The sequence below is a fragment of the Hydra viridissima genome, unplaced genomic scaffold (genome assembly GCF_058129835.1).
Source record: "Hydra viridissima isolate aposymbiotic clone 2 unplaced genomic scaffold, HvirCarnegie_v1 scaffold_9, whole genome shotgun sequence".
In the NCBI taxonomy this organism is placed as follows: Eukaryota; Metazoa; Cnidaria; class Hydrozoa; order Anthoathecata; family Hydridae; genus Hydra; species Hydra viridissima.
Window position 1 is genome coordinate 8086912 of NW_028324308.1, and position 59379 is coordinate 8146290.

Sequence of the window (59379 nt, forward strand, 5' to 3'; positions counted from 1 at the left end):
GTAAATCATCAGAATCTAATATTTTTCTTTTTCTTTTAGTTATGTTATTAGTATGAATTGTCAATTCACTTGACTATACTTGCACACAAGAATTAACATATTCGTTTTCTTTCAGTCACATCTTTAGATAAATGATTATTTAGCTCCTTGTTCAATGGATGATGAATATTTTCAACTTGCTTTTCCTCCAAATTCGTTGTTTCTAATCTAGAATCATAAGGTGAACAAATATTCCATGTTGTTTTACGATGTTCTATAAAAGTATTTAGCCAATTGAGCTGAAGAAACTGAGGTGGAACTGAATTTCTTCCAGAACCTGATGGGATATTTCATTTTGATTTCAGCCACCTTTCATAACTACTTCGAATGCTTTTATACTTTTCTTCCGCTTGATTAGCAGAGAAGTTTGACAGACAACCAATTTCTTCCCACGCATTTTTCTTTTTCCATTTGTCTTTAAATTCCTTATGAAACTTGTTATACAAAGCTGGAAACTTTTGAACTTCGTTCATAAAATCTGCATTAAAGATTTTTTCGAACACAAAAAATGGAGCCGTCGCCATGCTTTGTAAATTATAGTGTTGTGAATAACGTCTTCAAGATGCAATTTGCGTGTGTGTAGGTGTTAATGTATGTAGGTGCTAATGTGTGTAGGTATTAATGTATTAGTTGTTAATGTATGTATGGTCTTAATGTATTCAATGTGTTAAAATAAGGCGGTTGTACTACTGTGTAAAAGGGGAGTGGAGTTTGTAAATTGTATGATTCGCAGTCAGATGGGAAAAATAATGTCAAGTTCATAAAGAAAATAATGACTCGTTAGTGTCTCAGGGGAGGTTAAAATAATTCCTCACAATGGCGATATTTTGTAAACTTTATTGTTGTACGACAGTTATTGTGTGGTTTCCATTAAAAAAAATAAGCTGCGCGTTTTGCACAAAAAACAAAATACTGTTGCAGAAATAGATTTTTTTCAAAACTCACACTGCAGTTGTACAACATAAATTTTGTTGTACAACCAACGTTAAGTTGTGCAACTTACACTAGAAAATGTTTCCATTATAAAGCAAAGTTGTAGTGCCACTGTTGTACGACATTCCTACAATTGTTGGAAACCAACCTTTAGCTGCGATGTAATATTGTGGTACATCCGTCAAGCAAAAAACACAAGATTTATCACCATGCTTAAATGTTTCTGCTTACTCAAAAATGTTCCACGTTAAGCTCTAAAGTCTTATTTTCACACTCCCATACGGTTTTCGAAAGTTTAATGGAGTTAGCCTCATTTTCATAAACAAAAGAACTTTTATGCTTGTACCATCTATCTTTAAAGGTTTTCTCATTATCCGATGTAATAATGTCCCTTTTCTTGTTGATGAGTTTTAACATTCTAAATATATATATATACAGTATTGGACAAAACATTTGCAACCAACATCGAACAATGCTAAAAAGTGTTCCTAATTTTACATGTCTTAAAAACGAAACGAACTATACTACCACAGCAAACAGTTCAGGAGTCTGGAGTCATAGCATGCCATGACATGAGCAATCAGCTGACAGCTGACAGCACACAGGCAGAATTTCGTCTACAAGCGCCATTTTGTAGCGGACAAAACAAGTGCAACTATTTTGGTTTGTTTTATTTTCTTAAGTCTGGTCCGTGTCAACGTCACGGAAGCTTTTTAATAATTAAAGGAAGTATCCAGAAGTTTCCAGAAATTTCCAGAAGCATGCAGAAGCTTCCAGAAGTTTCCAGAAGTTTCCAGAAGAAGCATCTGGAAGCATCCAGTAGCATCCAGAAATATCCAGAAACATTCAGAAGCATCCAGACGCATCCAGAAGCTTCCAGAAGCATCGAAAAGAAGCATCTAGAATCTTCCAGAACAGGTTCACACAGGTTCATTTTACTATATAAGAGACATGTAAATCGACATGTAATTCAGTCAGTATATGGAAGTCAATCAGCCAGTATTATCAAGACAGTTTATCGAAGTGAGTTTTATCAAAGTGTTTTATCGAAGAACATCAATACAAGAAGTGAAATACAACAAGTGTTTCATTACATCAATATAGTCCACATCCAACCAAGACGTTGTGTTCCACAGAGCACTATTGTATCATCACAAGGTAAATGTAACACGGTAAGCCTTGAGAAGCGTGATTATTTATTTTTACTATTTTTATGACTTCAAGTGCAAAAATGGCTCCCGACAGTCTTGGATTGGAACTAAGAAAGAAAATTATTAGCGATTACGTAAGTGGAATGTCACAAAAAAGTATTTGCGATAAATATCGCGTGAAAAAATGGACCGTATCAAGACTATGTTCCAAATATCGATCTACGGGGAAGTTGGCAGCAGATAACAAAGGTGGAAGACCGCGTTCCACCACTTCTAGAGAGGATTCTATGATCGTCAGATCCGTCAAAAAGGATCCCTGGATATCATCAGTCGAGATACAAAAGCAATTAGAGCTACCTGTATCGGACCGAACAATCAGACAACGTGCTGTTGAAGCCGGATTGTTTTCTCGACGCCCTGCAAAGAAACCGCTGATTTCACTAAAAAACCAGAAGAAAAGACTCCTGTTTGCTACATCTCATATTGATTGGAATGTGCAGAAATGGCAAACTGTCCTGTTCAGTGATGAATCGAAGTTCAACATCATTGGGAGCGATGGCATTTGCCGTGTATGTCGACCGACCGGAAATTGCCTCGATTTACATTACTGCCATAAGACCGTGAAGCATGGTGGAGGCAATGTAATGGTCTGGGGGTGTTTTTCTGCTAACGGTCTCGGTCCAATACATCGAAACGATGGAATAATGGACCGTTTCATGTATAAAAATATCCTGAAAGATGTTATGTTACCTCATGGTGAATGGAATATGCCAATAAAATGGGTTTTTCAGCAAGACAACGATCCGAAACACACTGCAAAAGTAGTCAAGCAGTGGTTTCAAGACAACCACTTATCGGTGATGGATAGGCCGCCTCAATCTCCGGATCTCAACCCTATCGAGAACCTGTGGGAGATCGTCAACCGCAGAATTAATCGTGAAGGTGTTCGTAATAAGGATCAACTGTTTGAACAAACCCAAAAGGCCTGGGCAGCGATTCCACAAAGTTTCATTGATCACCTGATCGAATCTATGCCTCGAAGATGCAAGGCTGTGATCGACAACAAAGGATTCGCCACGAAATATTGATAGCGAAATACAGCTTGGTCAACATTTTGTCGAGTTGCACTTGTTTTGTCCAGAAGGAAATCAACTTTTTTTAATACTTTTGATTAATTTATTAATTTTCGTGTACAAATAATGAACTTTGTGATGAATAAAACTTGAAGAACTTTGTCTCTAAACAGTTACATAGTTATTTCTCTAAATTGAAAAAATGCAGCACTTTTATATAAACAAACTAAATTAGCATTATTTGGTTGCAAATGTTTTGTTCAATACTGTATATATATATATATATATATATATATATATATATATATATATATATATATATATATATATATATATATATATATTCTTTGGCAATTATACATGTCATGAAGAGGCTACTAATTCATACAACTCGGCTCCGTCAAAACTTTCCATGGTGACCTCAAAATCAGGATTGACTGATTCTTTAATCCACATATTATTCCTGTGAATAGTAAATTATTCCGAGTATGGTAAATAATTTTGATTGATTCGTTAGGAATTTGATGAAGCATGTTTTAAAGAATCTTGAAGCAGTTGTTTCAAAAGGGTAAACCTCGTTAATGTCATATTAAATGAAAATATAAATAGACTTTAAATAATTTTATATAATTTTACAAAATCACTTTAATTTTATTAAAAACAGAACTTGATAGACCAATCAAAAGTGGCTAATTTATCAACTTCATTTGAACGAACTTCCATTCAAACATGCATTTGAGTTTATTACTTAAAAAACTTCCTTGCATCATTTAAAGGAGAAACTGGTATAAAAAAACAACAGAAGATTTTACTTCTTTTTGAAAAAATTAACGAGCTTTTCGTTAATTTCCAGGTGGTTACATCTTTAGTAATTTAGGCTCAGATCAAAAATATCTGTATATCTATTCAATCAGGAGAGGTTTCAAATAAAAACTCTTACAATAATTATGCAATCCTATCTACCAGGATGTCTCCTAATCAAATCACTTTATTTAGCAATCGATAGCGCTCAAACTTACTGGTATCTTGCTCAATTAATTATAAATGCAGTTATTGATATAAAATGTAAGGAGGTAATGGAGCATGTTTTGAAACAAAAGTTATGCTTTGCAAACCCAGAGAATATTTCACCAGCAATGATGAAAGAAAACAAGTTAAAACTGTAGCCATTTAAAGGATTTTTCCAAACGCAATAGACATTTTAAACTTCCTACGACCTTAAATCTTCGAGCCAATGATTTCTGTTAATTGGTATATTGTGTCATTAAGAAAGTTAACACTTTTACTAAATTACTATTTAAATGAAGATATTTTGAAAGCTAATAACAGTCTATTGGGTATTTTAAAAAATTCTTGTCACAGCCAGAATTTGGAAAGAATTGTTGGAAAAGTCTTAAAGCTATCAGAAAAAATGTCAACAAAAAGAAAAGAAAAACAAAACCATGATTGAAAAGCACAATAGAAATGAGATATTTATACAAAGATAAAAACAAATATAGCATAAGTTTTACTCGATGCTTATCTGCCCAAAAAAGTCAATATCTGTAAAGGAAGCAGTTTTAAGGTAACATCCCCTTATTTAAGATTTTAATAGAATATCTTTGTAGTATAGTTAAATCTTTACAGTATTGTACCAAACACAATTAAAATGAAAGTAGTTTATACCCACTTTCTTTTACTCTAAAATGCTATAAAGTTCAATTTCGTGTGCGACCCCTAATGAGGCTTACACAGGCTTCAAAATTTATAAAGTATATATATATATATATATATATATATATATCAGAGCTGGGCAACAGCTTTTCTTTTTGAGTTCCATATCCGATAGTCCGATTGTTTGAGTTCCTAATCCGCTTTTGATTGTCCGATAGTTTTCCTAATTTTCCCGTCCGATAAAAGCTTTTTTTTGTTTAAAAATTTGATTGTGTAAAATCTTTATTCTCCTTTTTTAGTCCGAAAGTTATCGGAATATCGGATATCGAATTCACGATTAAAATCAAGAAAGAAAATTAATTAAATAAGAAAATGGTTTCAAAAAAAATAGGTGCACTAAGATTAATTGTTTTCTGTCAAAATATCTTTAGAAAAAGAACTATATTTAATCGATAAAAACTTTTTATTTAAGATTTCATGATAAAGAAAATGAAAAAAGAAAATGAATCCCCTGAGAAAGCTTCCAAAAGCAAATATTTTATTTTTTGATGTTGTTACTGGATAGTGTTGTTGGAGGACTTACAGTTCGTTTCAGTGTGACGAAACAGATTTCTGACACCTTCGGCTTTGCTTGGAGCTATCAAAATACGTTAAAAGAGAGATTTTAGCGTAAAGCAGCTAAACTAACCGAGAAGTATTCTAAAGAAATCAGCTGTAAAGACCTTGTGCAGGAAATTAATCACACAACAATTTTTTACAACGCCTATTTAAGTAGAAAACAGTTGTGTATTTCTCAACCTTAGCATCAGCTGAAAATGTTCCTTATAGCAACAGCCATAACAGCATCAGCAGAGAGGAGCTTCACCAAGTTTAAGTTCTTCAAATATAATTGTCCACTTTAGGTCAGGATCGACAAAACAACCTGGCTAGGCTAGATATTGACTCAGAAATTGTAAAACATACCGACATTAACACTGTAATTTGTAGTTTTGTTAAGAAAAAGGTATGCATTACAATTCTGTTTTAATAAAATTAGTCTATTAACTAAATTTTCTGTCATTTATTATATTTTTTGTAGTATTGCTGTTATAAACATCAATCAGGACTTTGCCAATCGTAATTGGGATAGAAGCAACACTCAATCCAAAGTCACTATGCTCTTCGTTGATAACCTCGTCTGCGGCCCCAGCGTGGGCCATGCTCCCACTTCGCGCATTATGCAGCCTCACTTCTTCCAAGGTACCCTTGTACCTTGCACCCTGACGAATTTTCTGAACCGCATAAAGAGATCGTGCGTTACCCTGTTCTTCGAAAAGAGCCAAGTTCACCCCCCCCCCCCCCCCTTGCGGGTAATAGAGAAGTCTTTTTCTCTGCGAGTTCCCTAAACTCCATGTCTGACCAGGGGAACGTCGTTTTCTCCGGCAGCGACTCATTCCATTCGACAGGGTGTTTCCTCTCCCGATGCACTTACAGTCCTGAGAGAGAGTCCGATCCGAAAGAACAGTTCGCGCAAACAAACTGTTTCTCCGTCTCATCCTTCTCACCCTTACAGTACCACATGTGCGAACCACACTTCGCGAATTGTCGTATGCGAAAGGGCATGCATTGCACTTGTAGGAGATTTTAACACCGGGAAAGATCTGAAGTTTCACCTCGCCAAAATGCGCCAGCATTTTGGAGAGGTGAAGTTTCAGATCATTCCCGGTGTTAAATGTCGCTTTACATAAGTGACATAACCAAGTGCCACCAGTACCTGGGTGCATGATTACGCATACCTCCGATCCACCAACTACTCATGTTGTGTTTTTGACTGTTACCTCCCCCTTTCCGATAGGGGCCACCTCATTCCCACTTTTAGCTGCAGCAACAATCAAAAGGTCCATCAGCACTGTTGGATTGTTAGCCCAACAGCACCTTAAGATGGATTTTGGGTAAGATCTTTATACCCCTTACCCCTGGAGACCCACTATACATTAGCCTTAGTTGCCTAAGTAACTAGTTGCGCCACGGAGAGGTTGTATAGTATGAATTTACTACAGTAGATACTAGAGACGAACACTTTCCTTTCACAGAACCGTAGCTACCAAAATTGGTGTCACTGACCCCAAAATTGACGAAAAGTTGCCCTTCCGTCAATTCCCTCAAGTTTCAGCTTTGCAACCAGTGAAAATTTAGATGATGAATGATATAGCCTAAATAATTTTTGGTAATGATGTGTGAATAAGATTTTAAAAAAAAACAAGCTAAGTATATTTATGTACTTCGCTCGTTTTTTTATTCATCATTTATAATATTAAAAAAAACCGTCTTGAAGTCTTTTTAACAATATTTTTAAAAACACTTGCACTCACAATGCCTAAATGCTTCACAGACACCTTTGTCGCTTGCAATGACGGAAGGGCAAGTCAAGCTAAACTTTTTCATGCTTAGGAGCACCCTAATTGGATTATAAAAAAATTTATAAAATAAAACGTGTTTAAATAAGACCTAAAAATACATTATTTTCTGGACATTTTTTTGTGTTCGACATTTTTTTGATTAATTTTCTTTTCTGTTCTTTTGAATACCTCTTATATTCATCGATTTGATTTTTGTGATTATTATGATCTTGTTCCGCGAGATTATGTTTTCTTCGTCTAATTTGAATAGCATCAAAAGTGTCTTCGTGATGAAATTTTTTTTCCTCGATAAATTGCTCAATACTATTAGAGCTTTTAAAATCCGACTCGTATTTTTTTTCATAACTATTGCAATGTTCATTCTCTCTGAGAACCGTTGTATTTATCTGGTAAGTCTGACGCTTAATTTTGATATTTTTAACATCTGAATATCTTTCTCTGACTTTTTTTCTTCTTGTCTTTCTGTATTGCGGTCTGACGTGTATATAAGCTTCATCTAAGGAAACTTCCGAAGAATACTCTAAAAAGCTTTCTTCTGTTAATCCGTGATCCTCAAACTCTGACAAATAATTGAGGCTCTTGTTTAAAAATGTGCTTAAGTTTTTAATAATATGGTCCACAGATATTGATCGAAAATTGGTACATGCTTTGTTTGATTGGTTCCCCCTCTGAAGATTTACGTGCTCTTTAAAAGATAAACAATTTAAACTCAAAGATTGTTTTTCACCTTTATTAGGTTTATTGTAATCCTGAAATTGACCATCAGATGCCATCAAGGTGAACTTTAACGATGAGCCCTAGAGCATAAGAGCAAATAGTATATAAAAATGCGTCTATTAAAAGAAGAGGTAATTTCTCCATTTATATTTTGCTATAAATATAACAACTATAAATATAACGCCAACTGGTAAGAAAATAACGCCAATTTGTACTAAAATGCATTCGTTTAGTTTGTAATGAAAAAGCGCATAAAACTTGCCATTGTGAGATAACAACTAAAATATAATTATTCATCAGACTAAAACCAAACAAAGAAAGTTTAATTTTATAATTTTAGTAGGATTTTATTTGCAAATGATACATGAGCTAAAGCTCAAACTTTTTTGCAATATAACAAACTTCTCATAGAAGAAAATATTGCACGCTTATCTATTTACTTTAGAAATTCTTAAATGTTTTGAAAAGTTGTTGTTTCATAACAGGAGACTCCTCACGTTATTTTACCAGAAAAATGGTAAATGTTAAAAATAAAAGTAGATCTTTTGTAAAAGCGCAGTAATTAAAATAAACGGATAATTCCATATCCTTCTAAGTATTTTATAGTAAGATGAACTGATGATTACCGATGAACCATGGTGGCCTCTTCCAATACAACTATATCTCAACCACTTCCAATTCCACATTGCTGGTGCTCTCTTGATAGAATTGATTTCGCACTCGCATTACGTCCTTTTTAAAGGCTGAATTTTAATGTTTGATGACGAACGATATTAATTTACGGAAATAAGTTATCAATCGGAATGTTTTAAAACAACATGAAATCTACTTAATGTTTTTCAAAAAAGAAGTGTTAATTCTCATTCATTTTTGCCTGTGAATGTTCTTAACGATTAATTTTTTTTTTTCTGATTGCACTATTATCACAGAAAAACTACTTTAAAAAACCAGTTTTAAAACGCCACTTTCATGTTCTTTTATTCGGAATACGAAATTCTTATTTAAGAATGTATTTCATTATCAAAACCTAATCATGACGTAAAATGATGACGTAAAATAATGATGATGATCATTTCAAAGTTTTTTATTTTTCCGTGTTAATTTTTATTCTGGGAGATAAATGGTGCTCGTACCATGTCATTACCAGGGTCTTTTTATTGTTGTTAAATTCTCTAATAAAAGTAACAACACTCAATGCTTTTCTGCACAGGAAAACTTTTATTAGTTAAAAAATTTTTAGTAATAAAAAATTATTTCTTCGTTGGATCGATTTGAGGATCTTTTTTCATTAAGTATTTTGCATTTTTATCGTCATCAGTTGTTTGTGCGTAATTTGACATTACATATTAATCGTAATTAAAATATTTAATCATGATTCCAGCAGGGCTTCTTTTAAAACAATTTATCATGATTCCAATAGAGCCCCTTTCGAAAACTTTTGCTTAAATCCGTTGCTTTTTCTTTCAGAAATTTAAAAAAATACATACGATGCTACTTCAATTTAACTTTTTTTTCAATTTCTTATCATGAACTTTTCAAATTACTCAACGAACCACGATGGATTAGTTATGACTCTTTTTTTTATCGCTTGCTATTTTATATACCTAATTGAACGTGTTTTTTTTCAAAAATATTTACCTCACCATTTAGATTTATTTAAACGTTTTGCACTGAATCTATTTTGTGCAAATATAAAATTAGAACGTTTCTACTTTTTTAGCAAACAGTTTTAGAAAGTTACAAGAAAATTTTTTTACATTTGTAATGCGGTAAGCAGTTTTTACACTTTGTAAAAAGAGCGTTTACAATTTATCTGCTAGTTAGGTTTCTAATCATTTTATTGGCGGTTAAAGGGTTTGGATTTTTTATTAAAAAGATTAATATTTACCGTAGATTGTTAAAAATGCTGCATAAAATTTTATCATTGACTAATTTAATTTGGGTTATGCAATACTTTCACCGAAATACTTTACAATACTTTCACCGACTTAAAACGACTTCGTTTTATTCCAGTACTCAGTTATTTTTTCAATATTTTATTAAATATTTATGTCAAATATTTTGTTAAATGTCAACAATTGAAAATCACTTGGGCAAAAAAAGCAGTCTTTAACTTTTAACAGTTCAATTAAACTTGTGCTTAAGTTTTTAGAAAAAAAAGATCTACTCCACGAGAAAATGGGTCTCGATACCAAGAACATGCCCTTTTCTCCCTGGTCGTCTTAAATTGGGTTTTAAATAAGATTTAAACCTTTACCGAATGATTTTTTTTTTACTAACCAAAAAAATACAATGTATGAAAATGCAAGTGAAACGTATTTTTTAATTTTTTAAAAAAATATATTTTTCATATAGAAAAACAAAAAATTTTTGTCAGAAGAAAAAAATTATTTTGTTGAGTTGTTGTATTTTATGATGATAAAATATTTTGGATCATATATGATCCACTATGCGGACGGGGTCAATTTGGTCATTTTATGATTACTACTGGAAAATTATTATTTTTATTTTCAGCATTTTTATGAAAAAATTAAAGTATTGTATCATTTTTTTGACTAAAAATATTTAGCGAACAGAAAATATCTTTGTGGTCTTCGGCGTTTCTCTTTAGTAAATATTATTACTGTATTATTCTATTTAGTAAATATTATACCTTCGTTTGTATATTTCTTTAGATTTAATACATTTTTGCAACATTAGATGGCATTTGTCTTTAATGCTCAGTTTGAATTATCTAAATATTTGTTTAAGGTAAAAATGTAAACTTATTCTAAATTAGTATCCTGTTGATTATCTTTCAAAATAACTTTTTACTTTCCTTTAGTTCGATTGTCCTTCACATTTTTTTTTAAATGATTTTTAAAACAACGTTCCGTACGATTTTTTACGCGCCTACTTTGTTATTGTTTACGTGAAATCATTGAAGATAAGAAACTTTGAAAGTTGACTTAAACGAGTACATTCGAAAACTAGGAAACCATGTCTAGCCATGGATAGATGCCCACATATTCCAGAGGACAGTGCTCTACTACATCACCAACCTACAAAACACTAGTCAAAAGAGTTTTGGCCGCAAAACTTACCAGATTTGTTAGTTTTTGACTTGGTCTAGGTGTTCTTTAAGTTCTGTCAGCGTCCTCAGTGCACTATCAACTCTCTGAAGGTTGTTATCAAGGAGTGGATAAAGATACCTATGGACATCCATTCCCCCTGATTTAGATTTATGAGTCAACATGATACTGTCATAAATGCTAATGGAAGTATATTGAATAAAAGTATGGCAAATGTACAGTGGTATCATAGAAACAGTACACCCCATTATTTACATAATATTTTCTTTTAATTATATTTTATAGCTTCTTTCTACGCATTTAATTTTGATGTTAATTCTTATTATAACTTACAATTTGGAACTTGCATATTTTTAGCACATAAATACGATAATGTGACAATAAAATTTTTTGTCAAATTTTGTTCTGTGGACGTGCTCAATGAAATAGCACATGCTAGTTTGTACATCTAGCACATCACGTACTTGTGTCAGTCCCAATCATTCGTCGTCATTTACAAGAAGCCGGCCTTCGAGGCTGTATAGCAAAGAACAAACCCCTAGTTTCAAAACAAAATCGGCTAAAGCGATTAAGGTTTGCAAAAATATTCCTAAATAAAAATGCTTCCAGTTGGAAAAACATTTTTATGAATGTTGCTCAAGTACCTGTAGAAAAGATTCTTTTACCTCCACTACATAGAAAATTAGGCTTGATCAAACAATTTAAAACACTAGACTGCAGAGGTGAAATATTTACAGAGACAAAATCAAGTTTAAGCTAAGGTGTTCTTTTGCCACAAGTAAGATGGATGTTTGCACCAATCCAGTGTATGTTTCGGAACTTTTGAAACTTAACTGCAGTTATATGTAAGTTTATCTACTGATAATGTAAATGAAAACATGTAAATGAGAATTTAAATTGATTGTACTATTTTATTAAGACAGAAGCATCTGAGTATCTGAGTAAAGTTGACAAAAATTGACCATCAAAATTTCAAACGAAAAAGAACGTTTTCAAAATCTTCTTAGCTAGCGTGATCATTTTAGTTCATCAAGCATGTGTAAACAAATTGTTTTTGAACCAATGGTTCCTTAACTTTTTTTTCATAATTATTTTTGTTATTAATTATTTTATTATTATTATCATCCCAAAAAGAGCAAATTTTCTGTGAGCTTACTTTAGCAAACTCCATGAGAAGAACAATTTCTTTGCTATTTGCCTCTGCACTAAGGTCAAGCTAAAACATAAAATAGGCACTCCATTGAGATCACACCTGCTACAACAGCACTCAAATATACATGCTGGTCTCACCAAAAAGGAGGTAAAAATAAGACGGAACAAAGCATAAAAATATTTTATTTCCTTTTTTCACTTTCGCGTTGTATTTAAAAATTAATAAAAATTAATTGTATAAAAAATTAATCATTAACATTATCTTTTTAAAATTTAAAAAAAGAATATTCTTGTAACGAAACTAAAAGAATTACTGCGCATTAGTAAATTCCAAAAAAATAAATTTATCAAAATTTCTTTAGCTCAATTTGATGAAATGTTCAGTAAAAAAAAAAAAAATCCAGCTGTGTTATAGTTCTTATCGAAGTAAAAAATGATGTAGACAATCCAACTGTAATATGATCCAGGAATTAAAAAGTTTTTAGTGAAGTCAAATTTTTTCTTAGGTGAAAACAATTGATTTCATGACAATTCTTATTTTACGAGTAATCCACAGTTGGAACAGCACACTCGAAGTAAATTTTGTTCTATACGATTGAAGTACACAAAGATATCCTGCGTGAAATATTGCAACATATCTAACCATCTTAGGACCAAATTCTTTCTATCACTTTGCGCTACGTTTAAAAAAACTCAAATTGAAACCATTTGTATTGAAATATAAACTGTTAGAATATTAGTGTTCTATTTTCAGGGGGCTTAGTTTTGCTGATGCTGCTTACAATACGGAGCCAAAGCAAAAGACGAGCATTAAGCTTTGTGGAGAGAACAGACTTGATGTGATATAAAAAGGATATATAAACCATATTCCAACCTCCTTAATTTAACAACAAAAATCCAATTAGTCCAAAGTTGGTCAACAGAAGTTAATATCTGTTGAGAAAAAATTTGTATTATTTGCTATTTAGTTTTATAATTTTATGGTGTAATATTTTAAATAAATGTATATCTAAAAAGTTTCGTTTCGTTATTTCTCCATGTCTTAACGCCGAGTCTTGGTTTTTAATATATTTTTTAATCGTTTGATACTGTTTTAACACACTAATATATAAACACATAAGTATTGAGGACAAAATACGCTTTCATTTCAACTATTCAATTCAACATTTAGAAATATACCACTACACTTTTTGCATAAAAATAAATTTTTTTTACGTATGTTTTATAAATTTACCAAAAATTTTCCATGAATCACGTGATTTTATTGAGGACAAGGATTAGATGTTTCGAGGTTAACGCTACTCGGGTGATTTAAGGCATGTCTGGCTTTTAAGAGTGTTTGGTTGCACCACTAAACATTTCTTTTGAGCATAATATTTTTTTGGCAAACAATTCACTAAAATCAACGTTACCAGGCAAAAGTTGTGAAGAATTGAAATATTAGGGTAACGCGGGGCAAAATGAGACAGTGGGGCAATATGAGACAGTTCGCGTTTATCATGATGCCAGCCCTACAAATTATTATTTGCAAGATTTTTAAATATTCAGTTGTGTTCAAAAACTATTTTGTATCAAGAAAAATATATTGAGTCACTTTGAAATAAAAAACTTGAGTAGAAGGGGAATCATTTTATCCCTTGGCTTCGCGAAAATTACGAATTTTTAAGTGTTGTTATTTAATTTTTTTCCTAGCCTTTTTTGATCTCACTGAGTGGAAAAGCTTTTTTTGTTTAAAGTTTTTTTTATTAGAATCTTTAGGCCTTTTTCTATCATTCCCATTCTTTGGTATTTTATTTCTTCAATAAAATAGTCAGGAAATTAGGCAATTCAATGCCAACATTATACGGGGCAAAACGAGACATTCTGTTTGTATTTGTTTTGCCGATATCTAATATTATGTTTATTTAATGTTTTACTTTAAAACAACAAACATAGCAAATATTAATATTAACGTGCTGTAGATTTAAATTTATTATACTGTATTTACTTACTTTTTATTTTATTAATTGAAATGTTTAGTTGTTATCCAATATAGAATTATGTTTTATATTTTTTTATATACTTATATTTAAACATAATAAATATTTAATCAAATTGAAGCAAATAATTGCCTGATGTTTATATTTACTTTATTTTTTAATAACAACATCACATTACAGAAAATCACTATTTGAATTCTCTGAAAAATCAAAAAAGTTAAAAGAACGCAAAATAGAAAATAAAAGTGCATATGGAAAGGGTAAAAAAAAAGTTAAAAGTTTAAGTGTTGAAGACTGGGAATGTTATGTTTGTAATGGTTTATGGAGTAAGGCTGCAAAAGGAGAGAAGTGGAGTCAATGTTCAAAATGCACAACTTTGGCTCATTCGGACTGTTGTTCGTTTCAAAATACTGGTCAAGCAATATGTGATTTATGTGACTAGTGACAGTTTGAGTATAGCTGTAATATATTAAAATGTATTTCTTGCTAATCCTCTTAAAGATCTGTTTTGTTTATCTTTATTTATTTAAATTACTAAAAATAAAAATCTGTCTCACTTTGCCCCGCTATGCGAGGCAAAATGAGACAGGATAGGTGCTGTTAATAAATGATCTCTGGTGACCAAACCACTGCAGTTTTGCAACTCATATTTTGTAAGCTTCAAGTAAGATGGTAAAAGATTTGAAAAATATCAATTTATTTTTTCAAAAGTTATTTTTTCAAAAGTATTACATAAATTAGTGCTTAAGTGTCTCATTTTTCCCCTCGTTACCCTAATTTTTTACGGCATTATGGGTTATGACGGATTTTGTCTTTTCTGAAAAAGGAGAATATCTTTAAAAATAAGCAAAATGATCTCTAAGCACAACTTTTTCAGTAATGTTCAGTCTAGTACAATTCGATAAAATCCACTTGCACAACTTTTGATTTGTGGTACGATTAGAAAATCCGACGTTTTTTATAAACTGCCTGGCACGACTAAAAGGAGCGATCATCGTTAACGGCACTTCGAGCAATTAAATCGATAAGCGTCTTTAAGATTTTTTTTTTTTTTCGGGTGAAACCATCCCAGCTTACACAAAACGTTCAAGTACGTTCAAAGAACGTTGGAAACGTTCTTAGAACGTGCCCAACCGTTTCTGGCGTTCTACGAACGTTTCTTAAACGTTTTGTGTTAGCTGGGATGTGATTAAATTCACATTTTATTTGACATGAAATTTTAACCCCTTTCTGCATACTGTATCATATATGATACAGTTTATAAATTGTGCATTTCTGGATGAATGCGCTGAGATTTTTAACAGGAAATGGGATTATTTTAAGCCTACTATATTTAGGTGAGTGTGGCCACCGCACTTAGGTTGTTTTTGCAACTTTTACTTTAACTTTTATTCTTTGTGTTATCAAAATGGCATCCGGCAGCAAATCAACTAATTCTTGTTAGCACATCGTTTTGTCGAGCAAGATTCCTTTTAATCATAAACTCAAAAAAATTTCCAAAGTTTCTTATACATATTGGTAGTCCTCTTGGGTATTTGTTTACTTATTTTTATGAACTGTCATATTTCCATGACTCTTTTTTTAACTGTATCAGAAATGATACATTATGCATCTAAGGAAAAAAATTTGTAATTTTATATTTTTGTGACAACAGCGCTGCTGACAAAGACGATAAACTTTTCAAGATCCGCCCTCTTATAAACAAAATAAATGAACAGCTGAACAGTATTCCAATAGAAGAAAGTTTGGGGGTTGATGAGCAGATTGTTCCGTTCAAAGGGAGATATTCAATCAAACAATACAACCCTAAAAAACCGCACAAATGGGGATTTAAAGTTTTTGTCCTGAGTGGTGTCTCTGGCTTCAGCTATAATTTTAAGTTTACTGTGGAGGAGGTGACAACATTTGCCTTGAGAATGAACCAGACCTTTGGGTAAGTAGTAACATTGTCATGCGTCTTGCCCGAATCTTGTCAGATGACGTTAATCATAAATTGTATGTTGACAATTGGTTCAACAGCATTGGTTTGAATGTTTATATGTTCAAGAGGGGAATTCAAATGGTTGGAGCTGCACGTAGGAACCGTGTTGGAAATTGCCCAGTCTTGTCATATAAGGAAATGAAGCAAAAGGGTTGCGGGACATTTACCGAACATGTTACCAAGGTTGACGGTTGACAAAGTTGATGTATCAATAGTTTCCTGGTTTGATAACAAAGTTGTAACCTTGCTGTCCAATTTTATTGGAAGTAAACCTTCAATCGAAGTTAAAAGATTTTCAAAAAAAGATACGTGCCATATCAACATTTCCTGTCCGGGAATTGTCACTATCTCCAACAAGCACATGGGCGGAGTTGACTTGCTTGATTCTCTACTTGGCTATTACAGGAACAAGATTCGGTCGAAAAAGTGGCATCATTGGATCTTTTTCCACTTGCTTGATATGTCCGTAATCAATGCCTGGATTCTGTGGCAGAAGCGTAATCCGTTAACTCCACTTGACAGATTCAAATTGGCGGTAGCAGATTTGTTGTTAATGTTGTTAATGTGTCACTTAAACGAAAAGCCGGTTGTCCATCACTTGCTGACATCACGCCTCGTGTCGGTCCAAAAATTGACATTCCCCATGAAGCGATTCGGTTTGATCAAGTTGGACTTTGATCAAGTTTGATCAAGTTGGCCCATATTGAATGAAAAGCGGGCTCGTTGCAAATATGACAAGTGTTTCGCCTTGACATATTCATTTTGTGAAAAGTGTGAAACTGTGCTGTGTATAAATAAGGACCGCAAGTGTTTTTAAAGATTTCCATCATTACACTTTTTATTTTTAATGATATCTTTATTGAGTGTATATAACTATCAAGCTCATATTCCAAGATAAACACTCTGTTTAACAACAAACATTAGTCTATAGTTTCTTCATAAAGTTCCACTACTGCATGATGTATCATATATGATACAAATAAATATTTTCCAATTATTTACCTTAAAATGTTTTTTTTTTTTTTTAATTTATTTTTCGATGTTAGGCCATAGAATGCTTTTAGAATCATTAGTTTAGTTCAATATAAAAAAGTTATGCAAAAAGGGGTTAAATTTTTAAATATTTTGTAGCTGTTTCAAGCAAAACAAAAATCATTTTCTAGTTTGAAAGTTTTACATGAAAATATGTTAAACCAGTTGTCTTGTTGCTATGTTTATCTTTTTGTTTTTGGTTTTTACTTGAAAATGAATTTAATGTTTTATTTAATCTTTTCTAATTTTTATGATTCATTTTCTGTGTAATATACTTGGTATATGTTGCAGGTACATACATACACACACATACATAAATACATACAATCATGCATTCATACATACATCTAAGTTTTAAATTTTTCAATTAATACTACAAGTTTTGTGAAACTTTAATTTTTCAGCAAATTTAATAAAAAACAAGACAAGTTGAAAGTACAAGGAAAAGTTGCAAAATTCAAATGTTTTTCATCAATTATGTCTTTAGTCAACCTTGAAGTTTTAATTGGTGGTGGGTCTAAATAAAACCTATACATATGAGAGAAACTTTTCAAATTTCTTCCTTGAATTCCATTAAAATTTTTCATTATATGGTAACTACATTATATTGTATAAAATACAAGGTGCTGGACAATTTTTTAATCCTTGTTTCTCATAGAACAATGAAAAATAAATATCAAGCACTCTTCAAAATGCAATATATGGGAATGAGATCATAGTATTAAGTAGATTATTTCATTGCAAAAGTAAGAAATGAAAATGTAAAATACTAATTAATCTTTTTTTTTTTTTTTTTACCAATAATTGATCACTTGTAATTGTGTTAAATCTCACAATAGGGTTTTGCTAAATTTCATTCTTTCATCCAGCTTCTCCATTATTAATTTTTAGAAAATACTTTGGAAAACTTTTGGAAGTTGACAAAGGCTGAAATATGCAAGGTTATGTAAAGCACATGGTGGATCAGACTGATGGCAGGGCCAGTAAACCTAATTTTAATACCCTTTTGTACTATAGGCGAGTGACAAATACCCTTTAAAAAGACTTTTAAGGGGTATTTTATTACGTTTCTCCTATTTCTACTGTGCAAATTTTGAATTTCACAACAACAACAAAAAAGTAAACAAAGTTGAAGAGGTTTTGAACATTTAAATTCGAACCTAAGAACATAGCTAAACTGTTTAAGTATTTTTTATATAAAAATTGAAATTTTAGGAGGCCTAAAAGAAATCCATCATTCTCAAAAAAAGAAAAAGTATGAAGATTTTTAGTGCCAGGTTCTTCACATTCGTATCGAAGAAAGATACTTTTACAGAAAATCTAGATAATTGTCCAATTTTTTTCATAAAGACCTTAGTTGACCCAATAAAGCCATTTCTGTGCAGCATTCTCAAAAAGCATGTAATATTTTGAAACCTCAAGTTCAATAAGAACATACACTTTAAATAGGTAAATATAATAATTTACATTTAATAAAAATAAAGTAATACTTTTTATTAAATATAAATATTTATATTTACATGTATATTTTTAAGTATTATAGGCTGTTTCCGTAAAAACAATGTCGGCCTTTGAAAACGGTATACTTAACGTCTAATTCTTAATGCGATCAATCCCGCGAGGTGAAAACACGTCACACGCATTTAAACAAAAATAACATGAAAAAAAAAAAAAAAAAAAAAGAAATTTTCTCAGACTGGCCTTAAATCACCCGAGTATATTAAAGCGGAAAAGAAGCTTAAGACTGTCTTTGGGAACCTCACCAAAAAAATCGAATATAAAATTTCAAGATAAAAAATTTAATATTTAAACGGAGACTTTTATACCATAACAGAAAAACTATCGCGTGAAATCTCTTTTACCGCCTGATTTTCTATCCAGTTGAATGTTTTGAATAATAATGTCATGCGATAAAGCTTTGCACATATCGTAAATAGTAAGACAAGAAATCGACACAGCTGCTAATGCTTCCATTTCAACTCCAGTCTGCCCTTCGGTAGAAACGCTAGATTGAACTCTAACAATTGATTCTTCTTCAAACAACTCAATATTAACATCAATCTTTGATAAGTTGATGCTGTGACATAAAGGAATTAAATGGTGGGTTTTTTTTGCTGCCAAAATACCTGCCACCTTTGCAACATTCAATACATCACCTTTTTTCAAAACGTTACCTTTAATTTGATTCATGATTTCTTTGGTAACTTTCACCTGACCAGATGCTGATGCTGAGCGATGTGTTGATTCTTTTTCACTAACGTCTACCATTTTAATTTCACCTTCTTTAGTAACGTGAGTTAACTTACTGTGACTACTGGAAATAGATGAAAATCTCCTCGAAATTTCTCGAGTAGGCATAAAAAAATTTTGAATTGGTTTGCTAGTCAATCGAAATACGTCAAGATAATACATCGAGTGGAAACGAGCTGCTTAAGAAAATCAAACTTTAAAATAAGAGAATGAAACTTTATAAAATAAAAATAGGACAAGCGAAAGGTTCTCGCATAGAATCAAAAAATTATACTGAATTAGAGCATTACTTATCTCAACCACCAACGAGAATCATTGGTCTGTTTTTCGTTTTAGCAAGTGTAAGCATTCCTAAAAATAATTTCGTGACATCATTTTGGAGAGAACCCTTGCTTGAAAATAATTTATAAAACAAAGTTTGCCTGTATCAGAACATGAACGACTTCCATTAAATATTTACCAGCATGCTGCTTTTTTTTGCCATCAACAGCAGTTGATATAACGTTTAGTAAGTCTGCATCAGATGCACCAGATCTGATTAGATCACGCAAGGAAACTTCGTTTGGTCCAAATAAACAAACCTAGAAAAAATATAGAGTAAAATAAATTTTAAAAAGTTAATAGGCTAAAAAAAATACAACTATAAGTTTTCTCCTACTTTTAGATTTCCATCAGCAGTAAGACGAAGTCTATTGCATGTTGCGCAAAAGTTTTTGCTCATTGATGTGATAAAACCTATCTGACCTTTAAAACCAGGCACCTTGTAAGGCTGAAATATGTAGTTAAGACTTTATTTTCATAAAAAATAAATATAGATTTAAGAAAATAATTTTCAAAAAATAAAACATAATATCAATGGTCAAACTAAATCGCACTTTAGAGGTGTCATTTGAGTCATCAGGAAGCTTTTGAATGTCAGGAAACTTTTCACAAATTAACTTTAACATTTCATGATATGGTACAAATTTACCATAAGTCCATTTGTTACCTAGAAGGTTTTATAAAAAAAATATAACAATAACATTTTTTTTTTTAATTGAACCTACCAATAAATCTGATGATAGACATACCATCAAAAGGCATATACTCAATGAAGCGCACATCAATTGGCTTGAAAAGAAAAGAAACTACGTCATAGAGACTCTTTTTCAATTGATGCTAAAAGAGAACTGGAGAAAAAAAACTAACTAGAATTACAACTAAGTATCAAAAGTTTTTTTTTTTAATAAAGCACAAAGTTAATGGCAAAGATAACAGATTTTTATGATGTTAAACCTTATTCTGAGTAAAATTTACAAAATCAATTAATTCGTCATCATTGAGACCTTTCATCACCACACAGTTTACCTGGAAAAATAAAAACAACTTGAACAAGATTTATATTGACTAAAAAATAAAGACAAATTAACAATAAAAATTGTTTACCTTGACAGAAATAAACTTCAACTCAATTGCTTTATCGATTGCTTTAAAAACCTTTTGTAAGCCTAGGAAAAATTTAAGTATGGTAGATAAAAATAAAACTTTATCTTATTGAGTATCTTTTGGGTTTATTCTTTGCATTATACATCAAGAAAGAAAAAAAGTAATAAATTCATTCTATTGCCAGGTTACTTTTGAAACAATTTTTCTATTTTATATCTCTTAAAATGTACTTTAAGTGATGTTTTATTGGGACAGATAAGAGAATATTTCTTAAACAAAACAAATTAGTGAATATAACAGTTTTTGTTTCTTATTCCAGAAACAAAAAGAACTAAGATATGCCCTAAAAGATTTCTCTGATTTAAGTGCTTAATGGTCATTTTTATTTCTATATATTACAAATAATTATTTTTGCCCTAACAAACACTATAGTAGAATGAAGTAAAAGCAAACACAAGGTAGGACTTTTTAATGAGAACTTACCTTTCCTGCGGGAGATAAATTCAAACTTTTTCTCTATCATAGTATCTAAGCTTATATTGACATTTGTTAAACCTGCTTGTTTTAACAAAGGAAGTTTTTGCTCAGCCACCAATCCATTTGTTGTGATAGCAAGAGTGTCAAGTCCTTTCAAGGAGCTGAGTACCTCTAATATTTTAAGAATGACATTATTTAAAAAAAAACAAATTTTTTTTAATATAAACATTTATCAAGAATAAATTTAAAATTTTATTATTTAGCAATTTTTTACACCAAATCACCACAGATGAAATAAAAATATTTTGGGTTGTTTATTTCAAATTTTTTCAAAGTATCAAACTTTCAGTATTTTCAGCATGTTCTTTGGAACTACTGGCATTTTTTCAATAATTTTAAATTCAAAATTAATTTCTGTAAATTTTAAAACAAAACAACAAAACTATTATAAAACAATACAAGTTCTTTTACCATAGAAAACTATTATAAAACAACACAAGTTCTTTTACCATAGAAAACTATTATAAAACTCTTTTCAAGAATTTTACAGGAATTCAACTCTTGTGAAGCTTCTGCAACTTTCAAAAATATTTGGGTTTTGATCTAGAATGTAATGTCATTGAAATGGTATTTTTTCCTTTTTATATTTTAGTTTGACAGCAAATGCATATAGCAAAGCAAATATTTTCCTCATGGATTTTGTATAAACCATAGAATATTATGTATAAGTGCAAAGGGAAAACCTGTTATGTAATCTTTTAAATTTCAGATTTTCTATATTGACCAACTTTGTCCCTTCTTTGTGTAATATAAACACATAAGTAATTTGAGAAATATACTTCTATTTGGAAAACACATGAAAAAACATAGTAGAATTTAAGTATCAAACCTAGTTAACAAACAGAAAAAAACAGTAATTGAGTTAGTTACAAAACCTTAAGTAACCTTAAGTAACCTAAAGTAACTAATCCTAAGTCTCTTGTTAGATTTTCCACTTTCTGTTTTAACAGTTTCTTTGAGGTTAAAAATTTATGTTTTTAAAATATTAATATCAGGCTTTAAAGAAATCTATTTTACCACAAATTTCCACAATATCTTTTCTGACCAGTGGTTCACCACCAGTAAGTCTAATTTTGTTGACACCCTCATTAACAAATAATCTTGCTAATCGTATCATTTCCTCCTTTGATAAAAGTTTGTCTTCATGTGTTAACAAAACACCTTCTTCTGGCATACAGTAACCACCTTCCAAAAAATCAAAATAAAAAGACTTTTTACCTCATTTTACAACATTAAAATTACTATTAAATAAAACTTAAAAATTTTTTTTTTTACTCAAATCTTTTAAAGAACTCTCAATTAAAGAACTCTCGATTAAACAAACTAATTACAAAATAATTACATAAACTAACACATGACAACTAAAAATCCAGACAAAATTTGAAAATGAATCTCTTGAATGGAGTTATCAACTTTATTAATTTAAAAAGCATAATAACAACAAACTTATGTTTTATAAAATAAAATAAAAATTATTGGTTTATCAGTCCATTTGGCAAACACGGTCAATTCTTGTGAAAGAACTAGCCCCAAGCCTATGTACACGATTTCAGTCAATTTTTTTCATACTATACTCAATTCAATTTCTTAGTTGGCGGAGATTTTCAGCTTGCCAATTATCTGCATACTCCAGTTTTAATTTCAGTTCAAAAATCCTTGATTGGAGACAATTTGGGTACAATAGAAGAAATTTTGTCTCTTGGCACATAGTCAATCTTTTTACTTTTTAGGTAACTTTGCACTTTGTTTGAATAATGCGAAAGCTAGATAAGGTCAGAACACAATATTGTCATTTTTGTGAACCTTGTTAATGAACTTCTTTAATTTAACCAGATGCTTCGAAATGTACACATCCTTGAAAGACCATCCTTCTTATCAATCCATTTTTCTACGCGCTTTATATGTTTCTTAGGCATTTTACTTGCAGTCCACCCACTTCCAACCCTTCAATCTGGTCCTATATTGTTCTCCTTTTACTGCAGTATATTATTTATGGTTGATTTTTGGGGCATTTTCCATGCAAAAGTGATTCAACAAATGTTTATCCTCTTTTGGATTATTCAAGCTTTTAGACATGTTTAATTAAGTTCTGAAAAAATAAGGACTATGATATATTGTAGAGGATCGAATTTGCAACATAATAGGTAGGATTATGAAATTATAAAACATTGTTAGATATATTTAAGCTACAAAGTTTATCCGGATTTTTAGTCACATTATTTCATAAATTAATAAAAACATCAAGTTTTTGAATGAAAAAAATGTATAAACTTATGGAACATATACTTTGGAAAAAAATTAATGGATAAGGCTTCTAAGACAAAACTTCTATTCACTTATTAAGACTTCGTATTTTCAGCTTCTTTTTTTTTTTTTTTTTGCCTGTATATACTTTAGACTTTTATTAACTCAACCTTTCATAAAAGGCTCAAAATGATTAATAGTTAAATTTAAAATTATCAAGCAATTTTATACTTTTGTTATTCATACAAAGCATAACATTTTATAAGAGTAAAGAATCTTTATTGACAATAAAAAATGCTAGTAAAAATAGCTTTCAAGTGTAAGTAATAATAGCTTTCGAGTGTAAGTAATAATAGCTTTCGAGTGTAAGTAATAATAGCTTTTGAGTGTGAGTAAAAAGCTTTTGAGTGTGAGATATTATCAGAAACTAACCACAGTACACTTAACAGCGCAAATAAAAGCTCTAAGTCAAGTAAAGAATAATTATGAGAGCAATAAAAAAAAGAAATAGAGATAATTTAAAACACTTACATCTTAAACTACATCTTTCAGTAAGTGAAATTCTTAGATAAGTGTGTTTTCTGCCAAAAGAATCAGTGAGGAATGCTGAAAAAGGCTTCTGCTCTTTATTTAAAACCTTTTACCAAAAACAAATCTCATTTCAGAAACTTGAAAAAGAAATTTTAATTCAATAAAAAGAAAATAACACAAATAATAATGTATGCATAGAAAATACCTGATTAGAAAATAAGCGTGCAAAGCATTCTTTTTTTCTTAACACAAAATTGAGTACTGTCTTTGTCTTGTACATAACTTGATAAGATTCCTCAACAATCAAAGCTGCATTAGTAAAAATAGTCTTGGAATCACTCTTGGTAACTATATGTCATTTAACTATGCAATTATACATAGACAAAATTAAAGAATTTGTATTTGTAAAGCAAAATTTTGTACTAAGAGCATCATTATAATGCTTTAAAGTTAAAAGCAGAAATTATGAGCTAGACAAGTAATTGAAAAACATGATTGACTTTTAATATAACTAAACAAAAAGTTTTCTTTATGCTTTCTTTTCACAATTCAAATAAATACCTTATATAATTATTTCAAATATCTTTGGGTTAACTTATTATCCAACTCCAAAAAAAAAAAAAAAAAAAAAAAAAAAAATATTAATAAGTTTTCATAATGACTAAAAAATCAAATTTTTCTCAATTATATATTTATATAGCAGTTTGAGAACTTGACAAAGATATCCGATTTTACTTGCTATAAACAAGATTAAAATGACAAAAATGTTTGGCAAAAGCCTTTAAAAACAAATAAATATACACATGAAAAATTATAAAGCAAAAGAGCAAAGTGCAATGCAATGCAAGTTCCAATTCCAAAAACAAAGCATACTAACAAAACAAAAACTGAGAATAAATTTTTTTAAAAATTAAAAATTAGAATTTTCGTAAAGATCTTTGTTTTGTAGACTACCATCTTTTGAGATTAAACAAATCAAGTTATGAAATAGGAAAACTTAAAATGTTTCTAACTTTTATAAAATGCAAAAATATAATCCTTAGATGCCACCTAATGTCTATTATTTTACAAAAGGGTTTAAAAAATTTTAGTGTTCTGTTTTTACTCGCTTTGGTGCAATAGTATAATCATCATGATCGCTTGTATTATTTGGACGTTCTAATACAACAGGCTCACATTTAACTATATTATCAGTTTGTAACATTAAGCTTTCGTGTGATGTTTGAAGAGCTCCAGGATCTAACAATGCTACAACAGTAGGGTCTAAAGTTAGGTTTCCACTAGCACGGGCTTTTTCCAACTGCCGAACTAAATAAAGTAAAGATCACATAAAATTTTAATCAAAATAACATTTCTGATTTTTTTTTTCTGTAATAGAAAAAAAAAAAAAAAGTACTGTTATAAATAATATACCTTGCTGGTCCAAAATCATATTGTGCCTTTTTAATTCATCAATATCAGCCTAAAATTAAAAAACAACAACAACCAAGTTCACAAATAAAAGAACAATTATTACACACAACACAAGTAAAGATTTCTAAAAATTTCTATAACTTACTTTTATCTAAAAGCTTTTTTTTTTTTTTAGCTTAATGCAATGTAATAGAAATGTCTTCCATTTTTTTAATCTTACTAAACACAATCCTGTATACTTATTTAAACAGTTAAAGCATAAATAAACACAAAATAAACAATGTATCTTTTTTACCTGATGAGCATGGTTTTTCCTTCTCATGTATTGAATATGTTCAGTTGCTTTATGTAGTATTTGGGCTCGAGAGGACTTCAATACATTAAAACAAAAACAGAGTAACAATTCATGATAATAATTTGACAAACAAAAAAATCAACTTTTATTTAAAAAATCATACATTAAATGTAGTATTTAAAATGATTTTTCAACTTTTTCAAGATACGATATTTTCAATATTAAAAATAAGGTTTTTTAATTAAATGATTAAGACTTAGGTGAGTTATTTTAAAAGAAAATTTTTTTTTTGAAAATAAAAACAGACACATTTTGCTTTTGTGGTAATGACAAGTATTAATAAAGTACAAAAGCCTTCTGAAATAAATTGAACTTAATCAATTTTACTAAAAACAAAACTATTTTTTTGTATATAGCATGAAATGTTTTTGGTGTAACATTTCTATGCACATATAAATAGGGTGGTGCACAAACAACGCTACTAATATATGTATAGAAATTTGTAACACTTTTTTAGAATTTTAAAACTTTGAGATTCAAAAACACTTACTTTGGATCCTATTAATGCAATATATACAATGACTTTTTTTTATTTTAGCTTAAACCCCCTCAGCTAAATTAAAGTTCGTACTGTATGGATATTATTGCTTTACAATATAACTCATAATATTATTTCTAATTTTATTATTATCATTATTATTAAAAATTTGTTTTGATCACAAATCTTGTGTTGGGGTTAAAGTAAATATTTAATTGCTAGTTTTAGCATGAGCAAAAAGATTTCAAAGAGAATATCTGAAAACAAAATTCTTTACACTAGTTGTTTAGCTTCCACTTTAATATAAATTTGTTTGTTATAACTTAAAAATAGTAACTTAATGGTCATAATGAAATACTACTGTTGCACAATAATATCATATAAATGCTGGTATTGTAATTTTTTGTATGGAGTTTTATAACTTAGTTTTATAACATATTTAAATATAGTATAAATCAATTTATTTCAAAAGTTTGTACTTCATTCCTTTCTACTCACTGTTAACAGAAAGAAAAATGCTGATGCCTAATATAATCCTTTTGGTGGTTGAACAACCAAATGCCAATTTGGTTGTTCTATACCCTTGCAGTCCCAACATTAATTAAATATACTGTATAGAATTTGTTGTTGTTGCTGCTTAAACTAATGTATTAATCCAATAAAAGTAAATTTACCTTTTCTCCTTCTAATGAAGGAACTGAATCTCTAAGCCCAGTAAAACTGTCTTTTATATGATCTCTTCTTTTACGTTCTAGAGCATTGTGATGTGCTCTTTTATCAGCCTGTAAATAAAATAAACTCTATTACTACCAGAGACAATTTATTTGACATTTTTTTTTAATATAAAAATATTTTACAAATAATAGAGCTCCTAAAACCAAACAGTTAATCAAAGTTTAAAAGAGAAGTATTTTTACTGTTGAGTTAAAAACATGCAGATTGTCATCTCCATAATCCTAAAATAAATGAAAATAAAACACAATAAAAATATAAAAACTCACTAAACCTAGAGGTCTTTTGCTATTTAAAGACAGTTACAAAACTTAAACTTGATTTAAACTAAATTTATAAGCTCACTAATGTTAAATTAAGGCAATTTATTTGTAAGTATACACTTATTAAAAGCAGATAATTAATGTTATAAAACAGGCATGTAAAAACTTGTGTTTCTTTGTAGGCTATGATTTTTTTAAGTTCTTATTATTGTTAGATAATGTTGATGTAAACTTATGGATACTAAAACTACTATTGAAAAGAAGTAGTAAGAGGTAATTAGTTCAGCAAGAGACTGATCATTAATGTTACATAACGTATTCACACACACATATATTAACAACAGCTTACCTACTGTCATAAAGAAATATAAATGAAAGTTGTAGATCATATAGGAACAATACACAGTAAGTAAAAAGAAATTCTTGTTAGCTTAAAGAATAAAAATATAGGTTTATTTAATTCTTTGAAATTAAATCTAAATCGTTAGGTTGAGTGGGTTAAACAAATGGTTGTAATTAATTCTTTGAAAATTTAATCTAAATTGTTAGGTTGAGTGGGTTAAACAAATGGCAGAAATTCATTCATTTTAAATTTAACATATATCCATAGTGGTAGAACATACAACTGAAAACTTTGAACATGAACTTTGATTGTCAAATTCGATAGTTAATAATTCGTACTTCCTCTCCACTTTCAACATCAACTTCCTTGTCTTCGTCACTCATATCTGAATTTCATAACAGCCGCATAACTTCGACATAAACACTCTCTTTAAGTTTTCCTGGACGCATTTATTGCTGTTATTGGCGATATTGAGAATCTATACGGACACGTGCGCAGAAGAGAAAAAAAAATTGAGATGAAATTTAGGGGTTTTACAAATGTTCTAGAATCCATTAAGAGAAAATAAAAAAGAAAATTTTATTTAAAAAAATAATTTTTAAATACTTAATTACTTATTTTTAATATGAATTGTAAAATAAATATTTTTTTATTGACAAAATTTTTTTTCTATTTAGTTTTTTAGTTGAAAACATTTCCCATTTTGTTAAAGGTTTTTTGTTTACAACTGATATTTTAGTGCAGTAGATGAATTTGAGATCAATGAAAATCATCAGTCGGCCAAAAAACCTGTGAATTTACGCGGAGAAAAAAATTTATTGAAAAGCTTGTATTAGGAATATTGCAGAATGATGGTGAAAATTGCTTATGGTAGAAGAAACAAATTGAACGTCGCGTCGGAAAGGAAAGGCTTTAACGTAAAAAAAAATATGCGAAAACTCAAACGAGAGAAATGAAATAAAAGAAGTGTTTCGTTCGAGATCTTGATGTAAAATTGGTGGTGTATTGGAGGTATATACGGTAATAGAGTTTTATAATTGTCAATCTTTTTCTTCGATATTTTTAACGATGTTATATGTTACTGCTCTAACTCAGCAAGTGATGTCTTCCTTTCTTTGCAATATTAACTTGCTTGTGTTCATCTTTATCAATGTAGTGTTTGATAAAGATAGGAAACTGCGTTAGCGAAATATAATCTTTTACCATCGTTTCTATGTGTGGTCCTTTTAATATTTTCAAGAATAACTAACTCGCTTGTAAGCTGTTAATTCAGGATATTTAACAGAATCTGTAACATCTAAAGATTTGATTGGGATATTACTCAAAATAAATATACAATAACATAACAAGCCACAATGATAAACTATTTTTCTTGTATTATGATATTAAGTTCAATATGATAACAAGCCAAAAAATAAAATAAATGTTTACCTGTTGATTTGAAGCTATATTTTCAATGCCATCAGGGACATTCTGTCTTTATCATCATCAAAATCACTACTTGTAGCACCGTTATCACTGAACATTTTTTTGAAATCAGCAGAAAACCGTTTTCACCTGTTGACGTTTCGGTGCCATTTTTTGTGGCAGTCATTATATATCGTAATTAACACATTTTGCAGTAGGATGATTTTAAAATTGTAGCTCCAATTTTAAGAATTATGCTTAAATATCTTTTTGGCTATTGCGTATACTTACATATATTTGCGTATATTTATGACTATAAAACTCATTTTTGAAAAAAGTGTGGCATGTCATCGTTTAATAAAAAGTTCTTCAATTAGAGAATGCGCATTAAGTGTGGACAAAAAAATTTTTAACAACAATGATACCCAGTGTTCAAGATTTAGAAATTGTTCCTTCTTGAGCCACAATTACTGCCTCCAAAGCCTAAATTTCTTGCAGGTGTACTGGATGTAGTCATCTGAGAGGATACTCCAAGACTTCTTAATGGAAGGGCAGAATTCATTTAAGTTTTGGAGTTATTTACAAAATCCTGCTTGAACTTAAGCTTAAAAGAATTTGAGAGAATATGAATAAATCTAATAGGCTTAAGTTATTTTTTCAGTCATCAAGTGAACTCATAATTGACACACCAGCATCAGCAACTACTATGAATTGCCGATTCTGACGCATTGATACTTTTTCATACTTAAGGAATTCAAGATGGCGTTGTTTTTTTTTATATGCATTGACATTTTTCAAGATATAATATCGATTCCAGCTCATTGATACTTAATGAATTCAAGATGGCGTCGTGTTTTTTTTTAATTTTCTGCAATCATGAATTGTGCATTGTGATTTATAGAAATACCGCATCAGTATTTTTATAATATAGTGATTTGCTATAGTTAATGTTTTCAGTATGACATCGTGTTCTGAGTTTATATTTAATCATCATGTCCGAAGAGTTGATCATAGTCCATAAATGTAAAGCATGGTTTTAGTTTGTAGTGTCCAAGGGCTAGGGTGTGAATACCGTCTTGCAAGGTGTGTCTTTTATCATCGTTAGCGCTGAGAGCAACTTTGTTGATTTCTTCGGTGTATATGTCATGATCATGTGATCGTATAACGTTCATGGATGTAAGCTTTTCTATCTTATTCATTAAGCAGTCTTTATAATCTTGATGAGTGATGTGTTTTTGAACGACTTTCTTTTTAACCCCTTTGCATCTTTTCTCTTCTTTTTCATAGGTTTTGTAAGAGTAGAGCTTAGGACGAAGCCCAACAAACTCTTTAATTATTTTTCCACCGGCCTCGTCTTTGAACATGCCGATAATCTTATTATTTAACCCTACTTTAAACCCAACGTTTTCAATAGCAGGATGGTCTTTAGAAAAGTTGCTCGTGTCAAATTTGGTTTCAAGATCATCGACAATGTCTTGATAAAAATCTTTCGTTTCGATTTCATAGATGAGCGAGTCAGTATCGGTCATGGTAATTTCGCGCGATCGCCATATTTAGGTTTGATATAGTCGTAATGATGTTCAAACATGAGTGTTTTGCTTATGTCTAGAACGCTCAGTCCTAAGTAAACAGGCTTGTTGTAAAAGAGTTTTGTTCTTTTCATGTGAACCGCTGCAAGGTTTTCATCAAAAATGGTATTTCTATCATAGTTAGGTTTTCTCGAGAATTTTAAGACTTCTTTTCTTGTGGTGATGAGTTTAATATCAACATGCTTTCGAATATTCTCCATGGTTTTTCCAAAGACAGAGTTATTCATGAGCTTAAAAAATTCTTTTTCAAACTCGTTTTTAGCTTTTGCTCTTAATGCAGTGTTGAGATCGATGTATTGTTTCATGAAAGGTTCTTCTTCAAAGGTGATACCTCGATGAATTTTGGTAATGATCAATCCAAGTCGTTCATAGAGTTTTAGGTTTTCATGATAAATGATATATTTTTCCTTGTTGTTTAAATTAGGAACAAGCTTTTCCACTTTATTAATTTTTAATCTTTCAGGAGCTAAAGGATAGTCGTTGTGTAAATCGTGTAGACTTTCAGGATAGGTTAAATCGACTTCGAGAATGCAAGGCATGGATTTCCAATTTAAAAGTTCCTCTTCAGCCATCCATCTGAATCCTCTAAAAGGAAGAGGCTTACACATAGCCCATCCATATAAATTATTAGCGTCTAAGTACTGAATGAATTTCGATGGTTGTGAAGGATCATAGTCTCACATGTATTTGTTGTTAGCAGTTCCATGACGTTTGCTGATCATGCAAATTCCACCACGTATCCCTTTTTCTATCATATTAAGCATATCAATATCAGACAGAAGCTCTAACTGAATTCCAGTTAGTTTCAACATGGCATCCCAACCCAAACCAGGTGAGGTGTAATACCAAGCAGGGTCAAGCTTGTAATAGGTACGACACACGTCTCTGAAATTTTCAAAGATATCAGCAAGTATCAGCACGTCAGACATGTTGTATAGTTTTTGGTAATCTTTAAACGTTTTACATCCAAATACACCCCAAACGTTTTGAGCATGCGCATAGTCTTCAGAGCTTATTCCCTCATCATTCAGTTTGGAATAGAATGCTTCAATAGGAGGCAATTGCGTTTCAGAGAACTTTTCAATCGAGTCCACCCAGTCATAAGGGTAAATACCTTTTTTTCTTAATAAATCAAACTGCTCTCCAGAGTAATATTGAGCAACGTTTTTGCATTGGTCGTTGTTTAGATTTTTAGCTAGATCTTCTAACTTGAAACTCATGAACCTGTAGCTGTCAATAAACCTCAATTCTTTCCATATTTCCTTTAGTTTACCTTTCTTATTAATAAATTCTCTTACTTTGATTTGTTTAGAGAAGCTGATATATTTTTCTTCATTGTTGGGTATGCATTTTAATTTTCCACCTAATTTCTTGATGAACAAATGGCTGTCATAGCCGGACAAATTATGGAAAATAATGGGAATAAATTTTGGAAGTTTATAATTCAAGTTGCATTTCTTATGTGCAGCTCCTCGATACTTTCCAGTTAAATGACAGTGATCCCATACTTTGTCATCGTTAAGATCTTTTTCACAAATATGACATAGAGTTGCAGCCTCAAAATTCTTTTCATCCTCATCCGTTTTCACTTTCTTTTTTACTATATCAATCTTGTCAAAAATCTTTATAAGATCTGATTCAAGCATGGTTATAAACTTTTGAGCTACGTCATCGTCATCGCTTTCAGCTGTGTACATGACTGGTTCTCCTTTGTAAAGGCTATCGTCGAAGCATTTGATGTAATAGCAGAAGGAGCTTGGAACATGCTTTTGGTATTGTTTGGTGTACGACTCTTTAGAATTCGGTGCGCAAGTGTTAAGAGGTTGGATAAAACTTTCAAAGTCTGCATAGACAACGTATGGAACTTTCATACCCCTTTGATAGTTTTTAAACTGAACGGTTGTTCCTTCTTTAGGAAGTTCGATTCTTACTGCATCGTTGTCATAACAATAAGGTTGATGCTGTTGAAGCTTTTCTTCCTGGTCATAACCTTGCAAGCAATTTCTGCAATAATACATTTTGTGCTGATGTTTTGTTGTTTGCGTAGACAATAACCGACTCAAACTTTTAATCACGCAATAATGGTCAGCGTCTTCGTTTGAAATAAGCAACAAATCAACACAGTGCTTTCGATCAACAAATTCAGATATTCGTAAAGGATAAAGTTTTTCATTTTCATACCCAAAGACGTTAATGCTAATAGTCGGATTTTTCGCTTCAAACTTTTTAATTTGAGTAGTCTTGACAGGAAACTCCATTCCATCCCAATTCAGCTCTTCTGATTTTAAAACCAAGTCTTCATCGATTCTTTCGTTGTCTCTATTTTTCAGATTCAACGCTCGAGTGACTGACCACTTGAAGCACTGATTGTCGTCGTTTTTCATGTTGATGATCGCCTTTTTGTTTTTCAGATCTTTAGACAGCTCCATGTAGGAAGAACCACTGAGAGGCTCGTAATCAGTAAAGTTAATGTCCATCCTTAAAATCTTTGACAGGGTACTATTGGATCCTAAAGCATTGTATTTAACACTACTTTCCAAGACTTTCTCTTCCATCTCACCCATGAGCTCTCTTACATTTGTAGCTGCTAGAATAATCTCTGATCTTGATGAAAAGCTTGCTTCACGAGTCACTTCTTCACCAGTCATCATGCTTACAGATTTCATTTTGCACGTTAAAATAATTCTTACCTTTGTATTCCTTTCTCCTTCCATGGTTTGAATGGCAGACTCTCTTACCAAATTAAAAAAGGTTGCAATGTCTTGGTATCGAGAAGAAGGTCTATAAGAAAATTGCCTCACAGAACTCTCCGCTGAATGCTCAGTCATTTTAAACTTTACTATAATTGGCTTTGGCAACGGCTGTTTGTACACTGTTTTTGATACAAGCGATTTGATAGACTGTATCTTTTCATCGATTTGTTTTGCTGATTCGCTTACATTCTTCTTGACTACTTCAGGAACGTAAGGCTCTATCCATTCTTTAACATCATTAAACTTAGTTTTAACATAGGACGCCACACTTTTTGTATCTGACGTTAGACTTGAAAAAAATGAAGGTCTAGGTGGAATGACTGGTTTTGGCGCTATAGCAGGTGTTAAATCTGAAACAGGCTCGTCAAGGATAGGTCTTTGCAAATGAGCTGGTTTTGGAGCAATAGGAGGCTTTCGCACAACAGGTTTTGGTGCTATAGGAGGCTTTATCACTGCAGAAGAAACAAGCCTTACTTTTGTAGGCTTTATTGAAACTTTTACAGCTGGTCGAACAAACCTCACCACGGTAGGTCTACGAAAAGCAGCAGGAGCAGAGACAACTCTAGGAGGCTGCAAAGCCATTATAAGTTCTCCCTTTCTCATTTTAGAGTACCCTCTTATTTTTTGCCCTTTAGCAATTTCTTTTAATTCTTTCACCGTTTTGTTTTCCATTTTACTAACACAAGATTTTTTTATTTATATCATTTTTCAATTTTTAAATTCAATATAAGAATTTAAAAACTTCCCACGCTAGAAATTTGAAGGATCTAGAAAATCTCATATTTGTATCCATCTACTACTTTTCCATTTCGTCTCGTAAAGTACTGCCAGCCATGTCCTGTCTTTTTCTTCGATTCATAAACAGACTTGTATTTCACCTCCTCGCCAGTATCAATATGAGTTATTTTCAAACCTAAAGGATTATTTCTAATTAAACCAAGTCTCGCATATTTAGGATCAAGAGGCTTCTTTTCTTTTTTCTCATTTTTTCTTGGTCTTCCCACAGGTCTCACCTCTTTCGAGTTTTCCAAAATTGCATCTTTATCAATCAAGTTGTTCTCAACCGCAATCATCATGAGCGACATTTTATTGTCTGACGTTTTGGAAACATTATTTTCTTTTAACAAATTTTTCAAAAACTTTCTTGTGTAAGGCATATTTTTATTATAACAAGATTTTATTTTATTTAAATCAAATTTAATTTTTCATTTCTAACATCTGAAGAAGTTACATGGATTCGAAGAATCTTAAAGTTTTCATACACAATGTCATTGGAAGCGAGTGAATGATTTAAAATTGCGCTTTTTAGATTTCCAGAAATCTTTTTCTTCTCCTCGAAATCGCAATCCAAACCAAGCACATACTTGTCAATCATTCTTAGCTTTTCTTCTTTTGACAAGCCTTTCCAAGTACTGATATGCTCTTTGATTTTCTTTTCCATTTGTGAATATTCAGTCTCAGCACTCCATACAAGTCGGTAAAGCTTGTCTCTCTCTTCCTCACTGTACTCTTTGGGAATATTAAAATCTCCGTTTTCAGTAACGTAAACAGATTCGAAAAACACACCTGTTTTTCCAAAAGCAAGAAGCTCAAGATGTCTTTTTTTATTTGCGTCAGTCTCTTTGATACTGCATTCTAGAAAAAACGGAAAAAACTGTTTCATTTTATTCTTCTTTTAACAGATTTTAAATCCATTTTAATCCTTTCTCGGTCTACCCACTGGTCGCTCTTCCTTCACGTCTTTAATCCATTCGTTTTTATCAATCAAGTTGTTCTCAACCGCAAGCATCAATAATGACATTTTATTGTTTGACGTTTTGGAAATTCCGTTTTCTTTCAGCAATTTTTTCAAATCCTTTTTCGTATACTTCATTTTTATTTTTAAAAAATATTATTTTGAAAACATTTCAATAAACAACATTCATTCTGCTTCCATCTGATTTAAGCCTAAGCAATTTATCGGAAATGAGGACGGCAAAGGCTTGAGTGTTTGCAGGAACGTTTGCATTGAATGTCGCTTTTATTTGCACATCTATCACTGAAGTTTTTAACCTCTCAGCCTGCTTGCTTACGTCAAAAACAAAAAGAGGACAAATGTATCTATAATTTAGAGCAGATATATTGGGTTGAGCTATAATTTCGTTTGTTCCATAAAGTCTATTGTCAAACTTAGAGGCATCTCTATAAGCTCTTGAGAATCTATTGTTATTAAAGTCTAAATTGTAATCGACAGCAGGATACCTTTCACTGTTTAAAGTGACATACATGTTTTTCAAGTCGCAGTGATTAAAGACTGAAGGATTCTCTAGTTGATTTCCAGATTTATTGGTTTGAAATCCAACAATGATATACCTTGGTCTTTCACTAGCAGATCTTGCGCTTAGCCTCCAACTAAAGTTGTTGGATACAGGAACAGCGATGGTGTCACATTGTCTAGATCTGAACGAAAATGGAACATCTACTTTTGATTCAATGATTTTGTAAAGATTGTTGCTAGCTGCTACAGAGGGTGTGACATGAGGCATAAACAAAGACAATTTAGTCAAATCCACTTTTCCTGCAGCTGCTGCTTCTGCTCTAAAAATAGCATCACTATCGCTTTTTCTCACAAGAGCAATTGTATGCTTAAATCCATAGAGCACTTTATCGTAATCATCGCAAAATCCAAAAATGTGCTTTAAAGGGATGCAAAACGAAAACGATCCTTTTTCTTCACTTTGCTTGATGATGTAATCTCGTCTGCTGATAAATCCAGTGTTGGCTTCATTTGCTACAGCTGATATGTCTCTTTGCCACAGCTGATTCATTCCTTCAGAAAATTGGAACTCTACTGGATATTTGAGGTATCCAATCATGGTGGTAGCTTGTCCAGGTTCGTAAATGGTTTCTACCTCTTGATTCGACAACTGATAAGAAATCTGACTGAACATATACATGATACCGTTGTTTGCAAGAGCAACGAGGTCTGCATCAGCGTAGGAAGTTCCATCTGCTTTTAAAAGTCTTCCTTCAACCAAAAGGTAAGCCTCAGATGGAAGCGTGAAAAAATCTTGTTGCTCAATATTGATTCTTATTTCTCCATCCACGTTTAGATTCTTATTCACTGGTTCGTATTCATGAAACTCGAATCTCTCAATTTCTTCATCAACAATAATCTCTTCTGTAAAATTTAAAACATCTGAATTTGCCATTTTTATACGTCAAAGAAAAAAATTTTTACATCCTCATGCAATCAAAAGTCCATTTCCCTTTTTTAGATTCTTTGAAAGTTTTACCAGGTCTTGTATTCTTATCGCATTCTTCTTCGATAATCCTGATCCAAACATAGAATATTCATCTATAACCGGTGCTGCTGCTGCTCTGTTAACAATGCTTGAAATAATTTCTTTGCTTTTAAGGTTGAGATCATTCTTTGCAGCTTCATGTGGTTTTGGAGTTCTAGTCTTGGCATACAATTTCTCAATAGTCTTTTTACCTTTATCAATAGCCACATCTTTAGCAGTGGAAATGGCTGCAGAAGCTAACTCTTTCCCTGCAGATTTAGTAGCCATGATTTCTTCTCTTCCCAGTTCAGTTTTTGCAATTTTATTAGCCAAAGTAGATGCTGCTCTTGAAGCGCTTGAAGATGCTGCTCTTCTCAACAAATTCTTAAGCGTGTCAATTATACCACTTCCGCCTACAATATGCTTCTTAACATATCTATTTCTATAAACGATCATTTTTTAATTCCAAAGATTTTTTTTATTTCATATTGATATACATCGTTATAGCCTTGTACTCGTCTTTATTAATCCTATTCTGTCTCAACAGCTCATCGCATATGCTCACAGCCTCGTTTCTTGAAGCTGTGTTTCCAGCATGTCCTGCAGCGATACTCAATTCAAGCTTTTCCACCAACGCATTAGGATCGCTCGGAAGGATAATCACACCATGACCTTTCTTTTCTTTAAGTCTGCTTTCAATAGGTATGATGAATTTATTGTATTTCTCAACCTCTGAAGCTCTAGGCTTGTTGTGTCTTGCATCCGGCTTTACAGCTCCGCTATCTGCTAATATTTTCGAGTAATTAGCCACATCTTCATCCGTCACGTTGAAATTCTTTGAAATGTTCGGATTGGTCATCAACTCCCAAAGACCTTCTGTTCCTTCATACCTTTCGCCACCGACAATGATATCATTTCCATCAAACAAAACACCCATTTTTCCAATCGTATATCGACCATCGTTTTTTTTACTCAATTCAAACTTGTTATTAAAACTTTCTTTAAATTTAGCTCTTATATCCATATCAATCAAACTTCTCAAAAACACATCTCTTTTAGGAAGAATAGACTCTTCCATTCTTGATGATTCTAAAAAAGATTCATTCCTAGGCAGACCTTGATCAGTCTTGATCTCAGTCTTGATGTTATCGATCATCTTTTCATTGCTTTCAATCAGAGGCTTGTAAAGCTTGCTCAAATCAGTCTGAAGATTAGCATCATAAATATTTTCATTCAAACTATCTTGATAGATTCTTTTTCTTCTTTCAACAAGTTCTTTCACAATTTCATCTCTCTTGCTAGGGTCAAGTATTTTAAAAAAGGACATTTTTTAAAACACAAGAAAAAAACTTAAACGTAGACTTATATGCGTTTCTTAGATTCTTTGAATCCGTGGAAATCTACGATTTCTTAAACAAATTGTTAAACGCTTTTATCGCGTCTTCTCTTCCTTTTTGGATCAACGACTCTTTGGTTATCTCGTCAATGTTGATTTTTGTTTTAGTTCTTATTTCTTTCATCAGACTCTTAAACTTTTGAAGCTCGTCTAAAATCAATTCATACTCTGAATCGCTCACAACGTTGTCTACTAAAGCCTTTGAAATGTGACTGTTGATGGTGTTCAATTTTGACTCTGCCAACACTTTGATCTTTTCATGCTTCTCCGCTTTTAATGCTAGTTTTTTGTTGACTTGTCCTCCCACAATGGATAAAAAGCCCATTTTAATAGCCACACCTTCACACGCAATCGCAACAGGGGCAGCAGCGATGGTGCTCAAAGTTCCAATTCCAACAACTCCAAGCGCAACACCACCTGTTTGCGTAGTGTCTACAAAAGAAATGATTCTGAAAGCGCGATGGTACTTTTTGCTCAAATGCACTCTCTTTTTCCTCTCGTTGTCCATCTCTTTCTGAATCTCGCTTATTTTCTGAAGCCTATAAACATGCCCTCCTTCATCTGCAGGAGCTGTTGGAAGAACTGGATAAAGTTTAGATTTAGCATCGTGATTGTATTCCATTTTATATTAAACGAAAAAAAATATTTTTTTTCACTCATTAATGAAATTGACAAAGCATAAACTTTCCCCTTTTTTAATAATGACATCTGACTTGCTGTTATTTAAAATCTCCATGATCACATTATCCACCGACTCTGATATCATCATGCTGTGACCGAAATAATCCAGTTTTGATTTTAGGCTTTCTCTCAAATTCACTAAAGCTAATCCGCTTTTCAGTTTTATTCCAAACATAAAAGTTATTTTCTGATGACTCAGTTTATTTAATGTGATGTCTTTTTGAGCAAATATTTCATATCTCGTTCCTACTTTTGAGGGAGCATGCTTCAAATACTTGTCGCAAAAAAGATATGATTTATTACACGTATTTCGATCGTAATGAAAAAATTTTTTATGCACATGATTCTCCATTTTTATTATTGCAAAAAAAATAATTTTTTTAGATTCTTTGAATCCATCTTGAATTTTTAATTCTTCGAAAAGAATTTAAAAAAATGTTTAAGCAGCAGAAGCACACACTCTATATTTATCCTTTTGAAAACCTTTAATCAACGCTTCAATCTTTAATCTATTTCTTTTCTCCTCCTCTTCATTAATGTATTCTACGCTTTCATCATCTTCGGTGTAAATGGTGTAGCCTTCATCACGCAGATCTTCTAACAATTCATTATATAAAAAATCATCATATTCATTTTGTTCTTCAATACTCATCGCATTGTAATCTAAATATACAGGATCATAATAATCAGATTCATTGTAAGGCAAATCTTCAGGATCATCCTCTTCGCTTTCATCTTCTGAACTAGACCAACTAAATATATTAGCTTCGTCTAAAACATTCACATCATCTTCGCTTTCATCATCATCGCTTAGGGTAGAATAATATCTTTCTTCAACTTTTCTATAAATTTCTTCTATTTCATTAGTAAATTCATCTCTTTCTATCAATTCTAACATATCTCTTTCAAGACTACTCATTTCTTCCGACGTTGGAGGTTCTATCCTTTCATACATTGCATTCATTCGTTCTATCATCACACGCTGATTTTCTGACATACTCATTGTTTTTTATATAATTAGAAATTTATTTAAGTCATTTTCAATTTTTTCTTTCATCTGTAGAATTTCACTTGTGAATTTTTTTTAGATTTTTTTAAGCGTAATAATACACTTGTCCTAGAAGAAGGTAAAAGCTTCCAGACTGACCGACTTGAGCATCACCAGAGTTGAGCGTGACAACGAGTCTTCTACCAGCTGCGACAGTAGGCATAGAATCTGCTTCTCCGAAATTTCTGTAAAAAGAAATGGTGGTGGTGGATCCGATGGATGAAGTGGATTGATACAAAAGACCTGTGGATTTGTTGTTAAACGATGCTACATTTGATCCGTTCCACGACGACAAGTAAAAATCTTCTAATCCAGAAGAGGAAAATAAGCATGTGCTGTCACCGTCATATCCTGAAAAGTAGGTGTAATTGTTGGTGTTGTACGAAGTCCAAGGAGTAAGGACAGTGCCGTTACCTGGAGGAGAATTTCCGTCGTACATTCTAACTCTAGATTCCCACCAGTTTCCAGAGGCGCCGATGATGTGCATCCTGATGTATTTCAACGACACACCATTTCCTTTTCCGTTGGTGTTCATCAAAACGTATTCGCTGCCGTAAGTGGTATTCAAATATCGAAACGTTCTGCAGTATAGTTTGTAAAGAGGAATGCTAGCAGGAATGGAAGCAAGTGTGGAGATGAACGGTTGAATCCAATATGTGATGGCAGTAGCGTTTCTGTTGACGAGTTGAATGGAGATGTCGTTTCTAAAAGGCATGTCCAATGTGAAATATCCTCCCAAGGCAGTGGTGCTAAACATGTTGCATCCCTGCAAAGAATTGGCGTAAAAAGTTCCTCCCAATGGTGAAAAAAGCAAATCGGTAGCAAGTCCTGTTTGATCCACTCCGACTCCTTCTGTTGTTTCTGCATAATTCCCCACATTGATTTCTCCGTCAGTGAAGATTCGAATAAAAACTTGACCAGGAACGTTTGTTCCAGAGGCGCTGTATAAAGCCAACCACAATCTTCTCAACACACCGGATTTTCCAGAAAACGCAAACACTGGCGAAGTGGTTAATGCTGCCACCGTCTGAGACTTAAACCCTAAACTGGTAAAACTGGATCCTGGAACGACACTGGTCAAACTCGATTTTTGAAGCAACAAGTCCACGTAATTTTTTGTCGATCCATCTTGTGCGTCGGTTGGATCAGTCACGTTGATCAATTTATGCGAATTCAAATCCAAATCTGCAGTGCCCACAGTCGTTCCTCCACCTGAAGCATGCGTATCCACATAATTTTTCGTAGCTGAATCCGAAGCTGATGTAGGTTCAGCCAAATTAGTTAGTTTATGAGCTGTCATGTTAATGTCTACGTAAGAAATGTTATTGTAAGAGACTTTGGTGTCTACATACCCTTTTGTCGCTGCGTCTTTTAAAGCGGTAGGATCGGTTACATTGATCAACTTGTGAGAGTTCATGTCGATGATTCCAGTGATGGTGCTAGACCCGTCTGTTTTAACACACTGACTCGAGCTGACGTCGACGTAATTTTTGGTGGCGGCGTCATGAAGATTAGTCGGCTCGTTCAAATTGATGGCTTTGTGAAAATTCAAATCCAAGTCTGCAGTGCCCACCGTTCCTCCTCCTGACGAATGCGTGTCTACGTAATTTTTCGTAGCTGCATCGTGTGCGTTGGTGGGTTCACCCAAATTGATGATTTTATGAGAGTTGTAATCCAAATCTGCAGTGATGGTGCTGTTTCCATCTGTTCTTACATAGAGATCACCTGTTACAGCTGTTGCTGAATAAGGATCATAAAAATACCTCCCTAATTCGGTTCTTCCAAATTTGTCAATCATTTTTTAATGAGGGAAAAATTTTTTTCACCAAAGTGTGTTAACAACGCTTTGAAAGTCATCCCCTTCCTGTAATTTTTTCAAGACGTAAAGACACAAGTGGCCGCAATAAGAAGTATCACCAAATTGAACCCTTTCACTGTTATAATAAACCGGACTTTTTAAATAATCGACAAGTTCGACAAGAGGAGGCTGAGCATAAGAATCAAAACTATACTTTTTGTCTCCGTCTTTATACCAACACACCCAATGAAACCCATCTGTGCTTGAATCTCCTGTGTTGACAATTCCACATTCTTTTTTTCTTGGCTTTTCCGGTAAATCATCCCTCACAAAAACACCTCTAAAGTTTTTAATTTTGAGCTTTTTCACAACATCTATTAATTGAAAGTTGGTCAGAGGTTTGTTCGGTAGTACAATTCCTTCAACGTTGATCATTTTTTAAAATTCAGAAAAATTTTAAAAAATCCATAGATCTGATTTACATTTCATCCTGTTCTATATCATCTTCTTTCACCTCTAAATTCAAGTCTTCACACATCATGAGGCTATGAGGTAAAGATGCATTTTTTACGATGACGGCTTCGGACAGTTTAACTTGAATAGACACAATCGAAGGACCAATATACACCCCCTCAATTCTAAGTCCTCCAATAGCGTAACATCTTTGATTGATAAAATCATGTCCAGAAGATCTGACCAAATCTTTATTACTACGCTCCCCTTTGACTCCATTTTTTATATCAAGATCTGTTTTCTTTCTATAAAATGTTGTTGTCATGAGCAATTCATCTTTCTCATTTTTAGATCCTTCAGATCCATGAAAATTCTTCGAATTTTTAGTAAACGTCTTTGCATAAAAGACTGGTGCTGCTTCAGGATGCTCAGCTTTATATTTTAAAATACTCAATTCGTTTGAATTAATTTGCTTTTTTCTTCCTCCCTTTTTAAGTTTGGCTGACAATTTATCTACTTCACCTCTAATAAACAAAGTAATTTTTTCCATTGTAGCAATAAACTTTTCTTCTTGTTCAGTTTTACCCTTTTTAGCATCAAAGCAAACGAAGGGCATGGAATAACCAGTCAATTTTTGTGTTGCTGGTTCTTTATTCTCGCATACACCATACGAAAATAATATAGGCGTTCGTATTACAAGAGGACCATCTCCAGTTGGATAAGAATATTTTACTGGCACTTTTTGATAGACGACTGGTTTGGTCGCCGCGTAAATTTCTCCAACTGATAATTTACTCACATCAAAATTTTCAATTGTAATAAAATTCATTTCTTTTCTATATACAAGATTTTTATTTAACTCAAAATAAAAATTTTTTTCATTGTATTATTTTTTTAGATTCTTTGACTAAGGAATTAACTTTATCATCATTTGAATTATTTCACTCATTTTACGACAGCAAAACTTCAAGTTATTCTTGGTTGTTCTCAATTTCATATTTTCTCTATCCCAACGATATTCATCTTTTACTTCTAAATAATCATCAACCAATTTTTCTCCTAAATAATTCATCTTTTTAAGGATATCATTCATATCATCTAAATTCTCTGCTTCATACATACTACAACGTAATTCATTCAACAACAATTGATACCTAGACATGAACATATACAAATCATTATCTCTCATGCGCTTATACATTGCAATTTCAGACACATTTATTAATTCAATCATCTTATTCATTTCTTTTTCTATATGCAAGATTTTATTTAACTCAAAATCAATTTTTTTTCTTTTCATACTTTTTAGGATACTTTGAATTTTTAACACCTAATCCGAATTTAGCTTTGGCTTTGATGATGGGCTCGATGATTTTTCGCTCGCTTATTTCTTTCTGAGTAGGATTTTGTATAGAATCCATTTCTTCAAGCATCATTCGATCTGCTAAATTTCTGTTTTGCTTGTCGTTAAAATACTTGTAAGCTAAATCGTGATGATATGCGGCATTGTCCACTCTATCCACCGGTTTGCTCCACTCTTGATACATGTCCGTGGAAGTGAGTCTTTTATCTAAATTGGTACCAGGTCCTGCAAAGTTCATCCCTGGAACGTGCATTTCTCCTGGAAACTTTGCCCATGGAAGCTTTATTTTTTTTGAAAAATTGTTGATCGATTCCACCAAGTCTCCTCCGCTAAGCTCATGCGCAGAAACAAATTTGTTCTTTTTTATCCCGCAGATGACGCAAGTTCCTTTAAGCATATTTCTATTGTTTTTGCTTACTGCATGGTGCAAGTTGCTCGTTTCTGTTATTTTTTTACATTTAACGCAATACATTTTTTTATATTCAACATAATAAAAAAATGGAAGTGATTGATTTGTCATGGAATGTAAATAAAAGCAAAAGGAAAAACAACAAACTTTTGCCTAAAAGTATACGCGGAATCATTATTGGAAAATCAGGTTGTGGTAAAACGACGCTGCTGCTCAATTTACTTTTAAGACCTGGATGGCTAGACTATAATCATTTGCAAGTGTTTGGAAAATCTCTTTTTCAACCTGAATACAAAATATTAAAAAACTCGTTCGAGAAGAAATTACCTAAAGAGGTTATTCTTGATTTGTTTAACATTCAAAGTAAAATAAAACAATTAAACGTGAGTCCTGAATGTGTTATTGATGAAATTTCAAAAAAATGGAATAACACAGAGGATATGGAATGTCAATTTTTCGAAACGGCTGATGATGTGCCAGAACCAGAAGATCTTGATTCATCCAAAAACAATTTAATGATCTTTGACGATTTACAATTGACCAAACAAAACAAATGTGAAAAATACTACATCCGAGGAAGACACTCTAACGTTGACTGCTTTTACCTCGCTCAAAACTATTTTATGCTGCCTAGGCAAACCATCCGAGAAAACGCTAATTTCATTTGTCTGTTTCCGCAAGACTCTAAAAACATTAACCACATTTACCAAGATCATGTATCCGGCGATATGAAAATAGAAGAGTTTAAAAAGTTTTGTAAATATTGTTGGTCTCAACCTCACGGATTTGCAGTCATTGATTTATCCTCGAAAAAAGACAATGGAAAATATCGAAGCGGATTTGACAATTTTTATTTTCCCAACTCTATATAAAAAGATGAGCGGATTTTATCTCCTTGCAAAAACAAAAAAAGAAACTCCAACCGTATGAAACAGCGTTATCCAAACTGAGTTTGATAACCCTATCGAATTCGAACCTAATAAAAAGTATGGCTCTTGTGGGTTTTGACTCTGTTCACAGCTATACCAACATCAATTCAACAAATAATGTTTTCAGATACAGTCCCAATTCCGGTTCAAACAGCTACACCATTATCATCGAAGAAGGAGCGTATGAAATTAGCGAGATTAATGACTATATTCAGAAGGAAATGCAAAAACAAGTTGGAAACTTGTATAGAGATGATGGTGTTGTTATCGGTGCAAACCTAACCACTTTAAGATCTACTCTGAAATTTGGAAAACCTGGAGCAACAACAAAATATTGGGTGGATTTCAACGTGAATAACAGTTTAGCTACTATTCTCGGATTTAATAAAGAAGAATATACCTATGTAGAGAAAAAGGATGATCCAGCAAATCCAGATAAAGTCACAAGTTATATCGATTATTACGAGTCTGAATCACTTCCGAAAATAGATGATATAGCTATCATCAGAATCACAAACGATGTGATCGGAGCCTCTTGTGATAACGGAAAAAGAACATCTGACATTTACTCTTTTCATCCAGACTCTGGTCCGGGCTATAAAATTAGCGAAAAGCCTTTCCACTTGATATACTTGCCTATCATGGTGGGTAGAATTTCAAGAATGGAATCAAGAATTGTAGATCAAAACGGTAACTTGATCGACTTTAGAGGTGAAGACATTATCCTCCGATTTCACGTGAGAGAAAGAATAAACTCTGTGCTTCAAGACCTTTTTACGAGCAGCGCAGTTCAGCGATAATTTTTTTCTTTTATTTAAAAAATGAACAACTACCAAAAAGTAAAAATTAACATCTCGCAAAGTCAATCTGACAAAATAAAAAAAGCGATGCAAGAAAAGACTGATGTTAGTATAAGACTATCTCATCAAGACTTGAACGGTGAACATGTTCTCGCTATCACTCGCGCGCAATTGAACAAAATTACAAAAGCGTATGAAGCTGGAAAAGGAGTCACACTCAAACTGAGCAAAAGACAAATTGCATACAACTCAACCATTGAAGGAGGATTCATCGGAGCTCTTTTACCTTTATTAGGCATGTTAGGCAGCACTCTTGCCACAAGAGTAGTTCCTGCTCTAGCCACGGGATTGCTAGCAGGTGTAGGCTCTTCTGCTGGCTCTGCTATGGTTGACAAAATTGCAGGAAGAGGTATCGTTTACTTGAAAAAGAATGGAAATGGAATGAAAATGACTGCTGCAGGATCAGGAGTCTTTTTAAGACCTTGGGTAAAACCTACTATTGGTGAAGGACTCTTTGTTAAAAATGGAAAAGGCTATCAATCTATTGGATCTGGCTTATTACTCGGACCTAACTCACCCTTCTCAAGCATACCCTTTTTAGGAGCCATTCTATGAAAAATGTAAATTTTATATATATTACTGATATATATAAAATTATTCTTTACTTGTATCTAAATTTGCTTTCATATTACTAACAATTTTTTCATTATAATGGTGATAAATTCTTTTTGCTGAGAAAGCATTCGATAACCCTTTAACCTTTGTTTTTTTCATTTCAATACGATTATATACACTCATAATAATTTTTAATCTTCTTAAAACTTCTTCTAATGGTGTCGTTTTAATCATTTCTATAAACGATATTTTAACACACTTTGGAAGCTTTCGAACGTTTTTTTCGAATTTAATATATCGACTAGATTTCTCAGTAGAACATTTCACTTCTTCACCACTAAGCATATTAATAAGATCATCTTTATATATCTCATCCATTTTTTATATAAAAAGAAATTTATTTAACTCAAAATTAAAAATTTTTTATTTTACTATCGTTGACGATAATATAGAACAAATACGATAGCTCATTAAAAGAATTAACTCGCTCTCATTAAAAAAATGAGCATTGTCTTATTGAACACGAGAATTATGGAAAAGTTTGACAAGGATAACAGCGATGATATAGCACACTTAAAATCCATATCTCTTCTTTTAGAAAACAAACACGAACTGTCAGATGAAGCTCTTAAACACCTGATGGAGACAAAAGACGAATTGGATAAACGCAAGACTGAAAAAATAACGTTTATCGCCAAGACAAACCATCTCATCCAGCGATATCATGACATTTTACAAACACAGCTTTCGTTTGAAGATCGCGCTAAATTTGACGAAGAAAAAAACCAACTTCAACGTCATTATTTTACCATCGCAGAAGAAACGCTCTCTCAACGACAGTGGACTGATATTAAAATTGCTCAAAAACTGGTCTTGCATACCAAATGTAAATTTTGCATCAACGACGATCCGAGCCAGTTTGAAATGGACGACAGCAATAAAAAATACTGTCTCTTGTGTTCGGGTCAGCAAGAAATGTTAGAAACAACTGTTCCGTATAAAGATTACGACCGATCCAATTCGATAAACAAATATACTTATTCTCGCATCATGCATTTTAAAGAATGCATAAAACAATATCAAGGCAAACAAAACTGCAAGATTCCTGAAGAAGTCTTTGAAAAATTGGAAAAAAAATTCAAGGCGTTAAATTTATTAATCGATTCTGAAAATACACATGTGAAATATTCTCGCATTACCAAAGAACACATTTTAATCTTTTTAAAACAACTCAATTATACAAACCATTATGAAAATGCCAACTATATCTATTACGTGCTTGTCGGTAAGCGAGACGATATAAAAGCTCATCAAAGATTTCAAGGATTTGTCTTTCTTATACGATCTGGTGTACGGAAAAGACAAACCGAAAGAATTAAAAAGAAAAAGTTTCATGAACGCCCAGTACATTTTGTTTCAACTGCTCCAAAATAGAGGTCATCCATGTCGTGCAGAAGATTTTTCAGTTTTAAAAACCATTGACAAGAAAAGATTTTACGACAACATTTGCTCTCATCTGTTTGCAAAACTCGGATGGAATTTTAAGCCAACCTTTTAATTATAAAACCATGCTTTACATTTATGGACTATGATCAACTCTTCGGACATGATGATTAAATATAAACTCAGAACACGATGTCATACTGAAAACATTAACTATAGCAAATCACTATATTATAAAAATACTGATGCGGTATTTCTATAAATCACAATGCACAATTCATGATTGCAGAAAATTAAAAAAAAACACGACGCCATCTTGAATTCATTAAGTATCAATGAGCTGGAATCGATATTATATCTTGAAAAATGTCAATGCATATAAAAAAAAACAACGCCATCTTGAATTCCTTAAGTATGAAAAAGTATCAATGCGTCAGAATCGGCAATTCATAGTAGTTCAGCAACATTGTAGCTGGTTGCAGTTGCTGTCATTATGTTATCGAGGGATTCCCAAGCGTGTTGATTGTGTGGCTAGTGTAGATTCTTTTACTGAGTGCTGAGACTGAACTGGTTCTAGCCCTAAACTTATTTCTCTGCTAGCCTGTTCAAAAGGATCTAAAAGGAGCTAAAATTGTTTCATAACTCTCGGCCAGTTTCCATTCACTTTTTGTGATACTCTCCACCTTGCCAATGCGATTTCGGCTGATAAGAGCGCTTTCTCTTCCATAAGGCATTGAATCATGTAATAGTCGGAATTCCAATATGTTGATAAACTCATTATGAGCCAACCGTTCATCTTTTTTTTTTTTTGTTGTGCATACAACAATTGAGATGATTGAATATTGTGATGGTAGTACGAGACGATTTTTTTGCATTTCGTTATCTTATTACATATGCCTTCAATTTCGGATACTGCACCATTAAATGATAATCGAGGCTTTATCAGCAAAGTAGGGTAAGTCCATTAAGTTCTGACACGTGTTCATGGGTGTTCTCATGTCACTACCATTGTCTCGAAGAACGTATATTGGAACGTATATTGACACCCTGTAAGTGACACAGCTACAAACTGTTTATTCTCCTGTGCATATGATCGCATAGGATGGCATGCCAACAAACTCAGTAGTAATGCGATCAATGATTTCTCATTTCAAATTTTTATACATAGTTGACACAACTCTGCGAGAAAAAATACTTTTTCATTCTTTTTGCTTCTTTTGCCTTTTTATCACTATCTGCTGATTGTTTCTTATGATAATTTCTCAGATGAGTAAATGACCCAGTTGTAGATAATGTAGGACAAGATACTTTTTGACTGCATTTACCAATTTTACAAGAACCAAAAATGGTATCGTTAATTTTACGTCTATCAAAACAATTTCAAATAACGCTACTTACTCTCTTGCCCTCCATTTTACTAGCACTTTGCAGCGATTCTCTAAATATCGAAACAATAATCGATACTCGAAATATATTCGATTAAATAAATACATTCGATTCGAGTTCGATTACTGAATAAACTTGAACTCGAAATTTCGAGTTTCGCTTTATTGTCAATAATTAGCTGTATTGGCATTCAAAACGTAGAAAATCATTTTTGTAATGTGATAAACGTGTATCGAGTGGAAAACATTGGTGTTTTTAAATATCGCCACTTCAACCCAATTGCTTTGGCTATCGACTGATAATAGGTAATATTTCACGTAGAGAGGTTCAAAATGTTATATGGATTCTGTCAAATGGTCAAGTAGACCAATTCCGAGGATGTATAAATGGTTTGGTTGGATTTTTTAGTTTTCTTGATACCATCTTTTTTACACTCTCTCCAACATACATATCCTTTTGTTCTCCCTTCTCCGGGATGTATATAAGACTGGTGAACTGCGCAGATGCGCAGTTCACCAGTCTTATATACATCCCAGTTCACTAGATAATAAAATCAGGTGATTCTATTATCTTCTATTATATAGTTACTACTATAATGGGTAAATTAACGAGCAACATGCGGTGTAAGTTGGTTTGAAATCCAAACTGGCGCCAATTTCCGTTAATTTGAGTTTCCTATCCACCCGTAGTGTTTTGTAATACTTTTAACGCATCTCTTTGAAAAATGTATAACAAACTAGTCGAATGTACCTGCAATGGTATCTCTAGAACACAGACAAAAAAATGCGTTGCTTAGTCTCAGACATAAGGAGTTACTGTTCATCCCCTTGGTCTGGTTTAACTGTAACATATCCTGCGATAAAATGGAAATTAATCAATAAAAGTACAAATAAAAAATGTATTAAATGTAACCTGGGTTTGATAATTCGTTTAAACCAAGATCAAAAAATTTTTGGACAAGTGATTTATCAAGTAAAAAAATATATTTCAAACCTGCCGCTTTGATTAGAAATATGTCTATAATTGATCTAGACTAGATCAAAATGTCATAATTTGCAAATATGTAAGCTTTTTTTTTTTTTTGAAATGAAAATTTTAGATCGCTAATTAAGTTTCTTGTAATTACTTGATGGTGATTGCCTGCTTTTTTTGCAATGATATATTATATATACTAGATGTCTAACTTCGATCCGAAAAGTGAAGCCGTGGGAGCCATTTCTAATTCGGGCAAAAACGTGCATTTTTAACTTTTATTTCGCACGTCGGATATAGTTTTTGCCCTTATTACAAATGGCGGATATAGTTTTTGCCCTTATTACAAATGGCGGATTCAATTTGTAAACAAAAAAAGCGGCTTCACTTTTCGTCCAATAAAATCCCGCAAGTTAGACATCTAGTATATATAATATATCATTGTTTTTTGTCTCTTATTTTGAGGTTCAAAAAAAAGATTTCGCTCCGGACTATGACCTGTCGCTGAAACTTTGGTCTGCGAAAAATTTGTCGAAATTTACAGCCGGCCGGATGAAATTTTTTAATAACTTTAGTCCGCTTTGAAAAAACCGATCGATAATATTGATAACATCTCAATAATTGTGCAGAAATTTTGCAATTTTGATAAGGAACCAAAATTAACGATGAAACTTTCAGTTAAGTACTTATGCAGATTCGCACTTTACATTTTTTGTAATGTTTCGTACTTAAGCAGATTCTCAATTATCAGCCTCCCGAAATTGGACATTTGTCGTGGCAAATGAATTAAATGGAGCGGTAATAATGAACCCACCAAAATAATCTTATAATAACCCTGTATATCCAAATTAATCGTCTTTAAAGAGAAGTTAAAATTTATCTAAATATTAGTGTAAAAATTAAGATATTTATAATGGCTGTTTTTTAATGTTTTTTGTGCGTATTTGTCGTACCAAAAATTAAATTATCGGAGTTTACGAACTTACATATATATATATATATATATATATATATATATATATATATATATATATATATATATATATATATATATATATATATATATATATATATATATATATATATATATATATATATATATATATAGATATATATATATATGTATATACATATATATATATATATATATATATATATATATATATATATATATGTAAGTTTTTTCTTTTTCATCAGGATGATTGAAAATTAATTTATCATGTCAGTTAATCCTTGGAATTCAGATCCAGAATTTTTTGATGGTTTCAGTAAAATAATATCTGTCAATGAAAGATTTTCCACCTTTAACAGTACTTCTCATGTATTCATATATTTTACATATTTTTAAATGTGTTTTACATATTTTTAAATGGTGTTAAAAATTGTTTCTCTCCTTAAACATTATTATTTAGTAGATGAATATTATTTAGTAGATAAATGTTGGGAAAAATTCCATTCTCAAAGTAGAATATCTCATAATTTCTTGATACTTGAATCAAAATAAAATCAACAAGTTTAATGTAAAAAAAAATTATGAAGAATTAAAATTTTTATTTCAATAACTTAGTGTACAAAGTTAAATATCTTTCAGATATTTGAATCTGCTTGTGTGTTCTTTCTAGCAAGGTTCTAACACCAAAATTTATAGACTGCATGATCATGTACTATTAAGGTTTTAAGAAACCTAGATGTTTCATACCTCATAACTTGCAACCTGAAGTTTTTTAGGAATTTCTTTTAAGATACACATTCTTAATTTAAAAAATTTGGAAAATCTGTTGAGGTTAAGGAAGATATACCAAAAGCTGATGCATGAAATTTGAAGTAGATGTTTGAAATGCCAAAAATTGATGCATAAAATCCCTATGTAAAATGTATTTATATACTAAGTTTATTTTTGTATCATTTATAGATGAATACCCAAGAGCATCAGCCATCTGTAGAATTTATACAGATTCTCAAAGAACTCACAAAAAAGAACAAAGATCTGACACATGTACTCTTAACACTTGTTGTTAAACTGTTTTCAATTTGATAAGTAAATGACCACTCACTTGCTCTATAAGAATTATCTTTTTTTTCTGTCAGTAAATTTTTTTTTTTTTTAGTATTTGATAGTGATTGAACATTTAAAATTTAAATTTGCTTTTTAAAGATTTTTTTTGCAAAAGTTGTAAGTTGTTATTATTTTAGATTAACTTCCAAATTCAACGTAGGAGGCTTTATAAAGAATTTTATTGCCTAATGAGTTGTGATATATTGGGTAAGTTTAAAAGTATACAATTAATAAGAAAAGATTATTTAAATTTAAATATTTAGAGATAACCTTAAATAATCTTCAATTTTATATATAAAATAAAATCTGCAGGTTTTAGTCAATTTTTTTTTTTGTTTGTTTGTTTTTTTTTGAAGTTAGTGATAAAGAAATTTGGCAAAATGCTGAAAATTAACATTTGTTTTTGAAAATTTTATTTCTAATAGTTATATCCTTTAAAATATTATTTGCCAGAGGGGGGGGGGGGGCATAAAATAAGAGAAAAAATAACGAGTTTGTTGCAATAATGTTAGGTTAATAACAAATTCTCAAATCAATAGTTTTTAAATGTGATTAAACTAAATTTTAAATTAAATAATTAGACTATGTTTTTTTACAGATGGCTTGTTATCTATGGTTGAATTTCTATCGCTTCATTTTCAAATGATCATTGATAACAAAGTTAAACTAATGAACAAGTTTAGGAAGCCAAAATCTGGAGATTTTGTTGTGGTGGATGCTTCGTGTCACAGGCATGACTTAATATTTTTCAAAGGCTAGCAAATCAGTTAGAATAAGCTTTCTAGTTAATATATTTGTCACCATTATTTTTAAATATATTTTCTTCAGTGACATATGTGAGTTTTTTCCTGGTATTGCTCGCAGCGTGAATGATTTAGAGACCATCCTGCACAATATTGAGTGGTTTAATTCCAACTTCTTTGAAAGTGTTGAGTTTGTGAGTTTATTTTTCATCTTTAGCTGTAACAATTCTTTTTAAAAAATTGGTTCAAAATTTTTAACAAGTTTTTTGACATGAAAAAGTAAAAAGTTTCAGGATTGGATATAAATTTCAAATTATTTTGAAAAAATGAAATATCCTTCTATAGGGGAAAATAAAACTTAGTGGAATACATAAATTTCAAACTATTATGACTGAAAAAATAAAATATTCTTCTACAGGCTAAAATAAAACTTAGTAAAGTGCATAATTTTCAAATTACAGGGTTGCCACCAAATCAGGGAAATTCAGGGAAATTTAGATACAATCATTGAAAATCAGGGGGAAATAGTTGATTTTGGAAAAAATCAGGGAAAATCAGGGAACTTTTAAATTTTCTTTAATGGTTTGAAATGTTTTCTAATAAAAATTTTCCTTTTCCAGCGTGCCAGGTTTAATGTTTAACATTTTTAAAGAAAATTAATCGTATTGCATTTACATTTGGTCTTTTTTTTAGAATAGTACAAATTTTTAAAATTTAAAATGACAACGTATTTCAAAGAAGAATGGTTAAGTGATCCTTTGTTTGAAAAATGGCTGGTAATAGGCAGTGATAAAAATTCAGCCAAGTGCAAAATATGCCAAGTTGAATTTAATTTGTCAAATATGGGTAGAAGAGCTGTGATAAGTCACATGAATGGCAAAAAACATGCACAGAAATCAAAGCCAGTATCTTGCTTCTTCATGCCTGCACTGTCTATGTCTAAAAAGCAAGCAATTCTTACAGTAGATCAATGTGATAAAAGTTGTGCAGAAATCTATTCTGTTTTAAATGCAGTACAGAATAATTTCTCATTGAATTCGTGTAATGAAAATGAGCTACTTTATCAGAAAATGTTCCCTGATAGCAATACTGCTAAATCTTATGAAATGGGTAGAACTAAACTTGGCTATATAATTAATTTTGGTCTTGGGCCTTATTTTCACAGACTTCTAACTGAAAATTCCAAAATTGTCAATTGGATCTAAATATCTGTTTTGGAGGCGCAATCTAAATCATGTTGAATCCAGATACTTTGACTCTAAATTTTTAGGTCACCCCACAGCAAAAAATTTACTTGAAAGTATTACTAGGTCTTTGTCAACAATTGATATCATAAGTCTGACTCAACTAAGCATGGATGGTCCAAATTTGAACTGGTCTCTTCTTAATCTTCTTGAAACGCAGCGCGATCAACAAGAGCTCCCTAAACTTCTTAATATTGGGAGTTGTAACCTTCATGTAATGCATGGGGCTCTAAAATCAGGTTTTCAATCTGCTGAATGGAATATAGGGAAGTTAATGAAAGCATCATACAACCTTTTTCATGATTCTCCAGCTAGAAGAGCTGATTATGTAACTGTTACTGAATGTGAGAGTTTTCCTTATGCATTTTGTTCAACACGCTGGGTTGAAGACCAAAAAGTTGCAGATAGACTTTGTTTAATTTGGGAGAATGTTAAAAAAATAACCAAGTATTGGGAGACTCTTCCTAAAAGTATGCAACCAAAATGCAAGAGCTATGACACAGTGTTAGGGGGAACAAAAGATGAGTTAACTTTGACTAAATTGAAGTTTTTTGGTTACATTGCAAGTTTTTTACAGAATATCTTACTGAGATATCAAACAGATGCCCCAATGATTCCCTTTCTTTTTGAAGATTTGTTCTCAACTGTTAAAAGTTTAATGGGTTTAATTATAAAACAAGATATCCTTAGCAGCATCGTCAATGGCAGGCAACTTCAAAAAATTGATTTCACTAAAAAGGAAAACTTTCTACCATTAAAATTAATGACAATTGGGTTTGCTGCAGAAAAAGACATTATCGAATTGAGGAGAAAGGATGCGTTATCTGAGGATGTCATCAACAGATTCATGAAAGATTGTCGTCTCATTATCATTAGAATCCTGGAAAAAATATTTGAAAGAAGTTTGAATCGATTTTCTTTTCTGGAAGCAACTGGTTGCATCAGTCCAGCATCAATTCTTTCTAAACAAAAAGCTGATCTTCTTCATCAGATGAAATCCGTACTACAGGGTGTATACTTAATTTCTGACCCCCCACATGTTATAAACACAAGATTTTGAGTTGCTCTCTTAAATGCTACTTTAGCCCGAAAAATACTTTAGTATGTATTTTGGTGTAACTATACTTTCTGCACGTAAAATGCTCACTTCAGATAGGATATGACCTCTGATGCAAGATGGAGCAACTTGCCACACGGCAAGAGCAACAATGAATGTGATCAACAGAGACTTTCCAGCAGTGTGGACCGACTGGCCTGGCAACTCGCCCAACTTAAATGTCATCGAACATATTTGGTCAAGACTCCAGGACAGTGTTTTACACAATCCTCGACCTTGTAATCGTGAACAGTTGATCAGACGTGTTGAACAGGAGTGGGCTGCCATTACGCAAGAAGAGTGTTTTCGCCTAGTAGAAAGCCTGCCAAGGAGAATTACCCAATGCATAGAAAGAAATGGACAAAATACTGATTACTGACTATTAACATATATTCTTTGTCTAATTAAATTGATATGACAGTAATAAAATGGTATGTGTTGAAATACCGTATTCTTAAACCGAGATATAGGGGGTCAGAAAATAAGTATACACCCTGTACATCTAATTCTTTCTTGCTCACATATTACTTCAAATGAATGTGATCAAGCTTTCATACAATTTTCAAAGTTGTTAGAGGAAAATTCATCTACTCTTTTACCAGCATTTAAAAATTTTCGCGCCGGAAATCGTTTAGACAAGTTTTATTTTGAAACCATTAAAGTTGGTGTAGATTACAAGGTTTTGTCAAAAGTTTTGATATTTATTTTTACTTTATGTCATGGGCAAGCATCAATTGAGAGAGGTTTCAGCATTAACAGTAATATGCTCAGTAAAAACATGAAAGAAAAGTCACTTATATCTCGTTGCACTATCAAAGATTTTATGGTGTCAAACAAATTGAAGGCTCACGAAATAGAAATAAACAATGAAATGATAAAGGCTGTTCGTAATGCCTTGTTACAATATAAAAATTATTTGGAGGAAAATAGAAAACTCCAAGCAAAAAAAAAAGAAAATAGCTTGATAATGCTTTTAAATCAGGAAATATTGAAACTTAAGGAAAAGCACAAAGTGTTGAACGAAGTATGTAAAACATACAATGAGGAATTTATTACATTCACCAAGGAAGCTGGCAGACAGCAGGATATGTCTCAAATGAAGCTTCTTCTTACAAAAGGCAATGATCGTAAGCGAAAAAGTGAGGAACACGAAAAAGAAATAAAGATGCTTGAAGAGGCATTAGTTATACTGCATAAGAAAAAAAAAGAAGTCAATATTAAATAATTGTGTTTTTCTAACATAAAATTGTTTGATCTTTATTTCAAACATTTCAGTATTTACCAATATTACTTTTTTAGCTTACTCATTTTGTTTTTGTTAGTCTTTTTAAATTAATTATTATAACTTGTTTGTATTAACTCTTGATTTTTTAATACATTGCTCGTTATTAAAAACATTTACAAAATACTGATTACTGACTATTAACATACATTTCCAATCTTAATTGTTACCCTAGATAAGTCTGACAGATTTTCAATGCCCATTGAACATATCCGTTTTAAATATACCCTATAATAAGATAGGTCACAAAATCCTGATAAGTCAAACATTTTTAAAAATTCAACGTTTCAAAAATATAAAATATACACCTTCAGAGTTCAAGTTGATGGAGTTCTACTGTAGTTTTTATATTTTTTTCAAAGAGCAATTTCATGTGTTGATTGAAGTATTTGATTATTCGTTTTAGTTTTCAAACAAATTGATTGGTTCATTACTTATTGGGGGATTATGGTATCTGTTTTTTTAGAGATAAAAATGCTCAGGGGTTAATGGAGAAGTTTGGTTTGGAAGTTAAGTTTGGGTGTTTGAATGCTGGAAATATCAGGGGGAGATAAGCAAAATTTTAGCGAAAAATCAGGGAAAATCAGGGAGAAAAAAGCAAAATTTTAGCAAAAAATCAGGGAAAATCAGGGAGAAAAAAGCAAAATTTTAGTGAAAATTAGGGAAAATCAGGGAATTTTGTTCTTTAATAACGGTGGCAACCCTGAATTGTTATGACTGAAAAAATGAAATATCCTTCTACAGGCTAAAATAAAACTTAGTGAAATGCATAATTTTCAAATTATTATGACTGAAAAAATGAAATATCCTTCTACAGGCTAAAATAAAACTTAGTGAAATGCATAGGAATACTCTCCTCAAAAAAAAACCTAATTGAAAAAATTAGTTGAAAATAAAATGAAAGCTGAAAACTGAAAGGTCTGTAAGATTAGTTAAAGAAGAGCAACTATTAAAATCCTTTGAGTTTTGAAATGTTTTGTCTCAATATCTCAAGAAAGGCCTGGTGATTCAGTTGTTTATTAAAGTTGTTAAATAGCTGCAGTATTCAATCAAAACAACTGTAAAAAAGGAATGGTATTAATAAAATTTGTATAAGACTATTTAATGACCTTCATATGAAGCATATCATGCTGGAGTTAGATGCACTACATTTCAATGATTTAATTGAATTTTCTGAAATTGATAAATGGAAAGTGAAATGAAACATAACCATGTACATAGGCAATCTATTATTAATTCAAACATGTAATAGTTTAGTTGACCTAAGTAAACATTTGTATAGTAATTTGCTTATGTATGTATTGGTTAAGAAATTTATAACAGACCCTATAGAATGGGCATTTGGGAAACTCAGAGAAGGTAGTGCAGGAATTTATTTTGCAAAGACCTAACAAGTAATAGAAAAATTGAATATTAGCAAAACTAAACTAATTCTTCAGAAAGCTGGCAACATTTTAAATGGTGCTGTTACATCTGGTCAGTGTGAGATGTTAGTTTTTTGGTATTAATTATATTATGAAAAATTTAATTTTGTTGATATTTTGATAATAAATTCTATCTTTAAATTATTTTGAAAATAATCTGTATGGTCAAGTCAGCCTCTGCATTTCCTAAACTATTGTGTGGTGAGAAAACCTTTTATTTTTGTACCTACTGCTTTGAAAACAGTAAAATCTAACTGTTAAAATTTAATGAACTTGTTCATATTATAAAAATTTATGTAAACTCTTTCTTTTTGAGAACAGTTCTAAAATGAAGTAAAAATTCTTAAGAACAGTTATTTACAACAATGAAAAGCAAAATTAACCCTCTTTATCCAGTAAACTGATATGAGTGGCAGGAATTCATCAGCTGACAAATGTGATGATTGTTTTAAACAAATAAATTTATTTCAATTAGCCAAAATCAGATCCTAAAGAAAAACTAGGAGAGCCTACTATTTCTGGCACAGTGGAACATTTTTTAAAATCAAGTTTCATCACTTAGGGAAAAGCTGAAAACTTAAAATTTGTTTATTTGTTCACATGTTTATCTGGCTTGCCAAATAAGCTATTTTCGTACATGTTTTTATTTTCTTCTCTAAGTCCATAATTTGCAGGTGGGGCCGCATTACTTCATAGGCAATATTTTGTGCTTTTTGAAAATAATGCAAAAACATTTTGATTATTGTTCTTCTTTGCTAAAATTAATTTAATTATTTTTAATTGCTTGTAAATACTTTTAAATATCTTTATGTGTTTTTTAAATTAGTTGTTTAAAACTTTTTTTATAGTGACATTTTCTTCGTTTAGAGAGATTCACTAGATCTTGTAGCTTCAGCTCTTTCTGTGCTTCAGAATCATCACCAAGTTATTATTGAATCACGTGACGCTATGAAAACGCTCGTTAAAAATAAATGATCTTAATTATTTTGTGATATTGCAAAGGTCTTCCGATTTCACTTAGAATTATTTTCAATTATTCTTGTGTCAAATATGCGGAACGTGATAGAAACATAGATGGAAATGCTCGTGATTAGATTGACTACCCCATTTTTGTGGTCATCAGTTGTTACTTTTCAAATGGAGCAAATATATCTTATTAAATATTTTTGTTATATTAATATACTTCCCATTGAATAAAAATATCAACATGAAAATTTATATTTCAAAATTGAATTTAACACAGTCTTATGATTGTCTTATGAAGTCTGTAAAATATGTTGTGTTTGCAGGATTAAAGGAAAGAGTCAGTAATACAATCTGAGTTTTTGAAGGTTATCACTTTCAAAAAATTTCAAATATATTATTGATTAGTACTGTTTTGCGTGATTTCTCTTCTGACTTTTATTATCCGAAGAGTTTCAATATAAACTAAATCATTTAAGGACTGATACAAAGGTATAACAATTTTTTGATTACCT

General features: G+C 31.6%; 7 protein-coding genes and 1 long non-coding RNA gene across 22 annotated transcripts; 3 read left to right on the forward strand and 5 right to left on the reverse strand.

Annotated features, from left to right (window-relative positions):
* Nucleotides 1-7306: 7306 nt before the first annotated feature.
* On the reverse strand, nucleotides 7307-8968 carry LOC149883843 (uncharacterized). Its single transcript, XM_090098075.1, has 2 exons — nucleotides 8592-8968; nucleotides 7307-8045 (listed from the first exon to the last, which is right to left on the reverse strand). The coding sequence occupies exons 1-2, from the start codon at nucleotides 8649-8651 to the stop codon at nucleotides 7326-7328; spliced, it is 780 nt and encodes a 259-aa protein (XP_089954201.1). The 5' UTR covers nucleotides 8652-8968; the 3' UTR covers nucleotides 7307-7325.
* A 9995-nt stretch (nucleotides 8969-18963) lies between these two features.
* LOC145185167 (molybdenum cofactor biosynthesis protein 1-like) lies at nucleotides 18964-24553 on the reverse strand. 11 transcript variants are annotated; one of them, XM_090096911.1, is made up of 12 exons: nucleotides 24373-24552; nucleotides 24168-24273; nucleotides 22410-22577; nucleotides 21339-21503; nucleotides 20856-20917; nucleotides 20706-20777; nucleotides 20501-20540; nucleotides 20306-20418; nucleotides 20089-20199; nucleotides 19891-20011; nucleotides 19721-19781; nucleotides 18964-19606 (listed from the first exon to the last, which is right to left on the reverse strand). In XM_090096911.1, exons 1-11 carry the CDS (start codon nucleotides 24445-24447, stop codon nucleotides 19726-19728), a joined length of 1089 nt encoding a protein of 362 aa, XP_089953037.1. In that variant the 5' UTR covers nucleotides 24448-24552; the 3' UTR covers nucleotides 18964-19606; nucleotides 19721-19725. The 11 variants fall into 11 exon arrangements, 8 of the variants coding, with proteins under 8 accessions (XP_089953037.1, XP_089953038.1, XP_089953035.1 ...); XM_090096912.1 differs by having other exon boundaries at nucleotides 18964-19609; XR_016455332.1 differs by lacking the exon at nucleotides 20306-20418 and having other exon boundaries at nucleotides 20477-20540.
* On the forward strand, nucleotides 21963-24532 carry LOC149883844 (uncharacterized). The gene is made up of 2 exons (XR_016455335.1): nucleotides 21963-22821; nucleotides 22914-24532. It is a non-coding gene; the product is annotated as an uncharacterized LOC149883844 (long non-coding RNA).
* A 563-nt stretch (nucleotides 24554-25116) lies between the features above and the next one.
* LOC145185172 (protein max-like) lies at nucleotides 25117-28248 on the reverse strand. Of its 4 annotated transcripts, none has more exons than XM_090096917.1 (6): nucleotides 28032-28226; nucleotides 27331-27369; nucleotides 27088-27195; nucleotides 25876-25953; nucleotides 25581-25629; nucleotides 25117-25475 (listed from the first exon to the last, which is right to left on the reverse strand). In XM_090096917.1, exons 1-6 carry the CDS (start codon nucleotides 28107-28109, stop codon nucleotides 25255-25257), a joined length of 573 nt encoding a protein of 190 aa, XP_089953043.1. In that variant the 5' UTR covers nucleotides 28110-28226; the 3' UTR covers nucleotides 25117-25254. The 4 variants fall into 4 exon arrangements, with proteins under 4 accessions (XP_089953043.1, XP_089953044.1, XP_089953045.1 ...); XM_090096918.1 differs by having other exon boundaries at nucleotides 25120-25475; nucleotides 25876-25950; nucleotides 28032-28225; XM_090096919.1 differs by having other exon boundaries at nucleotides 25132-25475; nucleotides 28090-28248.
* A 504-nt stretch (nucleotides 28249-28752) lies between these two features.
* On the reverse strand, nucleotides 28753-34182 carry LOC149883845 (uncharacterized). The gene is made up of 2 exons (XM_090096908.1): nucleotides 29183-34182; nucleotides 28753-29048 (listed from the first exon to the last, which is right to left on the reverse strand). The coding sequence occupies exon 1, from the start codon at nucleotides 34170-34172 to the stop codon at nucleotides 31425-31427; it is 2748 nt and encodes a 915-aa protein (XP_089953034.1). The 5' UTR covers nucleotides 34173-34182; the 3' UTR covers nucleotides 28753-29048; nucleotides 29183-31424.
* A 1225-nt stretch (nucleotides 34183-35407) lies between these two features.
* LOC149883846 (uncharacterized) lies at nucleotides 35408-36436 on the reverse strand. Its single transcript, XM_090098647.1, has one exon. It carries the CDS (start codon nucleotides 36434-36436, stop codon nucleotides 35408-35410), a length of 1029 nt encoding a protein of 342 aa, XP_089954773.1.
* A 7564-nt stretch (nucleotides 36437-44000) lies between these two features.
* On the forward strand, nucleotides 44001-44783 carry LOC149883847 (uncharacterized). Its single transcript, XM_090096885.1, has one exon. It carries the CDS (start codon nucleotides 44001-44003, stop codon nucleotides 44781-44783), a length of 783 nt encoding a protein of 260 aa, XP_089953011.1.
* Nucleotides 44784-51240: 6457 nt separating this feature from the next.
* On the forward strand, nucleotides 51241-59064 carry LOC149883848 (uncharacterized). 2 transcript variants are annotated; one of them, XM_090097850.1, is made up of 6 exons: nucleotides 51241-51377; nucleotides 51969-52052; nucleotides 52250-52319; nucleotides 52711-52843; nucleotides 52941-53049; nucleotides 58769-59064. In XM_090097850.1, exons 1-6 carry the CDS (start codon nucleotides 51276-51278, stop codon nucleotides 58874-58876), a joined length of 606 nt encoding a protein of 201 aa, XP_089953976.1. In that variant the 5' UTR covers nucleotides 51241-51275; the 3' UTR covers nucleotides 58877-59064. The 2 variants fall into 2 exon arrangements, with proteins under 2 accessions (XP_089953976.1, XP_089953977.1); XM_090097851.1 differs by having other exon boundaries at nucleotides 51252-51377; nucleotides 51969-52094.
* Nucleotides 59065-59379: the final 315 nt, after the last annotated feature.

Bases quoted from the DNA above. Each gene is read 5' to 3' on its own strand.
- LOC149883843 (XM_090098075.1), bottom strand. From the start codon at position 8,651: ATGTGGAATTGGAAGTGGTTGAGATATAGTTGTATTGGAAGAGGCCAC. The intron at 8,046-8,591 runs GTAATCATCAGT...CTTATGCTCTAG, and splicing joins GAGGCCACCATGGTTCATCG to GGCTCATCGTTAAAGTTCAC.
- LOC145185167 (XM_090096909.1), bottom strand. From the start codon at position 24,447: ATGTACAAGACAAAGACAGTACTCAATTTTGTGTTAAGAAAAAAAGAA. The intron at 22,578-24,167 runs GTAAGTGTTTTA...ATTTTTTGGAAG, and splicing joins TGAAAGATGTAGTTTAAGAT to GTGGTTACTGTATGCCAGAA. The intron at 20,918-21,338 runs GTAAGTTCTCAT...AATTTTTCCTAG, and splicing joins ATTTATCTCCCGCAGGAAAG to GCTTACAAAAGGTTTTTAAA.
- LOC145185172 (XM_090096917.1), bottom strand. From the start codon at position 28,109: ATGTTGAAAGTGGAGAGGAAGTACGAATTATTAACTATCGAATTTGAC. The intron at 25,954-27,087 runs GTAAATTTACTT...TTTAATGTATTG, and splicing joins CTTCATTAGAAGGAGAAAAG to AAGTCCTCTCGAGCCCAAAT. The intron at 25,630-25,875 runs GTAAAAAAGATA...TTTTAATTTTAG, and splicing joins GGAAAAACCATGCTCATCAG to GCTGATATTGATGAATTAAA.
- LOC149883845 (XM_090096908.1), bottom strand. From the start codon at position 34,172: ATGGAAAACAAAACGGTGAAAGAATTAAAAGAAATTGCTAAAGGGCAA.
- LOC149883846 (XM_090098647.1), bottom strand. From the start codon at position 36,436: ATGTATATGTTCAGTCAGATTTCTTATCAGTTGTCGAATCAAGAGGTA.
- LOC149883847 (XM_090096885.1), top strand. From the start codon at position 44,001: ATGGAAGTGATTGATTTGTCATGGAATGTAAATAAAAGCAAAAGGAAA.
- LOC149883848 (XM_090097850.1), top strand. From the start codon at position 51,276: ATGTCAGTTAATCCTTGGAATTCAGATCCAGAATTTTTTGATGGTTTC. The intron at 52,844-52,940 runs GCATGACTTAAT...TATTTTCTTCAG, and splicing joins GTGGATGCTTCGTGTCACAG to TGACATATGTGAGTTTTTTC. The intron at 53,050-58,768 runs GTGAGTTTATTT...TTCTTCGTTTAG, and splicing joins TCTTTGAAAGTGTTGAGTTT to AGAGATTCACTAGATCTTGT.